General features: G+C 36.3%; 2 protein-coding genes, 2 non-coding genes and 1 pseudogene across 4 annotated transcripts; 1 reads left to right on the top strand and 4 right to left on the bottom strand.

Annotated features, from left to right (window-relative positions):
• The first annotated feature begins 26876 nt into the window (after positions 1-26876).
• LOC140150806 (uncharacterized) lies at positions 26877-31449 on the top strand. Its single transcript, XM_072172936.1, has 2 exons — positions 26877-27052; positions 29183-31449. Exon 2 carries the CDS (start codon positions 29420-29422, stop codon positions 30815-30817), a length of 1398 nt encoding a protein of 465 aa, XP_072029037.1. The 5' UTR covers positions 26877-27052; positions 29183-29419; the 3' UTR covers positions 30818-31449.
• A 5049-nt stretch (positions 31450-36498) lies between these two features.
• LOC140151589 (small nucleolar RNA U3) lies at positions 36499-36720 on the bottom strand. The gene has a single exon (XR_011858947.1). It is a non-coding gene; the product is annotated as a small nucleolar RNA U3 (small nucleolar RNA).
• A 930-nt stretch (positions 36721-37650) lies between these two features.
• LOC140151592 (small nucleolar RNA U3) lies at positions 37651-37887 on the bottom strand (annotated as a pseudogene).
• A 2527-nt stretch (positions 37888-40414) lies between these two features.
• LOC140151593 (small nucleolar RNA U3) lies at positions 40415-40636 on the bottom strand. The gene has a single exon (XR_011858949.1). It is a non-coding gene; the product is annotated as a small nucleolar RNA U3 (small nucleolar RNA).
• A 17140-nt stretch (positions 40637-57776) lies between these two features.
• LOC140150112 (nose resistant to fluoxetine protein 6-like) lies at positions 57777-71353 on the bottom strand. Its single transcript, XM_072172116.1, has 10 exons — positions 71335-71353; positions 69995-70165; positions 69584-69677; positions 68962-69235; positions 65828-65907; positions 64267-64377; positions 63154-63310; positions 61321-61501; positions 60189-60331; positions 57777-58114 (listed from the first exon to the last, which is right to left on the bottom strand). The coding sequence occupies exons 1-10, from the start codon at positions 71351-71353 to the stop codon at positions 57962-57964; spliced, it is 1383 nt and encodes a 460-aa protein (XP_072028217.1). The 3' UTR covers positions 57777-57961.
• Positions 71354-72089: the final 736 nt, after the last annotated feature.

Below are 72089 nucleotides of genomic sequence, written 5' to 3'. Positions count from 1 at the left end.
CAATATTTTTGAAATGTTTTCTAAATGTTATTGTAAATAACACTTAAATAATATTATGTTAAAATATTTGCAGATAGGTTATCAAAAATATTTTTGAATGTTATGAAAACGTTTTATACCCTTTATACACCATTTATATAACACGACATTTAAACGTTTTTTGACAACCTTTTATAACCTATTGCGAATGATGTCGAAAACGTTTTGTGTTTGCTGGGGAGTCTCTGAAACAAAATGCACACGGTCTATTTGGACTATTTTGTTGGGACTAATATAATTATAAAAATCAGACATTCATAACTCAATTTATTTGATAAAATTAATTATGACAATTAGCAAAGTAATTCGAAACACATGTTGGATGCTTATTATAGAATCGCATGATATCAATTAATCGCAACATCATGAACGTGCTCCCATCTAATGAAGTTGAAACATACTCTTTAAAACCTTTTTTAATAGTTTTTTTTGCAGTCATTTCCCCAAAATACGGACTATGAAAACCTGTACTTTTTGAGTGGTCAAACATTTTGTTTCTATACCTGTATGGGTTTACTTTTTTGTGCGCCCGCTACGGCGGAGCCCCTTATTTAGCATTTAAACAATGTTAAAGAATTGTCAATGATCAGACAAATCAGCCATATTAACGGTACACATTGTCTCGTGCTTGTTTAATTTTTTGTTTTTGTTGATGCCGGATCACCAACTATTTTATTTTTATTTGTCATACAGGAAATACAGTAACAATAATTTATCATAATAATATTATAATAACTTGTTTTCAATTACTTTCTTTCCACCTTATATAAATCCCAATTTTTGTTATGCATGTCTAATTTTCCCTTCCCAATAGCAATAGAATTTTCAACTTGAAACATAAAGTTAAGTATTCCCTTACAAATCTGAAAAATTGGCATTGAATTTAAACATCTCCTTTTATAAATAAATTCAATTGTTTAATTGTTAAATTGTATAATCTATAAATGTTGTTATGAGATTGTTAAGGTATTGATCACTTTTATGTACAGTACCATTGTAATTTCGTATTTCAACATGTGGTGTTTAGCTGGTATGAACCCTAAATTTGTACTTAAAACTTCAATTGATCTATTACTTGAAACACGTATCAAAAGTATACATTTTTGGAAAAGGACTATAGTCAAAAAATCCAATGCAAATTTTGCAAAAAAAATGGTTCACGAAAAGCTGTGTTTTGGCTTAAAATGTTCAGACTTGGCTCTCGGCGGCACTGTGGCTTTCAGAGAAGCTCTGTGCGTGACTATTGTCACACTTAATTGTATTATAAGGCTAATTGTTTTCCCTAAACAAACTTTCGTTGTTAATTGTTCATTGCTGGTTATCTACCTTGAAAAAAATGCTCCCAACGTTTACCCAATTCAAAGTCAGCATAAATGTTGGTATTACATTATTTGGATGATGTTATTTAATTCCATAAATAGTACACACGAGTGAGCCACTGAGTGAGAATAAGATTGCTTTTAAAACATACATGTAACTATGGAACCACTTGTATGGCTTAGGGACAAATCTTTGGACGCGTGATCTATCACTCCTGGTTCAAACCCCGGTAGGACACTTCTACTTTACTTTTGATTCTATTTTAACTCGGTTTTATATTTCTTAAAGGGCATATATATTGCTCGGACAACATCATATCATTGGCAAGCTAATATTATGAGGGCAATGAAAATGACTCCTTTTTTGAGAAAATAAGACGTTTAAAATTGATATTCCGCAAAAACCAAGCAACACCCCACACCCACCCACCAGACCAACACAGGCCATGAAGACAAATAAAGTAGGTCACTGAGCAGAAAACCGAGACAACAACATTTAAGAGTCCTGCTCTTCAGTACTGTTATTCACTAAATAATTTTTCAAATGTTTTTTAAAAGACTTTGTGCCCATGTACAAGATAAAATCACAGACGAGGGAAATTTACAGCAATGGTAAATTTGAAACTGTCAGTTTTGGGTGTGATATTATGATTAAAAACTAAGTTTCCTGAGTGACGTGCGTTAACAGACCAATTATGAAACTTTCAACATATTGAAATTAGCGCAATTATGAACTAAAACATTGCAATTATGAAAGTTATGATAATAGCAAAATTATTGCGCTAAATTGCGCAATTTTGAGATTTTCACTTTAACTCTCCACTCTAGTGATAATTGCGCTATTCTGCTATTTTCAAAAATGGCTTCAAAGTAATTGCGCAATTATGCGCTAAATTGCGCAATTTTGAAATTTTCACTTTACCTCACCACTGAATTGATAATTGCGCTATTTCGCTATTTTCAAACATACACGCAGAAGCCCAAACGTTTCGAGAACATGCTTGTCCTGATTGCTGTTGATTTTTGTCCAAAGGCGTTTTAATAACATACACGCAGCAGCCCAAACGTTTCGAGAACATACTCCAAGTGGGACCACAACGGAACAGCCTCGCAGGGTAAGTAAGAAAGTGTGAACTGCTAGGTCTGACATTTACGTATTTGTCCTGATAGCTGTGGATTTTTGTCCAAAGGCGTTCTTATTTTTGTTAATAACATACACGCAGCAGCCCAAACGTTTCGAGAACATGCTCCAAGTGGGACCACAACGGAACAGCCCCGCAGGGTATAAGTGTGAACTGCTAGGTCTAGCTGAAAGGCCATTTTTGAAAATAGCGGAATAGCGCTATTATCATTTGAGTGGTGAGGTAAACTGAAAATGTCAACATTGCGCAATTTCGTGTGAAGGCCATTTTTGAAAACAGCGGAATAGCGCTATTATCACTTGAGTGGCGCGGTAATGTGAACATTTCACAAATTGCGCAGTTTTGTGTAAAGGCCATTTTTTAACAAAAATAGTGGAATAGCTCTATTATCACTTGAGTGGCGAGGTCAAGGGATAATTTCAAAATTGCGCAATTTCGTGTAAAGGCCATTTTTGAAAATAGCGGAATAGCGCTATTATCACTTGAGTGGTGAGGTCAAGGGATAATTGCAAAATTGCGCAATTTCGTGTAAAGGCCATTTCCCCTTACTGAATTTTTACTGAAGTCTAAAAAAGACACTGACAATAGCGAAAATAGCACTATTTGATAATAGCAGTGCTAATATTGCAATTATGTGTACAAACAAATGACAAAATAGCGCAATTGCAAGTAATATAAGAAAGAGCGCTATTATCGCTATTATCACTTATAGCGCTTTTCTCCATTTTACCAACACTATTTCTCTTTTTTTCAGGAGAAATACGAATAAAAAAGTGCAACGAGTGTCAACTTGTAATAATTATTCTCTTTGAATGGAGTTTTTGTTTTGCAATAGAAGCTAATATAGATATGCCCTTTCGTCCTAGTTTTTATATTTTTGTTAAAAAACCATATGCCATGATCACTGTCACTGCTCTATGGCACTACAGAAGGTAATAATTGTTTATTTAGTCAACTAGAAAATCCACAACTGGAAATTAGTAGGGCTGAAAGATTGGCATGGCTGACCACCATGAATACAGGACCTGATTTAAAGTCCGAAATTACAGGGTATGGCTTTGTTTTACTCCATCAAAATCAGACTTATGGTTCCAAAGATTTGTTGTCCAGCTGTTAGATTAACAAAAGGTATTATTGCATACAATAATAGATGTATCTAGAACTCAATACTCCCGACATACGTCTCATTGCATTTAACCCCTCACAATTGTCTAGGATTTTTTTTTTCAAAATAACTTAACTTTTTGAACCAAATAGTTACATACCACTAGGCCTTGTTTGCATGGCATCTGAAAAGAATGCATTAAAATCGCTTAAATTTATCAAGTTATATAGTCAAAAAAGTACTTTTTAGGGTTTGATGCTACAAAATGGTATATTTTCTCTCATTATATGACATTTTTGTTGTAATAGTACCAAAATTCATACGCACGGCTTCGGTTTTTAGTAAATATTCGCCCTACCATATTGTAATTTTCAACTTCGAGGGCGCACTGCCATTTTAAGGGTTCAGTGCAGGGGGGGGGCCGGCCAAGATTGGCTGAATTTTGACGTTGTCATTGGTTTTACACGTAAACACAAAAATGTCTCAAATTATTCCAAAACTGTACGTATGTTATTAAGCACTATTTTATCAGTCTAAATCCGTTGAGGTTCGCCAGTGAACCTCATTGTAAGTACTGTTTTTTGAATGTTTTGTATGAATAACGCACGGTATGTTTATGATATATACCTACAATTTCCCCCATGATATATCACGGTTCGCTTGGTCTAATGGTAACGGGTCTCGCCTGCGGTGCATAGGGTCCCGAGATCGAGTCCCGCTCACTCCCGGCTATAATTTTTTTTCTTCACATTTATTTTGAATCCAAAATATTTATTTTATGTGAAAATTTATACATTCACTGAGAAATATATTTTGTGCATTTTTTTTCTGTAACGGGGCCAATAGAGCTAAAAACACAACTCAGCACGGGGCGTCGGCGTCCAATGTCCAGGCAGTGTTGCCGTCATATTGTCTGTTTTGTTTACGATATTGGCTGTTGCCACAGTGAATAATGTAGTCCACCATCGTCTGGGTTCAGTGCGTTAAAACAAGAAAAGTCTAAGGTCAACCTATGTTGAGTTTTTGATCATTTGGCATCTAAATCATATAGTTTCACCTGATATTAGTGGCATTTAACTGTGAGAGTTCTGAATATGAGAAAATTCCACCCGAAATTAGCCATTTCCCCATTGAAACCCGTTTAATACATAATTAATGGTATTTAACCAAATACAACCAACGATAAAGTTTGTGGAAAAAAAGAAATTTGTCACTTTTTATGTCCAAAATTTGTAAAGATAGATTTTTTGAAGAAAAGAGAAAGAAAAAAAAATCTGACATAGACAATTATTGTCTTTCAGAAGATAATAATCACCAAATATAATTAAGTTATTTTATCTTACAAATTTTGAACCAAATATGCATAGTTGGTCAAAATTCACAAACTGATCATTTAAAGATGGGTGACCTGATCCACAAAACCTAAATCAAAACCTAACAGACAAAAAGCAACCTGGTTGATTTTTCTCTGTTAGGTTTTGTTTGTCTACTATGTGCACAGTGATTTTCATCACTCCAGTGTATACTGTTTTCCTGATACTTCCGTCATGTCCGTGGGTTCTGGAATTGGCAATTTTTGGCCATCGAACTTTGTCTGTTTTTAGGCCTACATTGGTTGTTTGGTTTTTCATGTCTGCTTATGCATGTGCACAGTGATTTTTATCACTTGTTCTAGTGCACTTTTTCTTCTAATGCCTATTTTGTCCCCCACTACGTACTGTCTAGTCTGTATTTTACTTGTTCCCCCACGTCAAGTTGGTGTACCTTGCTTTTTTTCTTTCCAGTAGTAAATAAAATAGTTGAGTAATCAATCAATTGACTAATTATGTGCTATGCCCCTTTGTGTTGTGTTTAATAATTGTAAAAGTTTTATAACTTTTATTTATATAACTTTTTCAGATTTTATTTACACTAGACATGCTAGAAGAAGAGGGCAGCCTATGCACAGGTGACAGTAGCACTGCCTCTATATATTAATTACCAAGATCATTGCAAGCCTGAGAAAAATATATGATATACAGAAATGAAGATACAAGCAAATTGGAAATTAAGAAGGGAGAGAAAAATCAGAACTGATTTTGCTGATTTTGGACCAGCAGCTTCGATTATTAGTAAAAAAAAAACCAGTACTAACTCGCCACTGGGACTTCATAGTGTTATACTGTAACTCGCCACTGGGACTTCATAGTGTTACTGTAACTCGCCTCTGGGACTTCATAGTGTTACTGTAACTCGCCACTGGGACTTCATAGTGTTATACTGTAACTCGCCACTGGGACTTCATAGTGTTATACTGTAACTCGCCACTGGGACTTCATAGTGTTACTGTAACTCGCCACTGGGACTTCATAGTGTACTGTAACTCGCCACTGGGACTTCATAGTGTTATACTGTAACTCGCCACTGGGACTTCATAGTGTTATACTGTAACTCGCCACTGGGACTTCATAGTGTTACTGTAACTCGCCACTGGGACTTCATAGTGTTATACTGTAACTCGCCACTGGGACTTCATAGTGTTACTGTAACTCGCCACTGGGACTTCATAGTGTTACTGTAACTCGCCACTGGGACTTCATAGTGTTATACTGTAACTCGCCACTGGGACTTCATAGTGTTACTGTAACTCGCCACTGGGACTTCATAGTGTTATACTGTAACTCGCCACTGGGACTTCATAGTGTTATACTGTAACTCGCCACTGGGACTTCATAGTGTTATACTGTAACTCGCCACTGGGACTTCATAGTGTTACTGTAACTCGCCACTGGGACTTCATAGTGTTATACTGTAACTCGCCACTGGGACTTCATAGTGTTACTGTAACTCGCCACTGGGACTTCATAGTGTTACTGTAACTCGCCACTGGGACTTCATAGTGTTACTGTAACTCGCCACTGGGACTTCATAGTGTTATACTGTAACTCGCCACTGGGACTTCATAGTGTTACTGTAACTCGCCACTGGGACTTCATAGTGTTATACTGTAACTCGCCACTGGGACTTCATAGTGTTATACTGTAACTCGCCACTGGGACTTCATAGTGTTACTGTAACTCGCCACTGGGACTTCATAGTTTTATACTGTAACTCGCCACTGGGACTTCATAGTGTTATATTGTAACTCGCCACTGGGACTTCATAGTGTTACTGTAACTCGCCACTGGGACTTCATAGTGTTACTGTAACTCGCCACTGGGACTTCATATTGTTATACTGTAACTCGCCACTGGGACTTCATAGTGTTATACTATAACTCGCCACTGCATGGGACTTCATAGTGTTACTGTAACTCGCCACTGGGACTTCATAGTGTTACTGTAACTCGCCACTGGGACTTCATAGTGTTACTGTAACTCGCCACTGGGATTTTATAGTGTTACCCATGCATGGGAATATCTAAAAACAGTCTGACTCTGTAAATCGCCTTTTAAACTCACCGTTACCTAACTCGCCTAAAACATGCCCTCCCTTTACGTATGCACAAAAGCCCAGTGTATGTTATAATAGCCTATTAAATAAAATAATTCAAAACTTAAATAGGGCCTATATAATTATTTGTAGTCTAGTCTATTTAAATAAATGCATGTGATTGCCAATTAATTATTAATATCGCACGCGTATTGAAGTCTTATCTCGTCATTTTGATTATCCCATGATAAAATATACTGGAAATTCAAGGGTACCAGTTTGTTCATAATAATATAGCCTATACCATTGATCCTGTTCTGGATACCATATACCTAGGGCCTACACCAAAAGGTCACCAGTCTTGGAGGATTGCGTGGATTCTAATTTTCTGGTGGAGGGTTTTGGATTTTAGTTCACATACTATATCTGAAAATGTGTAGGCCTATAAACGTCTAGCAGAAAAGACATCAAAAACACAACAATTCACGTAACGTCATCATAGCGAAAATCCTAAACAGAATATCAAACATCAAACTTTGTTTACGTTTTCGGAATGGACAGAGATTTCGGAAAATTGTTCTTCTTTAATAATGTATCCATGAAAGGTCACTCTTATACCCCTTTCGAACCCAATGTTAAGTACAGTAAAACGAGTAATAAATGAAAAAACAAAACAAAACAAAAACAAAAACAAAAAACAAAAACAAAAAACAAAAACAAAACAAAACAACAACAACAACAAAAACAAACAAACAAACAACAAAAAACAACAACAACAACAACAAAAAACAACAAAAAAACAAAACAAAAAAAAATCTACAAAGCCCCACCCACGTGTTTTCTTTTTAAAACTGATTTTCAAGGATCTGTTGAAATTTCCAACAATTTATAAAACGCTTGTAAATTTGACCATTGGGATTCGCGTTTGATTATGATGATTTTGCTATAACACCGTTGCACTATTGTTAATGTTGAGAATTGTGTTAATTTTAAGCTTAATTGTATAATATAATTGGTTTATTGATTGTGAAAAAATACTACACCAAAATATAGACTCCATTCGGAAACTTGTATCCAATTCAAGTAGCCTTTTGTCTCGAAGCAATGAGCACAAAAGACATAGATAACGAGACTTTGTCGTCAGATAATTCGGTTTGGATAAGGCCTTTGATATTGATCAAAATGCAAATATTTGCAAAATTGCAAACTTTTCTATAGAAAAGTCTGTATTTCTCACAGGTTCTCTAGTCATGATGACATTAACCCATTTTTGTTCCATTTAAGGTTTTTTTTATTTTATGATAAGAAGTAAATAAATCTGAATAAAGTTAGGGCTTCCCACGATTTTAGTAGCGCCTAACCAGTCTATTTATACAAAGTGTGCGACATGATCACCATAGAGAACGGTGTGTGGCGTGTGAGGTAAAAGATAAGTATTATGTTGGCAACATGTAGTTCTTGAGAAAAGAAAACATACAATTGATAACAATTTAGCGGTACTGGCAGAAGCACAAAGATCTTTGTAATTAATTGCAATTGATGACATTTTAACAAATGAAAAATTCCGGTATACAGAAGAAAGAAAACCTGTATTGACATTATTTTGGCGTGTGAGAAAATTTGGAGCATTTTGAGGTATTATTGTTAGCTCGTAAATTAGGATCAAATTTGAAAGCTATCACTTATAGGTTTATTATAGTTTCTAATTATGCACAGAGATGTAAATGATCGCGACAATTGAATAAGAATGAAATACATATGACAATAAAGTCGTATGACGGTTATGGTCAGTGGCATGGCCGGGGGGGGGGCAAGGGTAGCTGCCCATAGCTCCTGTCATACATGTGAGAGTATGCCCCCTCTTGTCTCCCCTGCAGATGCTGGCTGCCCAGATATTTGAGATTTTAGGTCTTTTTTGTACTTTTTAGCCCATTTTTGACAATTTTCGTCAAATTTTGCATCCTTGAAGTTCGCGTTTCCCCTTGCACCCCCCATTCCCCCCCAAAAGTCCTGTCTATATCATGTCATTGCTTATGGCATATAATTAGAACATTGCATGGAATAAGGAGTTTAGAAGTATCCTCGTTCGCAAAGCGATAGCGAGCGAAGCGAGCTTCAAATCATCATCGTGATCATACAGGTACGTATCCTAGCACATGAGCATGTGAGAGGCCTAATTCTGTAACATCAATCACAATTAAATGTGTTCTTCAAGTATTTCTTCATTATAAGTCAGCAATACTGGGCTATTTAATCCGCCATACCCTGTGGAAGGTTTAAGAAGAGTCTTCCAACCCGGGCTTCCAACAGAGGTAATTTAATTGGACGGTTCATTATTCTGACACCAATACTTCCCTTGTATATATGGCCGGCTTGACCTATATCTTCCACAACTGGAGTATTTCAAATGGAACTTGCCTTCTATTCTATTTCAAACCCATACTCCCTAAGTGGAAGACTTAAGCTAAATCGTCACTAGGAGAGTGTATCAAATTTTGTCTGGAACCATGTAAAATATTGAAGAAGCAAACCAATGGCAAATGGTGTTGAAACGAAGCTTTATACGAAAGGTTTGTCAAACCAAGTTTATTAACGTTTGTTCACTTTACATGTTTTAAAACCCCAAATTTGTTTTCTGTATGGGTCGGTGGCCCGAAAAAACCTAAATGCGAAATGTATTTTTTAAGAGTCGGGATGTATGGTAACATAGGCCTACACCTCAAATTATATTCACTGCCAAATTAGTGTAGAGTATAGGTATGAAAATCGAGGGTTTTAGCAAAATTATATACATTGATTTTCATAGGGTATTTAGTGATTTCATATTGCTTGTAAACAAAAATGTATGACAATTGTATGTATAAACAAAATGTATTAAAAAATAATTTTTTATAATTTTTTGCTTTAAATTGTCATGGGAGGGGGAGTTCTCAATCTCAAATAAAAAATCAAATGCTATAAAATTACGCCTAAAATGAGATGCGCACGGTCAGGACACTAACTTGCTTTTAGCCGTACGCTTTATGTATAACTTACATTATTTGTTTACTGAAGAGGTCACGTAATGAAGATCAATAATATTAACAATGGAGAAATTGATAATACAAGTCTATGTTAAATGCATGAATTTAAATAGATATCACGATTTCCTTAAAATTCCAACTTCAAACCCCGCACCCGACTGATTGCAAAAGAATTGGGGTCAACGTGCGTCGAGCGCAGTACAGGATACGGGCGAGTTCTGTAATAAGGTCGTCTTTCCTGCCACTGGTTACTCTCGCATAACATTTACGTCACTGAGGATTTCTACTCCAGATTCCAGAAAAATACAGCACATATTTGTTGGGACTAAAAAAACATTATCCTGTTCTGCCAAATGAAATATCCCAATCCTAATCGTTAGAACTATAACTGGCGATAAAAGTCAAATTTTTATGTTTGGTTAATTTTTGGAAATAAGGGCCAAAACACTGAGGCTAAATTCAGTCTTTGCATTCTGATCTCAATTTATTTTTGCAAAGGTGTTTCATATCCTTTTGAAACAGATTCATCAGGATCGTTCATCATAGTTCATAAGATTGATAAAGGTTCTTTTTCAGATCCAATAAAATGATACTACTCACTCAGTAATATTTCAATTCCTGTCAGGAATCTTGTTCACTCTCGTACTGGTGTTTCTAGATGTTTTTTATGACCAGGTCATAAATTCTCGGCAACAAGAAAGTTTGGTGACGTCGTCAAAACCAGACAGAAATGTTGCCGGTTCTAAAAACATCTAGACAGTGCCGCCGAGAGCTATTACGGGCCCGGGGGCAATGTGAACGCACGGGCCCCTTTGATCAGTGATGACGGTGCAGGACTTCATAAGTGTGGGTGTGTGTGTGGGGGGGCAACAGTGGCATAAATTTCTTTGTAACATGGGGAGGGAGGTTGGTGTAAAATCCTTGAACATATGTTGCAGACGGGAGCGAAAGTAGCATGTTTAGATGCCAATAATCAAATATGAACATTGAAGGAGACAAATGCGCGCGAAGCGCGCACAAATTTGCAATTTGAACGGCATTTTGCTCCCATATTAAGTTTCTCTGAACAACTTCCACGCGAAGTGTAAAAAATTTGCCAATTTAAAGCCAATTTGAAGCTAAAATGATCCAAGTATGAACCGGTGAATTATGCGCGCCAAGCTCGCAAAAATTTGTAATTAGAATTAGCGACTTTTGCTCCCAGATTGGACATATTGAAAGAAACTCCGTGCGAAGCGCGGAAAAATTGCCAATTTTAAGGTAAATGATCATAATAAAGTGAAGGGCAGTAGGGCACAATGCGCGCGAAGCGCGCTAAAATTTGCAATTTGTGTTCCCACGATTAAGCTGTGCACTCCCCTGATTTCTCGTAGATTTCATTATATCGAGGATGATCATTTTGGCAAAAGCAAAGAGTAAATTCAAGTGAAATATTTATTAGAGTGTGTGCTTCAAACGCTATCTTGTATTTTTTTATATAAAATGCACGTCTCTTTTCTATGTTTTTACGGGCCCGTTACTTTTGTTTGGTTTTTATGGGCCGTAAAAGAGCAAAGAAAACATACCTTATAATGGACCCGTAAAGGCAAAGAAAAGAGACCGTAGTGGGCCCGTAAAAAGCAAAGAAAAGATATCATAGGCCCGTAAAGGAAAGAAAAGAGACCTTAGTGAGTATGTAAAAAAACCTTAATAAGCAAAGAAAAGATATATAATGGACCCATAAAAAGAAAAAAAGAGACCTCGGAGGGCCCGTAAAAAGCAAAGAAGAGATACCTTAGGCCTAAGAAAAGAGACCTTTGTCGGCCCGTATAGTAAAGTAACGAAAATATGCCTTAATTGCAAGATATCTATTCTGAACCTTTTACGGGCCCCTGAGGTCCGTTTTCTTGGCTTTTAATGCCCAATAATAAAGTATCTTCTCTTCACTTTTACGGGCCCCTAGGACCCCGGGCCCCAGGGTAACGCCCCCGGTTACCCCCCCCCCCCTTGTCGGCGGCACTGCATCTAGAAACACCAGTACCAGAGTGAACAAGATTCCTGACAGGAATTGAAATATTTCTGAGTGAGTAGTATCATTTTATTGGATCTGAAAACGAACCTTTATCAATCTTATGTTTCATATCCTGTTTTATAATAGATTATAAGAATAAAAACAAAAACGTGAAATAAAGATGATTGAATATGCAATTTTAACTTTTATTCTTATTTAGGTCAAACTAAAGGGTTCATGTTACATCTGACATTTATGATATTTTTTTAATTCCACGAAATTAGTGCTATATCCTGGAATCGGAGTGCGATACATTAATACGACCACACAGGGATTCGCAATGTTGAATTAAAAAAAAAGATATGAAGTCGCTTGAGATATATAGAAGTATTTAAGAAAAAATTATATAAGCGTTTTTTTAATGGATCGAAAATATAAAATGGTATTGTCTTAACACAGATATACAAAAAAAACCACGATGGTAAATTAATTCCTGCTATTCAACTGTATTTTTGACACAATATAATGTGACAAGTGCTATTGTGTTGTCTGTGATTGGGATATTGATTATGCGTATATTTGCTATTGTTAAATGGCGTGTAATAAATCATTATCTATAAACTGTGTAATACATGAATTGTTTAAAAGACATAACGTGGAAACAACAATTTTGTACGATTCCCATACGCACGCTTAGAGTATACGCTTGACTAAAACTCCACCTTAATTATTTGTCATAAGCTCGTTGGACCCCAGGGGCTCATGTTATTCTTTTAGATTTTTCTGATCGAGAAAGTTTATTACCTCATATTAAGATTATTGTAGTAACTGTATACTAATTGGAAAATTAATTGTTCTAATATTAAGCTTTGATTATATACATAATGTCGTTCCAGGATGAATTAATTTACAAGGCACACACTACTCAAAAAAGGATCCGAATCAATCAATCTAGATTTACTATTGTTGATATGGTGCTAACCAAGGTGTTTTTCAATGTCACGGAACATCAGTACTTTGTTGTGCATTAGAGTACCATTCAGTAATCCCAACGAAGGTATAAAAATAAAATAAAATTGTGTATAGCCTAAATCCCTTAATAGTGAAGGATAAGTCGTTGAAATTGTCATTAGGTATATTTCTGAAATGAAAAATGTTGGGAAAAACCAAGGAAACAGCATTAGGGTCTATTGACAAAGTTGAAGCCCCACCCGGAAGCCCCATTGAAATACATGTAGCTAATTTATATATTGTCAGTATATAAATTACAGGTTCATGTAAAATGTTTCCCAAATGTTATGTAAAATTCTTGCCAATTATTCATGTTTATTGCAAGCAGATATAATTTGAGACAAACAAACAAACACATAAACAAACAAACAAATAAACAGGCACACAGACCCCTAACTAAACACCAGACAAGAATATATTGTGTAAACTCAAGCTTAAAAATCAAGACAATGTTGTAATCATCAGACAACGTATATTGATATCTACTGAAGATAGCACTGAACTGATTTACATTTACTTACTATTATAGTTAGACATATTCTTTTGAAGTATCCAGTAATTTGTTTGTCATATCAAATCATACCATATATCATAATCATATCATACAGCGTCGCCAGGGATCATTTTTTTTTTGGGGGGGCAAAATTGGGAAATGTTCTTAAAATGTGACAATATTTGCACAAAATAGGTAAATGTGCACAACATAGAATGATTTTTGACCATTTTCGCTCAAAATAGGACAATTTTCGCCCAAAACAGTGGATTCACTATACTATTTTATATCATATCATATCATATCATATCATATCATATCATATCATATCATATCATATCATATCATATCATATCATATCATATCATACGGTATCGTTTAAAAAAGTTCTCCATACCATTAAATGATAATTTCATGATTTTGTTTTCAATTTGAAAATGATGTGGATCACATTGGACATGCATGGGTGGATTGGTGCCGACGAAAAAAGGTCATCTATAGTCTCTATCAATAATTATTATATTCATGAAAATCACAATGTTTTATGATGCTAATCTGTCATGATGACACCGTTCTATAAATTAAACAATTAATATGAAAAATGCGCAATCAACTGAATAAGAATCTGCAGCTATCCCACGGTAAAGTACTGTATATCAAGCATTGGTCTAGGTAGGTAGGTAGGGATTTTTGAAAACTTTAAAGCTGTAAATTACATTTGATAAAGGCCTTGGAACTTTTTTTCTTCTTTTATTTAAATTAATATTTTTTTATTTAAAATAAATTAAGTCCAGGGTAGCGCCTAATTTTAGGTCGGGTTACGCCAATCAATCAATTTTTTAGGCATATGCACTCGTGCTCTAACCATGCACTATTAAATAAAATGAAATACTGAGTGTGTTTTCTAACACAATCTCTCGTTAACTTTCGCTAATTGAGACGTTATCAACTTTATTCCCATAATATGTATAGGACTATATATCCCTTCGGGGAAAATCCGATTCACAACAATGAATAACAATACATTCATTTAGAATGGCCAAACTTATAATTGCCTAAAGCATGTTAAGTCACAATAAATTTGACGATGAAAATATATAGTTTTGATTGTAACTGTTACACTTTTGACATACATTTTGCGGCTATCCTGAACCATGCATGCTGCATGCTTGTTTGAAAAATAATATTATTTTTAAGGAAATTTTATTTAAAATGATAATAATGTCGCACACTTTTGATGCGACTTATATGTGTTCGTGATCACACTGTTTCAGTTGCTTAAGTTTAACGGTTGATCTGGTACGGATACGAAAACCTTGCTCGCGTGGGAAACAATGGTTTCACCATCTATGATGCATGATGTCCAGTCCAGGCCATGATGATGCGAATGGCGCATTATAAAGCATTATAAATTATTTGGTTCAATAGGAAAACCAGAGTCTTAAATAGTATAAATGCCGACATTTTTGACATTTGATATACAAGTTTTGTTCCGAAAATAAAGTCGTGTGAATGGGTTGTGGGATGATGACCATCACGCATGATGCATTAACTACCGTTGCTATTATCCAATTTATCTTCCTGCATGTACATCGTACAATCCTAAAAACTTTTAAGTTTTTTAAAAGAATGGGTTTATTCAATGCTACCGTTCGGTCATTTCGCGTTGTATACTTTCTACCACTAGACCAGACTGTATGTACTTTGTCAGTTCATATTCTACCACTGCATATTTTGTGATCATTCTGGTCATGCTGGCGATGTTTATAACAATTTGAAAATGTTCTGAAAACACCTTTGAAAAAGTATGAAAAAATAATAAAACACTGGTAACAAAAGTTATGTATATTATAGGGGGCAAGGAATCCAGTTATAACACTGGAATTTCAGTGATTCAAGACAAGCGGTACATTATTTGTCATGAATCACCGAAATTTCAGTGAAGTAATTGGATTCCTTGCCCATACATAACCTTTGTTACCAGTGTGTAGTTATTTTGTGAGAAAAATGCACAATTTATTAGTCACAAAATTTATCACCTTAAGGGCTGGGGTATGAACGTTTAGACAGTATTTATTGTGGGACATTAGAGCACATCAGACATATCGAATTGCATTCTGAATACGAAGAATGTCATTCTGATATCAAATAATTTTGATTTTTGAAATTCGCAATTTAATACACATTTTATGGCAAATCATTAAAATTGATATTTTTGATATTTAACAGTACTTAAAGTAAACTTTATAATTCTGATGACTTATACTTAAAGTGTATGTAGGTGGGATGAAAAGCCGACGATCAATTGAAAATTTTGACCTTTCGTATTGAAGATATGGATTTTTTTTCCAAAAAGACCTAAAAAAAAATTAGGTCTTTTTGGAAAAAAATCCATATCTTCAATATGAAAGGTCAACATTTTCAATTAACCGTCGGCTTTTCATCCTGCTACATACACTTTAAGAATATGTCATTAGATTTATATAATTTACTTCGAGGACTGTTATATATCAAAATTTGAAAAATATCAAATTTTTATAATTTGTCATAAAATTTGTATTATATTGTGATTTTCAAAAATGAAAATTATTTGATATCAGAAAGACATGCTTCGTATTTAGAATGCAATTCGATAGGTCTGAGGTGCTCTCATGTTCCACAAAAAATACTGTCGAAACGCAATAAACGCTCATTTTAGATCCCTTAAACCTGAGAATACAAATATCTTGTGTATCATTATTGCAAATGAGCTAGCCGTTCGGATAGCAATGCAGACAATAAGAGAATTTAAGATTCCAGTTATGTTCACCCCTGTATATCTATCCTACAAACAAAGACAACTTAATATATGTACTCTTTAGCTCTGATTTAGTTTAAAAGACCTCGGTTCTTGAAATCGGTTCAGAATTAAAGAAACGGTGATCTAAAAAAAGTAATGAACGAAATCAAAAGTTATATTTCAATGTTCTAGTCAATAGAAAGTATGGCACTAGTTCTCTTGTTCGAGAACGTTTTGTGCATGTATACGAATCAATATAGCGAAACGGCAACTTTTGATTTTGCATCTTCCTTGATATTTTGGTTCATCGTGTCTTTATTTCTTGAACGATTTCAAAAAATCCGAGCTAGTACACGATGCATGTTGACTGCTGATAAATTATCTGTCTTCATTTAGGATATACATGATAATATAGGGGCAGGGGTGCAAATTGTGATTCCTTCGTCAGAAGCAAGGTTTTTTAGCTCAAAATTTCCTCAACCATACCAGACATAAAATAGGTTTATTCTGCACTTCAAAAGATGAGAATGGTAATTTTTAGCGTGTATTTTTAGAGCTACATTATCATAATTATGTTAAGTCTTCGAGCTTCCAAAAAGGCTTTATCATATCAATGTGATATACGTGCGTAGCGCTCAAAAATTTGGTATTTTACACTATAGTTTGGGGTCAATTTTGGTGGGACACAGGATCCTTTCCCCTTTTCTTTTCCTGTGCCCCTCATTTCCTCTTTCATGTTTTGTCAGAGGGAGCACAATTTGTTCAGTGCTTTATGGTTCTTTTTAAATTTCCTCAATATTTTTCAGGCCGTCCTCTCATCACTATTGGCATTAGTATTTATTCCCATAAAATCCTTATTGCCGACTCTATAAATTTCCTCAGATATGATTGTCGCCTCTCTATAAATGTCCTCAGTGATATGTGCGCTAGTGTTTCCACCTGCCCTCACCAAACTTCTTTTTTTCCTGTAATATTACATTGAATACCTCCTCTGGTGATGAATTGTAAATTTCCTAATGTATTATAACCCATTTCCATATTCTAACACCAACACCTTCCTCTTTTTTGCTCTTATTTCTTGAACAATCACATGAATTTTGCACAACCAGTGTCTTGAGATTTCCTCTCTTCCATTCAGTAGCTTCACTGCCTCACAACCCTCACCTATTAACGTACTTGTTATCTTTTGCCGAGATCTGTTTGCCTTTATACGTAACCTTCTACCGCAATCCTCTTAATTTTCTTTCCTCTTTTTCCCTCTTCCTCTCCTCTTTTATTTTCTTCTCCCTCCCTCTTTTTTCCTCTCTTTCTTTTTTCATCCCAAGGCATTATTTCCTCAATTTTGACTGTCATTTCCTCCCGCACATAGGGGTGAAAACAACGGGTACTTTCTTTTGCCGTTTATATAATACTTCAGCTTTTAAAAAGTTATCAAAAGTTATCAAAAAATGTAGGAAACATGTTATTTATCGCCTGTAGTCTATCAACATCCTTATGATTGAAATATCGCCCAACACTGCATGCATTTAATATTTGACGAAAACATTGATAAATAATGGTTTCTTGATTGACGCGAACGCTGGTCACGTCACGTGTTGTGTTACAAGAGCAAAAGCTACAGTAACAAATTGAAGGCTTTCTATAAAAAGGATATTTTTGTACTTTTTGCTAAATACTAGCCTATACCTGCACTTCTGGGCAAGGTTTGCGGCTGGGCTTAAAAAGAATACAAATAAGCAACCGCTGTACTCTTATCGTGGGGGATGGTTAGAATAAACAACGACATGATGACCATCTTGATTTTGGAGGTGAAGCACAAGTTGTCAAGACATTTTGATAATACTCTAAAATGTTAGGCAAAAGCGCTTTCCAGTGCATATCAACCTCACGTCAGTGTATACGCATTGAACGTGAATAAGTACGCATTATACTGGGATTAAAACGTGTTGGACTTGCCATTGTTTTTTTAATTACAATATTTTTCGTTAATTAATCATTGAAATAGTTGATAATTTTCAAACCAGAATTGACCGTCTGTAAGGTAGCCATAGAGCAGTGCCACTAATTTATTTAGAAGTGAGGATCGAGACGTAAGTCAATGGAAACGTACAGTACATACTCGTAATTCGCATTGGGGTATACCGTATATCGTCTACACTGTTGCCGATATAGGCTTACAGGTTTAATTAGCTTTTTACTCGGCTTAGTTGTTCCTGGAATATAACTGAAAACTTGTTTAGATTCAACACCAAAATTTGACCAACCCGACGTTTTGTAAAAATTTTTGATTATTTTGCGTGTGCAGGTATTGAAGCGCTATCTACGGTAGATAGCACGTTATATATTGGAGAGTAAAATGTGCGTTTGTTTGGTCCCACCTATGACATTTCACTCATAAAGTGCGGACCCACAGCAACCGTGGACGCCCAAGGTCGTAAGAGAGCAGCAGAAGGCGCTATAAACGCAGTAATAATGCGTACGGGGTATTGGTCCCATATCAGGTCCACGGTTTGGCGGTTAAATATCATAATATCAGTCTTACCACAAAAGTTGACGCTTTCAATAGTGTAATATCAGTCAGTGCGTAGAGGTCCACGGTTACGCTGCACGCTGTTAACTACATAGGAGGCTCATATAGGGTCCCTGTTTGTCGGCGAAAACGTGTATGGGGTGTATGTTTGATGTGGAGGTGATTAGGGATTTTGTGCGTGAGGTGGTTGGGCGGACGTTTGTATGGGGTGAGTAGGTACATAAACTACACCTGGCCAGTTGCTATCTACCGTAGACAGCACTATTGACAAGTAATACACGTGAGCTAACTATCATCAGTAGATGGCTCTCATCATTAATCTGCCTATTATATTGAATGGCTGAGTAGACAAACCAATTGTGCATGTATGAATTTTCAATTAAAGACCCAATGAACATTTGTTGATCATTAGTATTTTCAAATAAATGACAGACAATATTTTATTTTTCAACAAAGTGGAAAATAACTAAAAAACGTGCTTGTTGAATAAGAGATTCAGCAAATGATGTAGGACCATGTTATCTTATGTTTACCCCATCATAGCGCGGGTGAGTGGGTTGGGCGCGTGGGAACCACCGTAGGCCACGTGTCTTCAATAGGCAACGTTATGACGCCTTTAGTAAGAGTACAAAAGCAACATAATAGGATGCGCTGAAAATATCGCAGTGATTTATAAATACTTACCGCGGTTTTTGTGTCTGTTTTTTCGGGGAAATTCCCTTGGTGGGGAAGATATATTAAATAATTTTTGATATGTAAAAAGATAGATGCCATTTATTGCCTGTTTTTACACTTTTCTTTTATTTTCAGACATCCTGGATAATGCTATATTATTTAATCGATTTTAAAATTCAACAGCATTGGTTTTCTCACGGTTATATTGATAGTTCCGGAATAAATTGCAAATATTTTATACCAACTGCATAATAGACATACGTTCATGATCATTATGGATTATATGTAATTAACAATCAACATATATTTAAATGTTTTCCCTATTTCATACATGTGTCAAAATAGGACCATGTGAGCTTTTGAATGCGAATCGTGATAAGATGAATAATATTAAAGATTGTAGATTGTTTAATATTCCATATTTAAAAACAATTTGCAAACAGCTTTTCCTACAGTTTGTCCACTCTGAAGTACAAAGTACCGACGCGGACGCACACAATGTGCCGACTTTGAAGGCACGCGTACTTGCAGCAGAGACGCAGCACTACGCACTGTTAACGCGCTGTATACTCGCGCGTTGTCACTTTGTACTTCAGAGTGGACAAATTGTACAGTAAAATGTTTTATTTAACTTTGAAAGTGCAATAATAAAAAGACTAAACATGTATGTAAATTAAATGATATGACGTCACGTCCAGAGGAAAACATCAGTCGATTTATCTAAAGGCCTATTCAGTAGTTTGCTAATTAGGCAAATTGTAAAAATCATCAAAATTCAGTTTTTGTTCCTTTGTCAGCAGCATAGATATGCTATAACATAGCCGGCTAGTGGTTCAGCCGAAAAAGAAAATATTACTATTTTCTTTGTTTTTAGCCAAATTTTTCATTTCTTGAAAACCAATAACAATTTGAATGACTAATCCTTAACTTTGAAGCCAGTTTATACACAATTTTAATTTTTTACACTTTCGCTGTGAGGGAGTGAATGCGGATAGGCTATCTGTTATAGATTGGACTTTGACGAGACAGTCGCGTGTTCTGCGTGCGTGGCGCAGAGGGAGCCTGGAAACGAATGTGCCCGGATTATTACAGTAAAAATTTTGTCAATTGTCCACATCTTTATTATAATTATGTTATTTCAAATAACATACATGTGTACCAAATGGGTGTTATAATAGTAAGTTTTAATAATGTTTCCTATTTGGGACGTGTTTTCAAAAAGAAACTTGTTTATTTATCTATATATAGTAGCATTAAGAATGAAGTTGCTTTTACCAGGTTTATTTCATATTTCAGTTATTCTGTGTTCATGCATGTGTAGAACAAAATAAAAGCTTTAATATGAAGCGGGTTTTTTTAAAGGATATTTTTGTTTTAGGTCTGCACGGCAAGCTATACTAAAATTAGCTTATAGTTCTGTCTTTTTGAAAACACTTTTGGCCATCTCCTGCTCACATAAAATAAGGTTGTGTTTATAAGGCGGGACGGAGAGGAGCATGACTTACTCTACATTCCAGAAAATACAGCACTTTTTTTTTTTAGATTAAAAAAATATCAACTTCTGCCAAATGATACACAGCTCAGTCCTAATTATTCATTTATAGTTCTAACTGACAATAAAAGTTAAATTTCACTATTTGGCCAGATTTATAAATTAAGGGCCAAAAACGTGCATTTTTAGAGTGTTTTTTCCATGCTATGACAATCAAGTCTAAAGACTTCTACGAGGTCTAATTTCAATTTATGTATTCTCATTTTTGGAAAATACGTGTTTCATTTTTATAACCAATCATTTAATTTAATTTACACAAAAAAAGTAACCATAATACGGCATTTAACTTTGTCGTAGAGCAATTTAATAACATTACACAGAGTTCCCAGCCAACACAAAAATGTTCTTAAAACGTTTCTATTGAAAACGTTTTAATACCATTTAAATGTCGGGTTATTTAAAGGTCATGAATGCGCTTTTCTTTTACAACGTTATTGTAAAATATTTTGGCAAAATATTTTTGAAAAATATTTCATCAAAAGTTAAATAACCTTCTGTTTATAGCTATAAAGTTTTCAGAAATGTTTTATGAATACTATTAAAACGTGCTTATAGCCTTTATATGACCTGACATTTAAATAATTTTTGTAAAACGTTGTGTTTGCTAGGTTTGAAGAAAGAAAACAAACAAAAAAACCAAAAAAACAAAACAACAACAACAAAACCAACAACAAAAAACCCCCCAAAAAACCCAATAAAACAACCCCCAAAAACAAAACAACAACCAAAAAACAAACAAACATTGCAAAAAACCCACAAAAAAAAAAAACAAACAAAAACAAACAAAAATAAAAAACAAAAACACTTAGGCCTACGTATAGCATAAAATGTCATCCCTTTCAAGCATTCATGCAAAAAGAATATGTAGCCTACTTGCGTTGTTTTATATTGTAGTTGACTATTTAATTGAATCATAATAGCAATATAAACTGACATTTCCTGAAGCACTTAACAATTTTCTGTAAAAAGATTTCGTATCAATAATTATACTATAGGTCTACTTGAAACATTAGATAGGCCTCAAAAATAACGCCGGCATTGTCCTCGTCTAGTCGTCTTATTTGGTGCAAATTTATATTGCTTAGGCATGGACTTGCTGCTTGATATTGGGACCGTTGATCAAACCTTACATTATATTTTTAAGTAAAAATAATTGCATTCGTAAGTTGCAACTGAACTTTCTTACGATGAAATTCAAAGACTCATGGCAGTCTGTTGGTGGAAGACATGACACGTCGAATCATCAACGTTTCAATTGTAAAAAATATATCGAAGACCTAAAGGTATGGTTTTTTTTCGCAAATTCTCATCTCTAAATTCGAATAATAATAGTTTTAAAGGTCGAAAAAGTTCAGAAACTGTTGACAAAGGTATATAGATGAATTGGCGATAACACTAGAGGGCGACATATTAAAACGAAATCCAATTGAATCGGGTAGCGGACGCTACAGTGTATCACCGCATGATTGAGGGGAACTGAATTTAAGTACGAGTAAGAAGAACAAAACAAAATACACAAAATATCTCTTTATTTAAGATATTTAAAAACCTCAAAATTGATAACCTGCCCCAAAGTGTCTCCTTTTGACATGACACGTACACGTCACAAATATTCAAACACGAAGCATAACGGTGACTCCCGGCTACATGATGTGCTTTAATTTGATGTGTTTGCTGTCAAAAGCTATTTCAAAGATGGAAATCTATATAATCATAATAAAATCACACCATGCGTATTTACAGATTTTGGAAGTCTCCAACATTTTCCAGAATATTCACAGATTATTCCGGAATGTTCATGTTTTGGCGAAAAAAATGTAAAAAAAAAATGTTGTGTTGGGGAAAAAGGGAAAGATGGGTCGGTCGGTCGATTCTTTTTTTAACCTTCAGTTCTTAAAAATCCCCACAACTATTAAATAATGCTTCTTTCATTATGGACATTTGTCAATTTTGACTACTGGATACTTGTTAAATAAATAAATAAATAAATAAATAAATAAATAGCGACCCTGTTTTTTCAGGATTTAATGTCGTTCGCTGAGAGCAACAAAACTATATTTTTTGGCCTAAGTGTTATTGAATATTTTTAATCAAAAAATCATTTTAAGGATTTTTTGAAAGGTTTGTATATCCATCATCAAGGTATAAAACGTTTTCTTGAAAAACATTTTTTTGAAAGCTATACTGCAAAATATTCTAGCATAATGTTTATCTAGGCCTAAGTGTTGACAAAATATTTGGTAAAAAAAGTTTGGAAACAAGAAAGAAAGAAAAAAAAGAAAAGAAAGGGGAAACAAACAGAGTATTATGACAAAGTTGAAGTCCCATTCAAATACCTGTTAGCTTATTTCTGACATAACAAAGGTGCCAAAACCTGAATTTTGATGATTGTTTACGATCCTCCGGATGGAGCAAGTCACTGCCTTCAGTCACCAATTTACATTGGTCGATTAGCCATGATTTTTTCTGTGTTGTTGGATAAGGGGGTAAAGGGGGAGTGACTGGTGGGGGTTTGACTGGGGGGAAGATGTTCGGAGGGGGGGGGTTACATATCATTAGATTCATAAAGTTTACTTCGAGGACTGTTAAATATCAAATAATAATAATAATAATAATAATAATAATAATAATAATAATAATAATAATAATAATAATAATAATAATAATGATAATGATGATAATAATAATAATCATAATGATAATAATAATAATAATAATAATAATAATAATAATAATAATAATAATAATAATAATAATAATAATAATAATAATAAAATTTGTATATATAGGCCCTATATCGGGAATTGATCTGAGAGGGACATTCCTCGTATTCAGAATGCTATTCGATATATATCTAATGTGTGCCCATGTCCCATAATTACTGTCAAGTTCAAACGTTGCTATCCGAGCGTTTTAACCATTATAAAGCATACAATGAGGCTGATTCTCATACACTGCAAAACAGCAGAGCAAAACTTAATGCACACTTTTTATAAACACCAAAATAACACTAAAACACGTAAAAATATGAAGATGTTTATGTTTTTTAACACAAGATGTTAAAAGTGTGCTCTTTTAACACTCTATCTTCACTGAATTTCTCTGCTGTTTTCGCAGTATAAATTGGTATAGGGATTATAGCCATGTCATTTGTTAATTTACATGATAATTATGATTTGTAATTAAATGCATTTTATTAAGCTATTATATACAGGTTAAACATATAATACTCAAATGGCTATAGCCCAATCTATATCACACATCAACATACGGGCATTTTCATAATCAATGTCTAAAATCAAAATTGGCACTGTTTGATCTATTTTGACCGATTGAAATATTTCAATCTTTTAACGATTGATGATTGGGAATCAATCTAAATAGATTGGAAAAAATAGATTTGGTTTGACTCTGACTCTTTTCACAAACTTTTTTAGAGTGAATATTTTTAATTTTTTAAAATTGGAAATGATTTGTCCCTAATTCTAGCCTTCAAAGATTAAAAACAATGAAAATCAATCCTTTCTATACAATTCAACGACAGCCTCACCCCCATTTTTATTCGTCAAAACTGAGATTTTGGTATCAGGAGAGAGCTCATAATTTTCTCATTGAAATTTAACGCCGAAGATTTGTTTCGTTTAAATGCTATAGCGACTTGTGGTTACCACATCGGGTTAAGTGTATGTAGGCCTACTATTCTATAGGGCATTGTTATACACATTTCTGCTTCTCATTATCAAAACCGCTGCAGCACTGCAACTCAAAATTTGGAAACCTATTGTTTTGATGGTAGACCGCTATAGTTAAGAAAACAGAACACGAAAAAACGGACCACGCCTCTTTAATTGCTGAAATTGCTAATTACTCCTCGACTGAATATATACAGTCAAAAACAATCTTAGGAATTAATAATCGAATTATTAAAGTTTATTAAATTATTAAAGTTTACTTTATTTAACGGCAAAAGATTGAAAATTCATTTCTTAAAATTTCAATCGAGCAATTTAAGTTTTTAATAGCTAACTAAGTGACAGAATTCTTAGATACATTATATCTTGAACTTTTCACGTATTATTTGTGGGACCTGAGTCACCTGAGAGCACATCAGACATATCGAATTGCATTTTGAATACGAAGAATGTCCTCCTGATATCAAATTTTGATTTTTTTTAAAATTCGCGATAATTATATAGGCCTAATACACATTTTATGACAAATGATTAAAAATTGACATTTTTGAAATTTAACAGTCCTCGAAGTAAATTGTATAAATCTAATGATATGTACTTAAAGTGTATGTAGCTGGGATGAAAAGCTGTCCATCATATGAACATTTTGACCTTACACTTTAAGTACATATCATTAGAGTTATAAAGTTTACTTTATTTAACTGTTAAATATCAAAAGCATCAAATTTGAACAATACCGGGTACGGTATGCCATAAAATTTGCATTACATCGCGAATTTCAAAAAAATCTAAATAATTTGATATCAGAAGGACATTCCTCGTATTCAGAATGCAATTCGATATGTCTAATGTGCTCTCAGGTCCCACAAAAAATACTGTGCAAATGTTGCTATGATACTATCCGATTACCCGAGTTGTTTAAAACAGTTTTTGCAGTGTATAGCATGATATCTATCTATTTATGCACTGTTATATATTTTGAATTTTTTTAAATTATAAACTTTTATGAAGTTTTGTTTTGTCTTTTCCATAGCGCATGCATCCCCAGGTTTCCAACTTTCCATTTCATTAAGGGATCTAAAATGAGCGTTTATTGCGTTTCGACAGTATTTTTTGTGGGACATGAGAGCACCTCGGACCTATCGAATTGCATTCTGAATACGAAGCATGTCTTTCTGATATCAAATAATTTTCATTTTTTGAAAATCACAATATAATACAAATTTTATGACAAATTATAAAAATTTGATATTTTTCAAATTTTTGATATATTACAGTCCTCGAAGTAAATTATATAAATCTAATGATATATTCTTAAAGTGTATGTAGCAGTGAGGAAAAGCCGACGGTCAATTGAAAATTTTGACCTTTCATATTGAAGATATGGATTTTTTTCCCAAAAGACCTAATTTTTTTGGTGTTTTGGGGAAAAAATCCATATCTTCAATACGAAAGGTCAAAATTTTCAATTGATCGTCGGCTTTTCATCCCACCTACATACACTTTAAGTATAAATCATCAGATTTATAAAGTTTACTTCAAGTACTGTTAAATATCAAAATATCAATTTTTAATGATTTGCCATAAAATGTGTATTAAATTGCGAATTTCAAAATGTCAAAATTATTTGAAATCAGAATGACATTCTTCGTATTCAGAATGCAATTCGATATGTCTGATGTGCTCTGATGTCCCAAAATAAATACTGTCCAAACGTTCATACCCCAGCCCTTAAAGCAGTTCGTGCATGTGCACTTAAAAACATTCAAAATGTAGGCTTATCATGTTCCTTTAACCAGGGCGGGTCACAGGGTGTACTAAAAGAGAGTGCTTTCCTCTTTATATTCTTCATCTGGTTACTTCCCAACATCCCATTTGCGGGACCAGACGGCAAACCAGTAAAAACCTGATGAAATATTCCGAAGTTTATCAATTTTAGCCAAACTTTCATGCATCATCGTATCGGGCCCACCACTGCCGCTAAATGTTTAGGTCACACGCCCTCTTTTGACCTATAGGCCAATGACACGGTTAACCTTTGACCTCAATAAAGTTTCGATAGGGAAAATAATAGTCCAGCAGAGTTCTTGGTGTGGAGGCGTCTAGTACCTCTTGTCATTGTCTGTGGAACCTGCAAGTGCAAGCCCTCCATTATCGAAGAACTGATCACTGGTAGGTGCATCTTTTGACACCACAGAACTGATGACTCCTCCATGTTCCCATGCAGTAGTCTAACTGTTCTTCTATTTGGTCTACACTAACACCCGGGACTGACACTCGGGTCATTGCAGGTAAGCTTATAAAAGAACTGTAACTCATGAACTACATAATATAACTTCGTAACGACGCATACACGTGACATAAACATCACACTGGGACATCACATAGGGAGACTAAATAGAGGTATAGGAGCTACTAGGTCACAATATAATATCGTGTTCATGTCGTGACCATCGACATCATGATGATCATGATATCCGCCATCAATGACATCATGATCATAATAACATGACCATATCATGATCATGATTGATGGCGATATATTATTAGGCCTCAACTGATAGGTCTCAGGCAGCTATACTGGGATTACTGGTTGAATATTTTTAGCCGGAACTTTTTGTTCACGATAAAGAAGTTATCATAATTGAAATCGAAAAGTGCGGATTGAATGCCATGTCTATATCTATCTTGGTCTTTAGGGAAGTCTTATAGGCCCCAACCATACATGCCTTCATCAGGATTCAGCTAATAAACATAATAATAGGCGTTTATACAACCGGGACTGATCAAAGTTTGCTTGTGGTCATCGACTTCATTTCGGAAGAGGTCTGGAACTGCATTGATGAATCTTATATTTAAATGTACTGCTATTATAGCTGTATGTATCACAAGTCTACTTCGAAGTAGTAGTAGTTGAATGAATCGACATTATGATATAGTGTCATCAGAATCATCATTAATATTGCGTTCTCTTCAAATACAAGCGTACTGCGTATACGCAGGAATATATTATTTGATTATGTAATTTTTAGATATTTACATATATTTTCATTTCCTGGGGCTATATTATAACAGTTTAAATGCCACTATGAATACAATGTTTGCAACCGAACAAGTGAAGGTGAAGGACATAAATTAATATAAGCATGATTTTGCAAATTTATATTTTCAATGAATTTCTTAGTTTGTTTTATCCTATACTTGCTTTTGTTTTGATATTATGGTTCGGAGGTGCTGAACAAGCGGGTTGAAAATGTTTGAAAGGAATGGATGTAAAAAAAACACGATCGAAACGAGGCAACGATCATCGAATGCGTTTATTATACCCGCCTGAACCTGTAAGCTAGGGGAGGGTGATGGACGTTCATATATGAGGGAAAATCCGTAAGAGTAGCAATTTTATCAGACCACCGCGCAGAAATATTGAAGAACTAGAAATAGGAGGTTTGCTGTGTTTAGAGCTATGATGTGTAAAAGAGTACGTAACCTATGCTATTTTCAGTGCTGTGCTGTTGGTTTAGTGCCAGCGCGCTATATAGACGAGTGTAAGGTTCCCGCTCATATATAGGTTTGCGTTGTATGTTGTACAATATCAAAATGGCGGCTGATGAAATCTGCCTTGGAAATCGCGAAGCAAGCAGTATAGAAACCATGCATGGCCTATAGCTGTACATACATGAACATGCATGGCAAAACGTGCTTTTTGTAGTGTACACTTAAATAATTCTAAATGCACCAGCTAGCAATAGCAGTGGAAAATACATAAATCTAAATTACAACTTGGATTGAAATTAGTGGACTATTCCTCGGGGACTATTCATACATTTTTGGTAATTTCACGACTTCAAAAACGCTATTTTTGAACGTTAACTTTTTGTGTGTGCAAATTTACACTGTAGCTTTTCTTTGGTTTTGATGAAATTGCAAATTTTTGATTTTAGTGCGGAGTAGGCTATATGCATGATGTGATTCTTTGAATCAATCCTGTATCTCGCGGTTGAGAAGGAAGCGACTTGATTAAGGCTCTACCTGCCTGCACGCGTTATGGGAGAAACGAGGGTTTTATGATGTCAACAACCTTCGCTTTCTTATCAAATAATTATGTTAATGATTGTACAATAATAAATGTCTAATAATCGCAATTAGGGAAACTGGTTATAAAATCATAGAATATTAGAATGTTTAAATGAAGTAGATTTAATGCTTTATTGTTTCTTTAAAAAAAAACCCAGTTTGACTTGTTTATATTGTTGATTTTATGAAAAGCATAAAATTTAATCCAGCGCTCTACACATGCATGTTACAGTCAGGTACAGGTAGCTCATAAGTGTACTAGGAAGTTGTGATAATACACAGCACGCTAAGCGGTTCTATAGCATTTAAAGGAACTTATTACTTTTCTTGATATTTTTTTTATACAGGTCGTGTTGGAGCGAATGTGTTCTGCGCTCGTCCGTCACATGACAAGACTGATATCAGGTGCGATGAATGTTTTGACTGCAAGCGGTGAAAAAGGACGCAGTTGAAGCTGAAAGTCGTATGGCAGTTACAGTACTGATCGCAGGCAGTGTAGAAACAAATTTTCTCCATTTTGTTTCGTTGTTGATCAACATAATACTCAATTTAATCTTGCGCGGCAGTCATTTATTTTGTTCGCAATGACTACGAGTAGAGCATTAACAACGGATGGGGTCAGCGAGAGTAGCGATATAAACAGTAAGAATCCGCACTATCTTGCTCGCACTCATCACGGTAAAATTCGCATAGGTATATCATCGCCATCTTCATCAACTTCTACGAGACAAAATGGAAGTCGTTGTTGTGAAAAATCCAGGGGGTGTCAACAAACATTGGCTTGGTCTCAATTTAATGTTGCGGCGAACGGACATGATTATTTAGGGGTTACTGCGCGCTGTAATGATACAGGACATGATGTGAATATGGTGACAGGCTTATCCTCGAAAAATATGGTACCACATGGAGAGAATTGGGTCGATTTGAAAAATACAACGACACAGCTTAAGAAATTAGGGACAGAACATTTACCGAATGCATCATCGTCGGGGTTAGTCTTAAGGAAGGAAAAGAACCAGTCGTGGAGCGTTAAATTGAAGGAATGTTCTTCAGCTCCGTCTGTTAAGTCACCTGAGCCAAACTCATGCAATGGATTTGGCGGGAACGAGGGAACGACAAGTTCAAAATTGGACCATGTCAACACAAGCGGAAAGCAGACGTCGCCGTGTAAATGTTGTGGCGTAAACAACAATAGCAATATTGTGAAACACGTGCCTGCTGTATTTGCAATCCCATCTTGTACCAATGGCGATAGTAATAGTGTAAAGGATAAAGGAAAACTGCGCACGAAAATACGGATTAAAGATGTGAACGGGAATGATCCGTTGGTACAAATGGTACCTCATAACGTTAAAGAGAGCAGCACGGGAGCCAAGATTGGGACAAAGAGGGACAAAGACAAGTCGGCGTTGGATGGAACCAATGCAGTTAGAAAATCTGCGACGATAATCAATGGAAAATACTGGAATGGAAAGGACTTGTTATTAGAAGGACGCGAAGAGGTCGAGGAAGCCGCCTATAAAGCATTGGAAGCTTCCACAATAGAGCTTCCCAAGACAAATAAGAGCGTCAAAAACGCTGAAAAGGAGATCGCCCATGCCTTAGAAATTATCCAGCTTCAACTGAAAGTGTTGCAAACGCATAAAAAACAATCTAAAAGCGGTACCGGTATAAAATCGGGCAAAGTGACTAAAAAAGGGAAAACACCCTCCGCTGGTAAATCAAGTCAGAGTGTAAAGAAAAGAAGACGTTCGTGGGAGCCTAATTACACTATCAGGTTTGCGGATTTCTTTCAATTGCCGCCATCTTTGATTGTGAAAGATGGTGATTTATATCCAGCCTGTAGTATGAGAGCAGATCCGTGTTGTCCGCCCGGACCCAACCACCCGATTTGGAGGTGGCGATTGGGGAAGACGCCCCTCCCTCGACCACCAGCACGTCACCTCAGCGTCGAAAATAACTCTGAAGGTACTTCCAGGTAACCTTAAAGGAACAGTGTGTACCGGTATACTGTATAGTACATTGTACATTATACATTGTGTTTATAGAGAAACTATATATCATCGCGTCAGATTATCCAGATCAAAATATTGTATCGGCATTAATATGGTTATAAGCTGTTAAAATAAATCATAATGCATATTTATTAGAAATATGGTTTAATTATGTGATAATAGTGAAGGGCTGCTCACTGTGGAATAAGAATCTGATGTTTGCATACTAAAGAAATATAATTATGCATAAGCAAAATAGCGCTTATGATAGGAATATCATTGATATTGTAGCATATTCAAAATTGTCATTATCAGATTATGGAGACTTGGCCTTTCAATATATAGTCTACTGTAGTAGACCATTTAAATTTATCATCCCTCTAATCCCACCATGGAAAATCCACCAATCCTATTCTGATCAAACGGCTATCTATATCATGCATGAGAGCAGGGCAGTCACTGAGGATATGGATGTGTTGTGTTTTATCAGTGCATGGGATTGGAATGGTATATGAATTGTTTAAAAAAAGGAATACAAAGCAGTCTATTCAATATATGGTTCACGTAACAGTAACATGGCATGTCTTTTGCCGAAGTGGGAAACTGTTTTGTTGTAGAAATCCCCCTTGTATGCTAGACTATGCCATAGTCGATTTTTGATAAATAAAAAATGTTATTAATCATGATGAACGCATTCAGTGGAACTCGAAATTATACTGATATTTAGTAGGCCTACATCAAAATACTAGTATAAAATGGTTATGAAAAAGTTTAGGCTATATAATTATATTTGTGACAGTAAAAGTAAAGTATAGGCCCTACGTAGGCTTATATTATTGAATGCAACATACCGGTATCATAATGGCATAATTATAACTGTGATTATAATGACACTTCAATACAATTCTAATTTTAGAATCTGCCAGTTTATTATCACTTGGGAAGCTAACAAACAGAGGGCGTACGGTGACTGAAAAGATCAGTTGTGAAAATCTATCAATTGTGCACTCATTAATTAAATCAGAGTTTTAAGCTTAAATGTAATAGCCAGAGTAGTGCACAATTGGCAAGTGGACTACGGAGAAGTCTACTTGTATGCCCATGTTGCATCATCAAGAAGATTATCACAGGTGGAAGCAGACTTAGCAGAGCCGGATTTACCATCGGGCTATTGGGCCAAAATTTGGGGCCCCCAAAATGGTCTTGTGTATCTTAGCCCGAGAAACACCATGTTTTGGGCCTTGGGCCAAAAATAGGGTAAAAATGCACAATTTTACTTGCCCTTAGCTAAATTCACTTTCATTTTCTGCAAAATTAGTCTGAAATTGGAATTATTTTGGTGCGCTTCACGCGCATATGTCATAGTAAAATAGGAACTATAAAATGTTAATGCATCCGCCGTCACTGTCGATCTTATCGAATTGTGGCCACTAGAGTGCAGATGCCTGCAGTGAGTTCGGGACCTCCAAATTTTGGCCTGGCCCAGGGCCCCCAAAAGCTAAATCCGGCCGCTGTTGTGTTTGGACCAATGACAAAGACCTTAATTATCGGAAGAGATCATGATAGTATCTCCTCACTCTCGTGCAGTTGTATATACAATGTAGAGAGGGGTAGTTAAAAATGCTCTTGCTACTTCTCGAGACAGTATATATAGGCTCCTATATAACAGTGATGTTTTTATTATGTTTATCATGTTTATGCCTGGCTGTATTATGATGACAACGATCGAACTATTCGTTCGTACATCATGTACATGTATATGCTCCATGCATATCAACGTCATGTTGATAGCCATGTAAAACATCATTGCATTAATACATATTATATGTATATCTGTAATTAAAAGGCACTATTTTGCCATTACGGTATCCTTTTAATTTTTTCCTCAAAATCCACACGGCCTGTAACCATATAGACATAATGCGGGAATACTCAATACTGATGTGTGCTATAATAATGTGGCTATATTATACGTGGATGATCAGAATTAAAATCGTCTAACCGTGAACTACAAGACTGAACAATTTAATTTGAACGTAAAATCTCAGTCTTTTGAAATAAATCGTTATCCATAATGTTGACTATACTCTTATAGTAGTACACCATGTATAACGCATATGCATATTAACGTTTACCACTATTTCTGAATTGAATCAGCCTCAATTGCGCCGATCGTACAACGGAAGTAAAAGTATCTTATCTTTCATTTTAATGTTAAATGTTTTCTCTGCTTTTTTTTTTGGCTTCAAATCATCTTTGTTCAAAAAGTGACAAGTTAGGGGCTGTACAATAATTATCTGTTCGGGCTATAACAAAAATGCTTCCTCCCTATTGACATGCCAAAAACCTTGCTCCCTTTTTTTGGCCTTCCAAAATATGAGTTGCCCCCCTTTTGTCCCCAGGAACAGATGATTATTGCACACCCCTTATAGAATATGCATTGTTTAAGATATACGATATATAGAAGAACATGAATGACATTATTATCGGTTCCAGCTCCAGTGACACCTCAATGCGACATACATACTGTCCTGGGTATACAAGCTGTATCGAAATGATTGGTACCCGTCAGTTTTTATTGACAATGGATGAGTATATGACACATCAAAATTCAACATAAAAACCACATAATTTCTAGATTAATTGCATAACAAGTCATAAACTATACATTCTAGACATTTGAAGAGTACCGTATCCTATATTGCATTTTGAAATCATGGCAGGCTTTTCAATAAACATCAAAATTGGGTTTGTTGTGAATTTATGATATTATTAATGTTTAAAATATTGTCTGATAGTTTCAGATTGGAATATAATTGGCATCTTGTATTTTTTTTTTTTTTTTTTCAAGGTAATTCCTACTCTCAACATTGTCAATAATATTTTTAAAGGCCGATATATCAATTTCCAATTTTATAATACCATAATACGAACTCAATATCTTCGCTTAGGAATGTCCGATTTCGTTGTGGAGCAAAATATCTCTATATTTAAGATATGTAAAAACCTCACAATTGACACCTGCCCAAAAGTGTCTGGTTTTGACATGGGACGTCACAAACATGACAAATATGCAAATTTTTCCTGCGCTCGCAGCATATATCTACACAGGGGCGTAGCAAGAGCATCAGGGGCCCATGGACAAGAAGCAGTACGGGCCCTTTTAACCAGGGCAGGATTTAGCCTACCTTATTGGGGCCTTGGGCCAGGCCAAAATTTGGAGGCCCTGAACTCACGTGCCGAGGAAGGTATGTGCACTTAAGTCAGTCAAGTTTTGGTTTAACTAATGGGGGACTAAGGGGAACTAACATATTTTGTTCAATTCAATTTCAGACTATTTTGGCCCCAGATCAACATAAACTTTGGTATTTGAATGCGTGCGAAGCGCGGAAAATTTTACAATTTTGCCCTATTTTGACCAAAAAACATCCTGTTATTGGGGTTAAAAGAAAGATGCATAGGGCAATTTTGGGGCCCCAAATTGCCCTGGATCCGGGCCCATCTGGCCCAATGGTATAAAAATCCGGCCCTACTCTCCATTATCAGCCCTTATTTAATTTTCGCTTTTGTGCTCGGGGCCCCTGAACCCTCGGGGCCCATGGAATTCGTCCACCCTGTCCCCCCGCTTGCTACGCGCCTGTCTACAGATCATTTAAGGTTTGCAAATTGGGATCCCAAAACAATTGGCATATGCAAGGGGGGGCTAAGATTTTGTGGCAGGCCGACAGGAGAGGGGCAAGCCATTTTGGCAGGTCGAGGGGGGGGCAAGCCATTTTGGCACGCAATTTGGCAATTTTACCCCCAGGGGCTCATAATTATATGGTGTTCAAGTTGCATACATTGTCCGCTCACGGAATATCAATATTCATTCATGAAGTATTATAATAACATACACTGTAAAATCGAGTTCAACATATTATGTTTAAGGTGGATGGGAGGGAAGCATGTATGACCTAGCGCTGTTTGTACTCAAATGTTAGGGAGGGCGAGTTAGCGCAGCGGTAGTTCCCTCGCTTTGCACCACTGAGGTCCCGGGTTCAAGCCCCGGCGCGGCTCAAGGACTCATGTGCACTTGGTTTATCCCGATTCCATGCTCGCTCTCGCAGGTTTTCTCCGGGATCTCCGGTTTCCTCCTGCTTTCCAAAAAATCGGTGATTAGTTGTTTGGTTATCAAAAACTTCCTTCACCCAATGGAATTTGGGGAGCTGCGCAGATAATTGGTGGATGTTACAATCTAAGTGCGGATAGGTCTGCGCCTGAGGTTCGGCTGCAACTGGCCTAGATGATGCGATCTGATTGTGATGATTCACCATGGCAGCGAAATTACAGCGCTTTGAATCCTTCAAGATCTAGCTGGAAAAAGGCGCTATATAAATCCGAAATTTTATTTTATTTTGAGATAAGCCGACACAAGATGAATAGCACGGTAAAGGGAGATCCCCAAGGCTTGATATAAGGGGCGTCATTTCCACCTCATATGGTGTACAAAACTTATGATAACTATATCGCCAATGTCGATGTCATATTCTCCGGAGTATAACTGTAATCATGATATTGAAAAATAGATAATGGGATAACTGAATAAGAGTAATTTATTGAATGAGTATTCCAAGACCTTTGGGGTGACCTATAACACTACGAAACAGAAGAAATATTTTGCAATATCCTATGTCAAATTTGAACGCCTTATACAGTCATGTAATACTGTACAATGTAAAATTGACGTAAAACTTGTATTAAGGGGGTACTACACCCCTGCCCAATTTTGTGTCTATTTTTGCATTTTTCTCAAAAATTATCAAATATTGGTTTTCCCTCATTTTTGACTGTAACTCCACAACTGTTGTCTGTGTTGAAATAAGATTTTCAGTGCAGTAGTTGTAGTCCTTGCCCCTATAATATACATATCTTACTTGTCACCAATGCGCTATAATTTTTGAGAAAAATGCAAAAATAGGCACAAAATTGGGCAGGGTGTAGTACCCCTTAACGATTTACAAATCGTGTAAAATATTCAATAATTGTTTGCACATGTACATAAAGGTTATAGAGTTTCATATGTTTAACATATTTTTCTCTGCTTGTGTACGCTTATTATGCCACAATTACCTAAAATATTATGGGTTCTGCTCACGCATATATATATGGGATATAACATTAACAAAATTGGAATTATAAACCGTTCCGAATTCAGGTAAACTTGTTTCATGCATGTTTTCGTCTGAAATTCTACACATAATTATTATTATCAATGTCCATCCAGCTTTTGCCGTGTGAGGTATGGCGAATTTACGCCCGAATTTATTCCACTTCTGAATTATATTTCATCAATTAGCTTCAATATGGCGATTTTACCATGAACTTATTCTGTCGCCAAAAGATGCTGGTTACTTCCAAGATTTTTTCCAACTCCATCCCCAAAAAGTGGAAGGGGACACGTTGCAGTTCCTATAGCCTTCTTCCACTCCGTACGACGTCCCAATACATTGGAGAATATCAGTGCTACAAGTAGCAACCTCGGACTAATCCCCCAGGATTTACACCAATGGTTGATGTGAGGCTGTTCAAAATCTATGGGCTGTATGATGCGAAATCAACATGGGTGCGTGTTCATAGGTCGCCAAGGGAGTATTGGGAGCGGATATCTATTTTTGTATTGTTTAAAAAACGCCACTCTGAATGTGTTCCTCTCCTCCTCATCCCCACTAAAGGAGGAGGAGGAACGTTCATCAATGACACGAGACAAGATGCCTGGAAAGGCAACATCTCATGTCCGCTTCGCGCTCAGAGAGGACCACTATGACTCGTCATCGTGGTGTTGGATAGCCATCAAGTGTATTTGATAGCATGGTGACACGTACTCTAGAAATGATCCTTAAAAGTACGGTCTTGGTAGTATCTAGGACAATTTTATTTATGTAGTGCTCAACAATATATTTATTCCGTGGTGTTAGATTACAAAAATAGCAGACACTGATAAATTAAATAAGAATAATAAATTAATTAGGTGTCACAGTTATTCGGTCTATAATAGAATAATAATCCTGCTTACAATTTTGTCTCTATAATTATCAGTTATGAACATAAAAGGTTGAATTGAGGTATTCTCGTTATACACGAATAAAAATATGTGTGACGTGCCTTGATAGATTATAAATGTATTCTGATTGACAGTTTAGCAAATGAAAAATAACTAATAAATAGAGGGCGCCATATTATTTAGCTGTTTAGCTGCAGAATGGCCAGGCATTGATATACCCGATTGTTGAGTATGATTATTAAAAACGTTACATTAACTGCACCGATATACCCATAATCCCAAATCCTAACCATAAAACCCGGGGGGGGTCACTCCCATTGTGGCCTGTACACCATCCGCGATAATTAACTTTTGAAAAACACCCTAAACAAGGATTTAACCCTTGACTAAAACGATACCCTTAACATGGATTTTATTCCTTGTATGAAATTTCATACCCTAAATTTCATTTCCGCGTATTAGCAATTGCAATTTTGCTACCCTTTTTCCAATTTTTTGACACCCTAAACACGGTACGCGCGTATCGTGCCTACCCACGAAAAACTACCCTTTTTACGCGTTTTCATTGCGGATGGTGTACAGGCCACAATGGGAGTGACCCCCCGGGCCATAGAAATATATTTTAACCCTAATCTGGAATTATGAAAGAAAAGAAAGAAAGAAAGATTAAGAAGATGGAAATAAAATATGAATGAATGAATGAATGAATGAATAAAATAAGATAAAATGAAAAACAAGAAACAAAAACAAAACAAAAAAACCAGCAACTACAACAACGAAGACAGTTGCGACTTCGTCCTCCTCCCCAATAAAGAAGAAGGAGCTCACGTTCATCACTGACATGAGACAAGATGCCTGGAAAGACAACATCTCATTTCCACTACGCGCTCAGAGAGGAACACTAGTCACTACGACTCGTCATCAGCTGTGACTCGTCATCATGGTGTTGGATAGCCAGCAAGTGTATTTGACAGCATGGTGACACGTACTCTAGAAATCATCCTTTGAGCACGGTTTTAGCAACACAGGACAATACCCAAAATAAAATGCGAGGAGTCTACATGTAAGAGGAACAAACTTGTTTGTGTGCCTAAAACACTGAGAACAAACTACCCGGGTAGTGCATGCATTCAAATACAAGAAACAATGTTATTAAAAAACTGCCAAATTTCCGAATGATATTTTAATATCATTTTTGCGTGTTTTTGCGTGTTTTTGCGTGTTTTTGCGTGTTTTGCGTGTTTTTGCGTGTAATTGCGTGTTTTGGATATTCAAAATATTAAAATATTTTGAATATCCAAAACACGCAATGAATACGAAAGATTTGAAGGGATTATTTTAATATGTTTTAATTATGTTTAAAAGTTAGCCAAAACTGAAAATGGGTAAAATGTTTTGAGAAAATTGGTCTTAACCCGGAATGATGGAAACCTTGGGGCATCATTGTTTGTCTAAAATATAAAAAAGTATACATATTTAGAGTCAAAGACTCATTTTTTACGGCCAAAAATTTTAAGTCATTTTTACAAATAATTTGGACTAAATTTGTGATAAACTTTACACAAAATGGTTGAAAAACGCTAAATTTCGCAAAGAAAGAAAATCATAAAAAGCCTGATTTTCGCCAAAATTTCAAGCATTTTTGGTGAAGTTAATGAATACCGGTATTAAAAAAAAATTAAAATGTTTCCTAGATAGGCCTATTCATATCTAGTTTTTAGAAATTAATAATAACGATAAATTAACTTGTTATATTGCCCGAAAAAAAAATTGGGTCACAAAACAATGGGAAGGGGGGGTGGATTTTCTCCAAAACTGAGCAATTTTGCCCAAAATTGACCTCACAAATTTGTTTCCTCTGTTTTATTGTTTTGCCAAATCCAGCACTCAAAAAGCTCACGTTTGACATCGTAAGACATGAAAATAGCCTAAATCGTAAATCTAATTCTTCATTTTGACCACACGCACAGTAAAACCTAGCGAGATGAAAGGTGGATCTATTCTTGTCAAAAGTGTGTCCAGGAGATAAAAAAAAATGAAGTTAAAATTTCAGACAAAGGGGAGGGGGGAGGACTTTCATTTGGAGGTGATGCGTATGTATGGCTGGTAAGATTCCCTTTTTCAGCATCATTGTCCCATCCCCCAAAGACCCATTTCTTTTTTCGACCACATGCTCGACTCTGTCACCCAAAGACCCCTTAATATGTTTCCATTCGATCTGTCGCATTGACATGTTGACATTTATCACTGATGTTATTTGACATAACAAAGCCATTTGAAGCCATTTCTTAGGGATTGTTCAATATTCAAACGAAAAATATTTCGACAATAAATTTTGCGTTCCAGTACCCCTTTGCGTCCGTTTAACATTTTTGGCACCCCCTTGTTTACCTAACGTTCTCCATTTAAAACTTAACATTTTCGGTTGTTTGATGTGATCATTTATTAATGTTTCTAACAAAACGTTTCATAATTTTCAATTCTAGACCGTTAGGGCCGCTACAGACTCCGGGTATTAGACGTATATTTGATGTAACATATCTACGTTATTTAATATAGTCCCATTCTATTTCCAGTAATGTTTAAGTTCTAACGAAGGTTTGATGACGTAAAATCGATAATATGTTACGTATAATATCTGGTAGAAATATATTATCGATTTTACGTCATCAAACACAGTCGTTAGAACTTAAACATTACTGGAAATATAATGGGAATAGATTAAATAACGTAGATATGTTTCATCGAATATTTTACGTCGAATAAAAAGTCTGTATTTTTTATTTTTTTTATTTTTTCATTATTTATTCAGGAAATTCCACCAATACAAATGTACTGGTCTCCCTGGAAGACCTGATTTTATATATAAACATAAACATGATAATAAGAATATAAGAAATATATATTTTATAAAATGAAGGAATTAAACATGATACAAAACAATATGCAACATGGGAGCGTGTTCATAGGCAGGGAATCTCTATTATATCGGGAATTGCCTGTCACACATGATCGCACACAAGGTCGTAGGCAATTGGTCGGACCTCATCTGCTCAGAACATATTGACCCAGGTCAGCATACCGCCATATCCTTCCCGACATGCTTAGTAGCCAAGTCCGTAGAAGAGTGGATCCACACACTATGTACACAAATATACATTTGGCCACATTTTATTATACGATTAATACGAATTTATTAAACATGGTAACAAATATTCTCTAGCAAATCGGTTATAGATGGAACTGGTAGGCATATTATAAATTCGGGGTATTAAATGTCTTCCTGACCAGCCAGATCTGCGCATGGTCAAAGACGAGTATCAGACCGACGCAAACTGGCTTACTCTCCACATCAGCCAGTTTGGTTCCGCCCCTCCACAGGAGCGTAACCTGTGTAGGAGACTCGGTCGGACCTCATCTCTCCCCATCAATTGTGTCCTATAATCCCCGACATTGCCCTTATGAAGTCACATCGCCCTGTCATAGGTTGCAAACTTCTTGAAAATCTTAGGAGCGGATATCTATTTTTGTCTTGTTTATGAAACGCCACTCTGAATGTGTTCCTCTCCTCCTCATCCCCACTAAAGGGGGAGGAGGAACGTTCATCAATGACACGAGACAAGATGCCTGGAAAGGCAACATCTCATGTCCGCTTCGCGCTCAGAGAGGACCACTATGACTCGTCATCGTGGTGTTGGATAGCCATCAAGTGTATTTGATAGCATGGTGACACGTACTCTAGAAATGATCCTTAAAAGTACGGTCTTAGTGCTATAAAGGACAATTTTATTTATGTAGTGCTCAACAATATATTTATTCCGTGGTGTTAGATTACAAAAATAGAAGACACTGATAAATTAAATAAGAATAATAAATTAATTAAGTGTCACAGTTATTCGGTCTATAATAGAATAATTATCCTGCTTACAATTTTGTCTCTATAATTATCAGTTTAATATGAACATAAAAGGTTGAATTGAGGTATTCTCGTTTATACATGAATAAAAATATGTGTGACGTGCCTTGGTAGATTATAAATGTATTCTGATTGACAGCCCACTATTAGTTTAGCGAGGGCGCAAATGAAAAATAACTAATAAATAGAGGGCGCCATATTATGTAGCTGTTTAGCTGCAGACTGGCCAGGCATTGATATACCCGATTGTTGAGTATGATTATTAAAAACGTTACATTAACTGCACCGATATACCCATAATCCCAAATCCTAACCATAAAACCCGGGGGGTCACTCCCATTGTGGCCTGTACACCATCCGCGATAATTAACTTTTGAAAAACACCCTAAACAAGGATTTAACCCTTGACTAAAACGATACCCTTAACAGGGATTTTATTCCTTGTATGAAATTTCATACCCTAAATTTCATTTCCGCGTATTAGCACATAGGGCCTGCACTTTGGCTCGTTTTTTGCAGGTTTACATGGTCCAATAATCACAAGATGACTGACATGTGGTAACAAAGGAAGCAGTCACTGCAATTTGATTATGTCCCATATGATTGGCCATTCAAGACACCCCTGTGAATATACTATAGCGGCCTTTTCAAAATATAATACCTGTTTGCTTGACTGCATTGACAATACCCGGGAACAATACACACAGTATATGCATTGGACAAACTTTTTACAATAAGCATGATAAGTGATGATGTGACCTCCAGATTTATACATCGTTCGTCTCGCACACTGACGACATTTGATTGAATGGACTGCGCCGTGATTACGGTGAAGGACACCGCGGGTTCAAATCCTTTGTTTGGAGCCAATCGATAAAAGCATGCAGGGCCTCTATACCCTATACCCATGTACAGTTTATCCCTTACATAACCTATGTCTTGAATACGCTGGCAAAGTTATGTAATAATCGGATTAATACTATATAGCAGTAGGTAAAAACAAGTTTTGAATAATCCGCGCTACAAAGTCCCATTCAGTGATCCCAGCGAAAGTGAAAAAAAAATCAAATTGTTACGTGTATAAATTTTTAATGAAAAACAAATGGCAAAAAAAAACAAAACAGGAAAACGACAGTATTGACGAAGTTGAAGCCCCATTCAAATACATGTAGCTAATTTATATACTGTCAGTACCGGTATATAAATTACAGACTCACGTAAATGCATTATTTTTTTGTCTTAGACACACGGCTTTCGGCTGAACCACTACACTAGCAAGCTATGTTAGCACATCTATGACAATGGCGAAACGTACAAAATCAGCCATAGGCCTTTTATGACCTTTGACATTCTTTTGTGGCGAGTGACATGGTCTTTCAATTCACGCCGAGTGTCCTTGACAGGTTCGACTATGCTTCAGTGGTCATGAAAGAATTCAAAAGATAACCTCTGCCCCAATAATCCCAGGCAATTATCTGAAACTGCTCCTCGGATCATAAGAACTCAGTCCTCAAATGATAGTCATAATAATGTCCAAAATATAAAAATTACTGACTATCATTGAAGACTGAGTTCCGCAGTCTAGTATCCAAAATCTGAATTTTGATGATTTTTACGATCGTCGGGATGAAAAAAAAATCAAAAATCACTGAATGGGCCTTTAGTTCCCTACTCTCCTTACCCTGGCAATATCAAGAACAAAAAAATAAAACAAGAAAAGAAAAAAAAAAGACAAAGAAAACGCATTCTGAATACGACATTACTCGTTGACTGCCGATAAAACGCCCAATAAAGACTTAGTCACCGGACCGCGCCGGCCAGTTAAAGTACATGTCCTATCACACCACTCCACACCATACATAAATTCTCCCAGTCACATTTCCCAAATATGAAATTAAAAAAAGTCAAGTTTTAATTTACTTCTTTTAAAGTTTGGCAGAGGCGGGGTTCGAACTCACGGCGCAACGCTTAGTAGGCCTACTCTATGAGCCTAGCGCCTTAGACCACTCGGCCATTTGTCTTGTTGTTATTCATGTATTCATTTGAAACTTATTTAAAAATATAATCGCTACCACGTGACAAGCAAAGACAGAAAACGTATTATATTTTGGAATTTTATCATTAATGTGTATTATAATAGAGCTACCATTATTTATATTGTTGAATTCTCAAGCGCATCATTTCGAATTGGGTTTTTATTCCTAAAGCCCGATACTGACTCCTCCTGTACATTTTAATTTCATCGCGGGATGCTGAGATGTTTGAAAAGCATCGCAGCATCGCATACCGCTGCGAAGTGGAGTCAGGATCGGGCTTAATTCGAACCATCAGCATCCATGGTTCGATGTAGAGAGTCTTTCCTATTCAGAGGAAATATTGCAATTACACACCTTATTGCCTTTTAACAATAACCAATGACACTAGCACGTAATTCCAGTCAAGCACCAATCTTTAATCCTATTGTTGAAGAGGATAATAAGCTTATACTTACGTATAGCATTCGTAAAAAAGCTTAAGTCTTTGTTTGCTTTGGTTAAGTCCTGTTCAAGTGGTGGATTAACCAACAATTAACAATGAGAGTACATTCCTGAACCTCGTTCAGTTGGCGATGATTTGAAGTGACCGCCAATTATGACCATTTGATATTTAATAGGGGCCTACCAGCAATGTGGAAAAAAGAAATAATGTAGTGCCAAAATAATGTACCCTTTACGGAAGGAGCAAAGTTTAACAAGTTACAACTCAGCTTCTGCAGTACGAATGTCAGCGGCGAATGTCAGGTTATTATTTCCCAGTCTTGAAAAAAATTGCAGGCAGAGGTGGGAATCGATCTCGGTACCTCCCGGTTAAAAAGCACTGTGCAAAACCACTAAGCCAACTAAATATCTGTCGTGAGATGCTTGACATTAATCTTTGATATTGCTGAATGGAACAAATCGCGGAATTAAATCAGTAATAAAAGAAGTAGATTCTTATTTAGCGGCCAAATTGGATAAAAGGGGAAATATTTGTGGCTGCTCTAAAGAAAATATAGGTTAGAAAATTATCAAATAAATTTAAATTAAAAATTGAGACTTTATATTTATTTATTTCACAAGGCGGCATTTTCACAGACAAACACTGTATACGCTAAAAACTCGACCCTCGTTACTAGATGATGGCATAGCTCAGTGTTAGAGCATCAGACTGGTAATGTCAATATCGTTGGTTCGAATCCGCCTGCCAGCAATGGTTATTATGGTTTTAATGCTACGCTACAATTTGTTCATTTTTTTTTCATTTATTCATTCATTCATTCATTCATTCATTCATTCATTCATTTATTTAAATAATTTGATATATTTGAAAGGGGTATTTGAGCAATTTGAAGTTTTTACCCCCGTATAATCCTATGGGGTTATTTTGAACCCACCCCCTCCCAAATTGCCAAAACCTATGAGTTTAAATCATACATAATGATCAGTACGTCAATCATGAGTGAACACCGGTTGGTCACTGCATTTATTTGGGAATGGGTAGGCACTGCAGCTTGATTCACCATCCACAACATGATAATGTGTGCACATGCTACATTATATACACTTGTAGGCCTATGTTGTTGTTGGTGTATAAGTAATGGGCCTTGCAATTGAAATGCCTCAAGCTTTTAATCCGATATGCAGATTAGCTATTTGTTTTCATGAATTGGAAGACATTCTTTGATGTATTACTGAGCTCAATGATCTGAAATTACTGGAGTGTGAGGTCAGCATAGTATTTTATTAACAGAAAGTATAGAGGCACTGCATGAAATTATCGATTGGCTCCAAACAAAGGATTTGAGCCGGTGTCCTTCACCGTAGTTATGGCGGAGTGCAGTCCATTCAATCAAATGTTGTCATCAACCTATTTGATTGCAATCATGCTTTTGTTGAGTGCATTTGAGTAGTCGAGTCCGCCATATTTACGGGATGATATGTCACATGCAAGGCCTCTATTCTCCAAATTCATTTCCTAATGTATGTGAGAATGATACAATAATGACATGAGGAACATAGTCATTGATGCATCAGTTTTAAAATAGACTAGGCGGTTACCATATTTGGCGGTTCTCGGCTGGGCGCGATTACCAGGCTGATGGTGACATGTCCATATGACAGTTTTTACTAATTTGTCCTCAAAATGACCTTCCAAAATTTAGCTCTAAATGTTGACTGTACCAACCAAGTTTCATGCCCATACGACAGTTTTTAGTAATTTGACCTCAGATGACCCCTGGGTGACCTTGGATGACCCCAAAATGATCTAAACTTATAACTCTAAATGTTGACTGTACCCACCAAGTTTCATGCCCATATATGTAATTTGACCTCAGATGACCCCTGGGAGCGGGCCCGGTGTCAGATGCCTTTAAAACGAACATAAACATCTTCTTGACAGGACAGAACTACACCCACCCACCGAGTTTGAGCCCCGTACGACCTAGTTTCATGCCCATATGACAGTTTTTAGTCATTTTACCTCAAATGACCCCTGGGAGGGGGGCCCCGGGGTCGGATGACTTAACGAACATGAACATCTTCTTGCCAGGACAGAACTACACCCACCCACCGAGTTTGAGTCCCGTAGGACCTAGTTTCATGCCCATATGGCAGTTTTAGTCATTTGACCTCAAATGACCCCTTGAGGGGGCCCCTGGGTCGGATGACTTAACGAACATAAACTTCTTCTTGCCAGGACAGAACTACACCCACCCACCGAGTTTGAGCCCCGTACGACCTACGACGGCCTCACATTAGCAGTCACAGACAAAACCTAAATCTACAGAATATATCCATTACTCGTCTCGAAAGAGCTCAAAATAAATAACTTAGAAAATTTTCTTGATGTCCTTTAACATGTTTCCATAGTTAACCATCGTTTGCCATGGATATCTATGCTGTAGAACTGACCGATTTATTGGGACGTTTATCGACCATCAACGAGTAATGAAGAATGTCTTTCTGATATCAAATAAATTTCATTGTTTGGAATTCACGATATAATACAAATTTTATGACAAATTATTAAAATTTGATATTTTTCACATTTTTGATATATAACAGTCCTCGAAGTAAATATCATAAATCTAATGATATATTCTTAAACAGTCCCTGGCATACCATACATGTATAGGCCTATGTATAGTACATTAGTCTGCTTTATCTGTTTTGTGCTGTTTAAGCAAATTTAAACAAAATGTAAGCTTTTACTGTCAGATATGTCCCTTTTAATTTTGAGCAGAACAAGTGAGGTAAAGCAAAGAAAATTGGAATTTACTACTACTAGCGCCAATGAATGTTATACGATTGTAAAGCGGTACGATCCTCTGGGTGTGTACGTGGGGGGTGTGCGTATGTGTGTCCTGCACGCGTATTTTCTGCAACTATAACGGGACGCAATACGATACCGGTATGTTATAAGAATCAAACTTACAAGAAAGATGGCTCTTGTCAAATCCTACAATTCTGTCAGAGAAAATATGCATATTTGCATTAAATCTTTTATTAATTGACATAATTGATTAATTAATAAATATTTTATTTAATGATTTACCATAATTCCAAACATGTCAAACAATATGTCAAATTAAAGCTAATGAAATCTATACTAATAAAATAATAAGCGGTCTCTATCTGTGTATCTATCTGTCTGTCTGTCCGGCTATGCGTTTCGCCGCACTTCGACGCATCGTGCTGAAATTTTGGATATAGGTAGGTATTGGGAAAAGCATGTTGGCCATGTGGTTTTGAGGGTCATCGGAGGTCAAGGTCAAAGGTCAAAATTTCAAACTTTGTCCGATCGGGCCCAAATTTGGTGGGTGGAATCCTTGATAGGAGGGGAATATAATGCGCGAAATAAAATCAAGGTCAACCGAGGTCAAAGGTCATTACGGAGGGGTCAAATTTCAAACTTAGTCCGATCGGGCTCAAACTTGGTGGGTCGAAACCTTCGTATGAGGGAAGCATGAAAAACATTATATGGAGGTCATCCGAGGTCAAAGGTCATGGATTTCAAACTTTGTCCTATCGGGCTCAAAATTGGTGGGTGGAATTCTTGATGCGAGGGGAATATATGCGCAAAATAACATTGAGGTCAACCAAGGTCAAAGGTCATGTAGGGGCTAAATTTAAACTTTGCCCTATTGGGTTTAAACTTGATAGGTGGAATCCTTTGTATGAGGGGGGCATAAAAAATTACACTAAGGTCATCTGGGGTCAAACAGAAATGCTATCATGCCAGTGCTCTCACAACATCAGGGCTCTCACAGCTGCAGGTGCACTAGTGCTTTATAAATTGGTAAGAGCACATTTTGCAGAATGCATTTAGTATTTTAGTTACATGATTCCAAACATTCTATTCCAATTTTTTGCTACACACGCATAGGAGCTGTACTTTTAGAATCCGCGCCTAATCAATAATAATAGTCTTTCACTCCATTGTCAAAGTACTGTACCATTATGGATTGAGCTGTGTTCAGTTTTATACGGCGGATTTATTGCCATAATTATTACCTCTTACTTAACAAAAGAAAAACAAATTAATTCCAATTAAAATTCTACCAGGGTTCGAACCCACAACCTTTTATTTAACAGTCGAGATCGAATACCACTACGCTGTGAGTGCTTCTGTCACAGAACTGCGTTTGTTCATCATACTTATTGATTACGGAATAAATCGCAAACACACGATATATATATATTACTTGTCTATTAGTAATAAATACGTATATAATCTCCAATCAATAATGAACCTTGCCTCCGACTATGCGGTTCCTATGCAAATGTTGACTAGTAAATTAATATAGGCGACCAGGTCCTAGAGTGTGATGGTTTTGTAGCAGATGACAGCTAGTGCTCATTCAAGCCTGTCAAGGTCAGTTAGTAGCCACTTGCTGAATGGATGGCCATTATCAGCTATCAAAGAGATGCCTTGTGCAGCTGCCAATCACAGTAGAGGTTTGATAACATTTTGTTAAAACCCAAATGTGATATAAGGACAAAGCTGTGCATGTTGGTACTTAATTGTTTGGATTATGTTGAAATTCCCTTGTATTAGTATTTTTATGTGTAGTGTATATTGTTCATAAATTATATAGCTTTTAAATTTTGGGCATTTTTGCTCTGTTGCACTGTACCATTATGGAATTTGAGCAAATCAATTACCGACACAAGCAGGTATACAGTGTATTATTTTATTTTTATTTCGTATCTCAGGAGCACAGCTCACTTGGTAAGGTGTCAGAATTTGGTACACGAGCGCTTCGAACTTTAAATCGGAAGGTGGTGAGTTCGAGCCTAATCACGGTCACATTAATTTTATAAACCAAGTATTGTTCGAACTTTTCATATTTGTTTTTCTTTTATTGTTTCTTTTTCTTTGTCTTTTTTTTTCTTGTTTTATTTAATTTCTTCTTTATTTTTCTTTGATTCATATTGCCAGGGTAAGGAGTGGAGGGAACTAACGGCCCATTCAGTGATTTTTTCATCTGGACGATCGTAAAAATCATCAAAATTCAAATTTTGTACAATGATATAGTCAGTAATAATCTTTTGATCATGACTATCATCATCCGAAGAGCAGTTTCAGACAATTGCTTGGGATTGTTGGGGCAGAGGTTATCTTTTGAATTCTTTCATGACCGCTGAAGCAGAGTCAAACCTGTCAAGGACACTCGGCGTGAATTGAACTGATTTAATTTATATACTGACAGTATATATAAATTAGCTACATGTAGGCCTATTTGAATGGGGCTTCAACTTCGTCGATACTGCCGTTTTCTTGGGTTTTTGCCATTTTTTCATTAAAATTTTTATAAAAGTAACAATTTGATTTTTTTTTCACTTTCGCTGGGATCACTGAATGGGGCTTTGCAACGCGATATATTCAAAACTTGTATTCACCTACTGTTATAGCATTAATCCGATTATTACACAACTTCGCCAGCGTATTCAAGACATCCAATGCAAATAATCACCTAGATTATGACGTTCATACCGTAAATATGGCGGAGTACTCAAATTCATTCAACAAAAGCATGATTACAAGCTATTGGAATCTACCGCGACAGCTCGTCTCACACACATAACAAATGCACTATAGGATCAAATAGGTTGACGACAACGTTTGATTGAATGTACTGCATTGCGCCATGATTACGGTGAAGGACACCGGTTCAAATCCTTTGTATGGAGCTAATCAATAATTTCACGCACATCCTCTATTATTGCCCAATTATTGCCCGGGATGATTGCACACTGTAAAAGAGCTATTGTTATAATGTTTGATGAAATCGTGTTTAACTATTTGCTTAAGAAAGGCACAATACAGATAAAGCAGACAGATTTACTACATGTGGTACATGTATATACATATAGGGAATGTGTTCGAGTATTACCTAATTATAATAGGGGCGTATCCAAAAATGAATTCACACCCCTTTCAAATGTCGAGCCAAAGTGCAGGCCCTATGATTGCAATTTTGCTACCCTTTTTTCCAATTTTTTAACACCCTAAACACGGTACGCGCGTATCGTGCCTACCCACGAAAAACTACCCTTTTTACGCGTTTTCATTGCGGATGGTGTACTTATGGTGCATTTATCACTGATGTTATTTGAAATAACAAAGCCATTTGAAGCCATTTCTTAGGGATTGTTCAATATTCAAACGAAAAATATTTTGACAATAAATTTTGCGTTCCAGTACCCCTTTGCGTCCGTTTAACATTTTTGGCACCCCCTTGTTTACCTAACGTTCTCCATTTAAAACTTAACATTTTCGGTTGTTTGATGTGATCATTTATTAATATTTCTAACAAAACATTTCATAATTTTCAATTCTAGACCGTTAGGGCCGCTACAGACTCCGGGTAGACGTATAATATTTGATGTAACATATCTACGTTATTTAATATAGTCCCATTCTATTTCCAGTAATGTTTAAGTTCTAACGAAGGTTTGATGACGTAAAATCGATAATATGTTACGTATAATATCTGGTAGAAATATATTATCGATTGTACGTCATCAAACATTCGTTAGAACTTAAACATTACTGGAAATAGAATGGGAATAGATTAAATAACGTAGATATGTTTCATCGAATATTTTACGTCGAATAAAAACAACAATGTATAGCTCAGATTATTATTCAAAACTTACAGACCAATTGCATTTTTAAATTCACCCAAATTTACGTTATTTAATGTAGTCCCATTCTATTTCCAGTAATGTTTAAGTTCTAACAAATGTTTAATGACGTAAAATCGATAATATGTTACGTATAATATCTGATAGAAACTGATATTATCGATTTACAATACCAACAGCTATCACACATGTATTATTTTAGCTATTTTAAACTTAGATTTTCTTTCCTTTCCTTTATCAAATTGTTCATCTTTTTCTGCCTTTTTTCTGGTAATTTTCATTATATAAACTGTATTATTTGTGTGCAAATTGAGGGCGATATTCGCATAAATTTAAAATTTAATTTAGCCCAATAGTATGAGTTATAACTTTCATTTCATGATAAAAAGTAGTTTGAAAAATTAATTGCTATACGTTACTCATTTTTATGTTTCAATGCTATTATAAAAGTGTCTACCCCTTGTAAAGATGCAAACAAGATTTAAGGTAAATAGCACCATCAGTGTTCAAATTTGCTTACAAATTAATACAGTTCTACACTAAAGTCCAAAAAAGTGGCGTAACTCAGGGTGCCCGGGTTCGAAAGCGGGTGCCCTTGATCAAAGTTGTGCATGATACACAACTATGGGTTTGGGATTTTATATTCCTACATTAGTGGAACCACCAATGTTTTTTAGCATCCTTACACCTGAAATGATAAACATTTAATTGGTTACATATTTGTTCTATGCCCCCTGTGGTTCCCATGAGGGTTCGAAGGTCACAGTGGGAGGATTCAAAACAGTCTCATCATGTTGTACTGTATCTCAAATCGTTCCTCTCATCACACGGAATAAAAATGTCAATTGTCATATTTTTTTACGTTGATTAGTTTTAAAGTCAAATAGGTCAAATGTCAAAAATTTCATACACAGTGAGTGGTCAAAATAAAAAATGGCCCGATTTCATCGAAATTGGTCTCAAATTTCACCCCTTAACATAGGAAATTTCAAACATACTTCATTCACAATTTAAGTGCATTTTTGTTTTGCCATGTCCCCGTTTCGTGCAGTCAAAGTCCAACAGCAGAGACAGAAATATGTACAAGCATAACATTTGACCCATGATTTCATCCGATTCTGAGGTTATAGATTTCTCAAATAAATTATTTTCCTATTTGGTTTGCCGCGAGGAGTAATTTAAGACAAATTTCAATTGAATCGGTGCATTTTGAAAACTTGTCTTCTGTGCATGAGATATTTGACATTTGCCCTTATTTCCTCTACAACACCTGAACTAAACACTCTAGTGCAATATGACAATTGACTTCTTTATTCCTAGCAATGAGAGGAACAATTTGAGGTATATAACAGCATGATAGAACATACATTAACTTTAGTCCCCATTATGACCTTCGACCCCACGTGGGAAGTATAGGGGGCATAGCAAAAATGAAACCAATTTTAGTTTTATCCTTTGAGGTATAAGGATGCCAAAAAACATTGGTTCTAATGTAGGGAAACTAGATGCTAACACAAAAATCACCCGAGAGCGCCCCCAGAGCAAATAATTTTTTTAATGCTTAAATAAGCACATATTTCCAGACTAAAATGGTTTGAAAGCTTGTCCAAATGAAGCCATTTTATTGGTGCCCCATTTTAATACTTTTATTGGATATTTTCAAATCATATTTAAACAAGATATATATCATTCATGTCATTATGTCTCTGCTACAGTATTTTGAAATGGGGGACATCTCGAAGCAAATCGAGAATGAGATTTCTACTTATGTTCAAGCGAATTGAAAATTTGCAAGCCCTAGTAATCAATATTCATACACGTTTCCTCATATTTAAGTCCCTCTAAGCCATTTTGGCATAATCCAAAAACTACTCGAACAATACACACCTTTAGGGTTTCTATACCGGATGTTGATTTGTAACGAAATTCTTTCCCATACTTTTCATACCGGTAACAAAGGAGATGGATTAACCTCTGACCTGAATCTACTGTTAGCCAATATGCATGATATGCCTATAACATTGTGAAGCTTTTGTTGTCGAAGTACTTGAAGGTGCGCTTTATTACTCGTAAGCTGTTCATCGCCTTATTCGCCGCCGCTGCACACTGCTTACTCGTCTTTCCATTTTCTGTAATTATCACTGCAAGATCTTTCTTTTCTGTGCCATGTTGGAATAACTCATCACCAAGCTTATCAGTGCCTTGGTTTGTACTGCCCATGTGCATTCTTTTGCACTTACTCGCATTGGATATGAGCAACCATGTATCAGACGACCATGTTTGAAGAGCTTTTAGGTCTTTCTGCATGTTGTGACTGTCCTCTTCACCAACCATATGCCTGTACACCTTGGTGTTATCAGTAAACATCTTGACTTCTAATTCTCCGGCTGGTCGTTGATGGAGATCACGAACAAGATTGGTCCCAGGACAGACCCCTGTGGTACACCACTGATAACATCTGTCCATTCTGACTCTGCATCTCCTACTGCCATCTTCTGCTTTCTTCTGCAGTGTTTGGGCAAACATTCTTCATCTATTGACTTCCTGAAGATGATAAACAGTGGATCCGCCAATTTTCTCAGCACAACTTGCCAGCACTTGCGGATGTATGTTCTCTAGCCCTGGTGACTTATCTGGGTTTTAACCCTTTGAGTTTCTTGGTGACGTCTTCTATCGTAAAGTGACAGTCCATCAAACCATCTCCAAAAGTCCGTGTGTCTAGGTGCGGTATTTCCCCTTCTGGTCTCAAAAAAGGTATTCAAACGTTTGTTGCTTCTCCTCGTTCTCCGTCAGGTTACCATCACCATCTTCTGGTCTGGAAATGCCAGATTTTACCTTCTGCTCCGTTGAAGAGCTGCTTTGGCTTGCCTTTAAATTCTTTCATTATCTTCTTCTCATACGCAGCTTGGGCCTTGATAACATCTTTCTTGATTTATTCCTTTGCTTCACATACTCGTTATAATCTTTATATCTCTGTGTTCTCCTGTATTTTATATTCAACTGATGCTTCTTCTTCACCAACTTCTTGACTCTGGCTTTCATCCAGATATTCTTAGCCCTCATTCTCCTCTTGGGTACATGATAATCCACAGCTTGGTAGTATTAAAACTAAAACATTTGCCATGCATCTTCACATTTCATGTCACCCATCTTTGACTCCCAATCTACATTGCTTCATTGCATTATAGTCCCCGTTGGCATAATTCAGTCTGTCCTTTTATTGAATGAATTGTGTCAGCTCTACAGATTTAAGTCCATATAAGGGCAGTCATGGTCAATTTGCCAACTCCTGGTGTATGATCAATATTTGCGATTTAATTTTCATCACTTGTAAACACCAGATCTAACAGGGATGGTTTCTGCCCTTCTCTATGTCTGATCATCTTACTTGCTTTGACTAGCAGGGCATCGAGTTGATCCCTGCATTCACTGTGTTGAGTTCCCAGTTGATTTCAATTCATGGAAGTTAAAATCTCCAAACACAAGTGTATGATTGATATGGCTGAGAGTAGAAGTTTCAAGAAGTAGTCTTCTTAGAGCTTCATTGTTCTGACTGGAGCTATTTGGGCTTCTGTTTTATATAAGCCCCACTAACATTGTGTCCGCCTTATTCAGGTTAATTTCACACCATACTGATGATTCCATCTCAAATTCAACTTGTAGCTCAAGGTTTGGTGTATGTAAAGTACTTCTACTCCTCCAATTCCGTTGCTCCCTTCCTTGTCTACTCTAAACAAGTTGTACCCGTTGAAGGCTATCTCGTTGTCTAAAATACTGAAAGAGAACAGGACATACGATGACCCAGTATTATTTCAACCATCTACTATTAATGAAACTGTAGGATGTACAGTATCACTTGGGTCAAAGGAGCCAATAGCAGTCAGTCAGAAACAAGAATTCCCACAAAAGGGAAGTAACACAAATTGTGTCTTTTGTGTTAGAGGGATTGATATCACTTGATGATAAGAGTAGTCCACAACCCATAAAGATCGTGCGAGATACGTGCTGTGCACGGTCTATGATTCTGGAAGGAACTTTGCCCTTTAATGAGAATAGTTCAGCAGGAAATGCAGCGATCCAAGGTATTGGGATGGAAATACTTAAAATGTGCCTCTCCAAAAAATTAAGTTGACATCTGAAGGAATTGACAGTGAAAGTAGTTAGGAAATGATTTGACAGGGGGAAAGGTTTTTCCTGACCCAATTTTCACAGATAAGCCCTCTTTGCAGGATGATGATACTCAGAAAAGTGAGATATTTCCTGCACACGGACAATGAGTAGAAAAGCCTCCTTAGAAGCAAATGAGGACATTGAAAACCAAATTGATGACTTAGGCTACAATTGAGAAGACATATTTGAATGAGTTGAATGAGAAAGAAGATAAACTTCCTTCTTTAGGGCATAACAAGACAAGACAAGTGATACAATTTCTGATCATGAGAAATTGGTGAAACAACAGACCCAAATCAGAGAACGGCAGTCCATTGCTCAGATTGACGCGAGCGTCTTGTTAATGAGCGACATACACGGAGCTTTGTGATCACTTCAAGGGCACCGATCTGCGCCGACCAACGATTTGACGCACAATCGGCCAATCAGATTATCGGTCTGTTGCTATGATTGTCAGACGTTTGATTCAGCCAATCAGAACCCCACTTCCGCGTTTTCGCTCTGTACGCTCTCAAAATGTAAGCAAGAGCCGTCCTTCTCTGATAAAAACTCTAAGTCATGACAAGTTAGTTCTGGGGCAACAAAATGGTCCAAAACTTTAGGAGATTAATCAAAGGGCATTGACCCTAGAAGAAGCAGGACATTATTCTGTCTGCAATACTACAAACAAGGTGCTAATGAAAAAGTGGCGCCCACCTGATGCACCTGCCGATGAAAAGTGGAAGGTAGTGTACCAAATTGTGGTACCAAAAGTCTACCACACTGTAGTTATTATTATAATATTTTTTTTGTTTTTTCTTTTCGGAATACTGCAGATCATGCCACACTTGTCAGATGGTGGGCAAAACAAATCACAAATTTCCTGCTGCACCAGCGATTTTCGTGATTGCACAATGTAGAAAGTGTTACAATTTAATTTAAGAAATTGATTGAGGTATAATGATGCCACTTTAATTCATCGTGTTGTAAACATGTACGGTCATACGCAGATCACTGCAATTATGATGTCGTCATTCATAAACGCCAATCATGATCCGTCGCGATGGTAACGGTTAAAGCCCAGGGGTCAAAGTTCACTAGGTTACCTTGATATTCGCGGAGTTTTTGCACCTGTATACAACACACACCGACATCGCCCGGTTAATAATTACATTATACAGCCAGAGACAGTGAAATGAATACCCGGGATCGATACACGTAAATGTGCTATGCACGATTGATATTCAGACGATAAATCTTTGGATACCGGGGTACAAAATGATGAATATCTCCCGTAAATGATTTCGTATAAAGAAACCAGATTTGGTTCCTTGCACTTGAACATAATGTTCAACGGATATTATCATCGTTAGCTAGCGTCTTGAGAAAGAACCATTGCGTCTTGAACTGGCAAAACTGACAGAAATATTCTGATTTTCTGATGTGAGCGATCACTCACATGGCATATACACACAGAGGTCACACCCCCCCCCAGTGTGAGCACTCACTCTCATGGCGTATACAAGCCATACTTACCAATGCTTACACAAAGAGAAGCTAATTACCGAGCTATTGTCAGTAGCCTTAGTCGGGATGTCCCTCGGCTCATTAATGCGTCTCAAAGGTCGGAACAAAATGGCCATGCTTGGCTGTGGATTCAACCTACCATGGCGATTTCTGCCATGAAGATATCGGGGCGATGACACTATGCAACATGTAAAAATGCATGTAATTTTCCGACGACAACGAATGGTCCTAATGCAGGAATTTAGAAGGAAACAAGCTTCTGCTGCTCGTCGACGGGCTGTTTTTCGTCGCAATTATTTGCTTGATTTACAACAACATAATTATACAACAACAGCTCTGGTAGTGCTTATGGCAGTTGGTTGGGCGTTTGCCGAAGGGCTTCTAGACTATGCCATAGTCGATTTTTGATAAAAATGTGTTATTATTCATGATGAACGCATTCAGTTGAACTCGAACTTATACTATAATTTATTACATCAAAATACTAATATAAAATGGTTATGAAAAAGTTTATATAATTATATTAACAGTAAAATTAAAGTATACGCAGGCTTATATTATTGAATGCAACATATCATAATGGCATATTAACTATAATAGTACTTCAATACTGGACAATTCTAATTTTAGAATCTGCCAGTTTATCGCGAAAGCCCGAATTAAAAATCGACTATAGACTTTGAATTTTAAACGGAACTTTGAACGGGCAAAGTCCACTGTCAATCATACTTGTTTATCAATCCAAATAAACCGCAAGCAAGTACAAGACACGCTCATGTACCTACTGAGAGTGTAATGTTCCCGCCAACACAAAGGGCGGTATAGTTGTGTACCATGTAGTTGCCATTTCAGTTTGGTGACTTGCTAGAAACTCTGACCTTGTTGCTACGAGTAAACAATTTGAAGTTGGAAAGAGCACTGTTGGAAAAATCTTCAGAGAGACTTGTGAGGCAATCGTGGACGTGCGGAAGAGGCCAACAGGGAACAGGCTGCACTCATTATTGACGGGCTTAGGAGGAAATATGGTTTCCCACAATGCGCAATCACGTTAAGCTCAATTGAATAGATAATCTGCAGTATTAAGGTATGGTGCTGTGTGTTTGGGTATTATCTTGCTACATTAGTGGAACCAATGCCTTTTTTGGCATCCTTGCACCTAAAATAATATATTTGTATATGTACCACATGCTTCCCACAAGGGGTCGAAGGTCATAATGGGCCAAAACTCGCTAGGAATAAAAAAGTCAATTGTCATAGTTCTACGGTTCTTAGTTCAGGGGGTTATCACATCGAATAATAGGTCATATGTCAAATATTTGATACACAGAGGTCAAATTTAAAAAAATGGTCTGATTTCATCGAAATTATCCCATAAACATAATAAATCTCAAACATTTACTTATTTCACAATTTTGGTGCAATTCAATTTGAATTGCCATGTCTGTCCACCTTCAGAATTAATGCATTCAAAGTTCAATAGAAATACAACCTTTGACTCATGACTTCATCCGATTCTGAGGTTATACATTTCTTAAACAAATTATTTTCTAATTTCGTTTGCCAAGAGGAGTAATTTGAGAAAATTTACGATTGCATTTCGGTCCATTTTGAACAATTGCCCTATGTGCAAATATGTAAAATATTTGACATTGGACCTACACGATAACACCCTAACACCCTTTGTGTCCCGTATACAGCACCCTATACAATGCTAAGGTTCTATAAAGAACCTTAAAGATTTAAATAGGCGTAGGGACTTTCAAACTAATTTGAAAAAGAAAAAAAAAAAGTGAAAAGCATATAGCTACAAATCCATTTTCTTGGTTATTCAATAAGGGTTCCTTAAATGTTCTTCAAGCATAAGGTTCTACAAATAACCATTTTCATGGGTAAAGAGCGTTTGTGGTTCTACAAAGAACGAACCCTGTGGAAAACCAAAGGGTTCTTTGTAGAACCAACAAAAGGTTCTTTAGTCAAGAAAAAGGATATATGTAGAACCTTAAGCTTGAAGAACCTTTAAGGAACCTTTAATAAAGAACCCATAAGAACTTAATAAAGAACATAGCGCCATGTGCTATGCTTAATAAAAGTAAAATAATGCACACATTGAAGCATTGTCATCATTTCTCAGCTTTGCACTTTTGTATTTTGCGAAACGGAATCATAACATGGTTCATTTCTGTTTCCTTTTCTGTCTTGCTTTATTATTTCTGTCTTACTATTATTGTTATGATTAGTGTTATGACGACAAAATCTATGTCATTTAAAGCACAAATGTTGTTTAGTTTCTGTGATATATCCTTCTCTTCCACATTCAATCTGGTAGAGTTTTAGTCTTTTGCACTAACATCTTTTTCTTTCTTAGCAGGTGACGGTCTACCGAGAAAAGCCTTCTCTATACCAACTGTAGGTGATTCTACCAATAGTGATAAAATATATGCGCATGCGTAGGATGCAACCATATTTGCGATAAACCAGTAGCTCTGTGGTAAAATAAAATAAAAGTCACCGTTAGTTTGTTTGGAAAAAGAAAGGTAATTTTGCAAAATTAATGCAATAAATTAAAATAAATAATGTACCTTTAGATCAAAATGCTCACAAAATTCACGTCGGGTCATGTAAATAGCTATATTCGCCCGATATTTCACAAATAAGACAAAACATACATTATTATCTTTTATTTTATATATTTTAGTCCATGTTGGTTCACATTTTAAACATTTTAAAAAGTTGCCAAGCGAGAATTACCAAGCAATGTATACATAAGCATAACTTTTCAATATCGTAGAAACAATCCTGTCTTTCTTCAACATTTTATCAGGAATTTTAATGTGAAAACATTCCATTGTAATTTGAAACAGGATGTTTTAATACATCAGACAGAATAACCAGCATCATTATGTTTATTGACGTGGAATCTTTGGTTACATATATTGTAGAGCTATGTCGGGTGCTTTACATACTGTGAGGTTTGTTCGTTATGATCAATTCCAACTAAAAACGAACGTGATCTACTCTCGTTTTAGTGACGTTTTGCCACTACACTAGTGGTTTCATCAGACGGGCAACTCATCACATCAGACTGTTTCCTTTTATGGACAACAGAAAGCAGCGTAGAGGGCGTGATGAGTTGGTCAAAGATGTTGTTGAGTGCGTAGGCCCCCTCGTCCTTGTTTAGAGTGTCATGTCCGTTTCTGCGGATATTTTAGTCACCTGGTAGTTGACCGAAGCGTTGATCACTTGACCCAGATTGAAAAGAGTCAAAGAAGATAGTTCCACTCTTAAGACAAAACTTATCTCACAGAAAAGATGACAGTGAGAAAACCAAACATACTGCAGTTACTGTCCGTTTTCCTATACACAATACACAGAGCTCTCACAATTGATGCGTGACCTCTACAAGTAGTGTATGTAAGAAGTATAGGCAATTGCCTAGTTAACGTCAATGTGTGAAAAATAACCAGCCAATATTTACAGTAGTCTCTGAAATTCTAGAAAATATAGTTTTGTAACATGATGTCCTAAATTTTTAGCTAATTTAGGTGTTTGGAAATATTCGCACTTTGGTGTTTTAGTGTATGTTATAGGTAATAGGACATTGTCCTATTATAGGTAATAGCACATTGCCTAGTTAACGTCATTGTGTGAAAAATAACCGGCCAATATTTAAAGTATTCTCTGAAATTCTAGAAAATATAGTTTTGTAACATGTCCTAAATTTTTAGGTGTTCGCACTTTTGTGTTTTAGGAAGGATATGTAAACGACAGATAACACCAAAAAAATATGAAGAAATTATTTCCAAACCGTGTTAAGTCTGCAAACCATTATGCTTCAAATCTTCTGTCACAGACATTCACAAATCTGCCATCACTGATCACGTGGCTTCTACAAATCACTTGGACTTGGTCTAGGGAGGATATTTTATAAATGAATTTAGAAGAGCAGCAACGACACCACGTGCATTACATTCCAGATGTTAAAACTACATCATATGCAAAAATTTGAGGAAAAATGAACGAGTCCGTTTTATTTTATGGCCATTTGTCTATAACTGGTCTTTACATGTAGCCCTTTGGAGAGAGTGCCCGTTGAGGGCGCTATAACCCCCATTTTAGGAACAAAAATGTGATTTAAAAAAAACGGACCCGTGCGAATTTTCTAAAATTTTCAGAGTATGTAGTATGAACATGTAGAAATATAATCAAGTAGTTGCCGTACCTGCTCTTCTCCGAAAAAATAAAAAGTCCTATACCTCAATGATAATGAAACCTAGGTGAGGACTCTAAATTGATCGTGAAGCTGAAGAAGACTACCAGGTAGCTGAGAGAAGCCATTTGGATACACAGAAAAGGACATGACACTTTAAACATAGGCTCATCACGCCCTCTACGGTGTTTCCTGTTGTCCATAAAAGGTAACAGCCTGATGTGATAAATTGCCAGTCTGATGAAACTATAGTGTAGTGGTGAAACGTCACTAAAACATGAGTAAGTCACCTTTTTTAGTTGTTCATTACAAAAAGTTTTAAAAAGTTGAATCTTTGAATCAATACTGACCATTTCCACGTAAGTGAAATGCAATAGGGCTTTCTTGGTCAAGATAACCTGGAAGATGATTATTGGATGCACCAAATACGCAGCGAAATTCAGTCTGGCTAATGGATTCCAGAAATTCCACGATAAGAAACTGTTGATATAACCTGAAAAGTAATTAAATTACATAATGTTATTAGAAAATAACCTCCAAAATGTCCTCCAATACTGGAAAAACAAAATATCATTCCGTTGGCGACAAAAAAGAAAAAAAAAGAAGAAGAAAAAAAGAAGACAGAAATAGAAATCCTGGTTTAGTGGCCGACCGACCAAAACGGCTTGCAAAAATCACCTGCCAACCCCCCATCGACCCGCCAAAAACCGCTTGCCCCCTTCTCGGCCTGCCAAAAAATCTTTGTCCCCCCTTAGCATATTTAAGCGTTTTTGTACTGTTTTCCTAAGCCTTTTAGAGCGTTTTATTTAAAAGGCGCCTCAAAAATGTGTGCCAAAATTGCTTGCTGCCCCCTCTCTCCTTACTAAAAATTGTTTACCTCCCTTTCAGCTCGCCAACAAATTCCTGCCCCTCCCCCAATTTTACCCTCCCACCATAATTATTAAGTGGAATAAAGTCGACACAAAATTGGCACTTTTTAGGTTTTAATGGCCAATGTGAGGTTAATTTGGTCAGAAACCCACATACAGGCGTCAACCTTTATGATTGTATGGACCATCCTATCAAAATATTTATCAATTTACTTTTAAACACTTTTTGAAAAGATTTTAATTTTCGTTTTCTTTTCATGAAATTGAGGGTCATCAATAAACCTAAAAATGCACCCCGAATCTGCCCCATATCCCCATACCCTTATTTCTACTATGAATAACCTCGTGGTAGTCCGGGATCGTAGAAATCATTTGAATGTCGCCGTTAAGACGTAGCGTCAAAACGCCAAAATTGAAACACACATTGTTAAAAAGGTCTTCCAAAAGTACCCCCTAAAGAATGCATTATACCCCTTTAGAGGAAATTTTCACAATTTAAAGGGTACAAAAAATTTGATTATACAGCTTCAGCAAAATGCTCGAAGAAAACCATGTTCTTTGATAAGTCATTGATCCTGCAATATATAATATTATAATTTTATTATCAACATACCACCATTGCCTGTTATACACGCAAACATAACCCACGATACGCCAACAGCAAAAGTAAATCTACTTAGACAGTTGTAAGCGATAGAAAGCCACTGCTCCGTATCTGGTCCGGTAGCTTTAAGTCCATAGATTGCGCTACATGCTAAAGCCGCTGATACAGTCCAGCCCAAGATGTTAACAAACTAGGGAAATACAAGTTACATTCAGTATTACATACGACCCAACGGAACATTTATTTATTTATATAAACCCAGGCAGATCCAATATTGAAATAAGTCAATAAAATCGAAGGATTACCCTTACAATGATAAAATCAAAACATTACTAGAAAATACATATAAGCAATTATAAAATAAAAACCATACCATGAAAAGAGAACTAGCAAAGGAGGTGGGGTTGGATGCAAATTTGAAGGCCTGGAGGGAAGTTGTATTGACAATAGCCTCAGTGAGATAATCCCAAATGGAGGAGGCAAACGTGGAAGGTGGAAGGAACTACAAGAGCGTATGAATTGATATTGCGCAGACGACTGGGTCTATGGTGATCGAGGATTGAAAGGATTGGGAGAAGAACAAAGATTGGGAAATATTTTAAAGTGAGTCTGAATTGAAGAGAAGGTCCTCATGGAAAAGGATTCCAAGACTGAAGAATGACTCGACAGGCGAATCGTTGAGTAGACTCCATGATAAGGGATATGTTTAGAGGATGCCAAGTAGTACAACCATACCCTAGAATGGAGCGAACCAGGGACCGATGCTGACATGGGTTGGGGTGGGGTGTTACTGATCAAAAATATCTATGAATGAAGCCAATAATTGTGCAAGCATTTTTTTGTATATGTGACCGATGTAAAGATTACAAGAAAGCTTGTCAAACAGCCAGACACCAAGAAATTTGTCGTCTGCGCAATTTCGATAATTGGGATGGTTTATTATAAATTTTTGAATGGTTAAATTCGATCATTTGGATGATTTATTGTGATTATTTGAGTGATTAGATTCGATTATTTAGATGATTTTTACACTTGGATCATTTGAATAGTTTAGTTCGATCATTTGGATGTTCAATAAAATTGTTCGTGATGTTCATTGAAAAATATTCGCAATGATGTTCATTGAAAAATCGTTGCGATGATGTTCATTAAAACATGTTTGCGATGATGAACACCATTTTATGGAATTTGTATTTAAGTAATTTAAGCATTTTGGAAAGGTCTTGATTGGAGAAGAATGTTTTTATTACGGTAATTTATTGTTGTTCAATTAATATGCAAACATTGTCTTGTGTACGTGATTGCCATAAATATATTTACATGTATACGAAAAGAAATAATTTGTGTTTATTGTTGGGTGTCCTGGACTTGTCTGCATCGGTATCGACATTTCATATGTGTCAAATTTTGGCCATTTTATGTACCTATTGACTAAAAATATAAATGTTGTTATTAAAATGTTGCAACTTAAAATCTTTTCAGACTTTGTACATTTGAGTTGTTGAATCATAATATTAATGTTTAATTTATTTGGTCACATCCCCAAATTAAGGCCACGCTACCCACGGCCAGGGATTTATCTGCTTTCGTCGCAAGGCAGACTATAGTATTATCAATTTCCCCAAACCCCTGGTCTGTGACACTATGAATAACCTTCTCCCAGAAGCCTACAGCAACTTGGATGCAATGAGATCTGTAGTATGAGGCAGGAGCAATAGGACCTCCAGACTGGAAAGCGGATTGTATCAGATGCTCTATAGCACTTTCCATAAAATGCATCAAAACTTATTTAAGTACTCAAAAGGGTTGGATAAACGTTTCAAACTCTAATCTAATAGTTACCTTGTTCAGCTTATAAGGTTTGCCATTCATCTTGTATATAATATATCCCAGCATCATACCAACGAGATACACTTGAATACGGACATATGGTTTGCCGTAAATGAAGTCATCGGATTCCTCAATTCCGGGAGTTGTAGTTGTACGATTGTTGTAATACCTTGTAAGTAAGTAAGTAAGTAAGTAAGTAAGTAAGTAAGTAAGTAAGTAAGTAAGTAAGTAAGTAAGTAAGTAAGTAAGTAGGTAATAGGTAAATAGGTAAATGTGACGTGTCATGTCAAAAGGAGACACTTTTGGGCAGGTTATCAATTTGGAGATTTTTACATATCTTTAATATAGAGATATTTTGCTCCACAATGCCGTTTTTCCCAATGTAATCGGACATTCCTAAGCGAAGATATTGAGTTTGTAAGTTATGGTATTATAAAATTGGAAATTGAGATATCGGCCTTTAAAAATATTATTGACAATGTTGAGAGTAGGAATTGCCTTGAAAAATGTCTCCAAAAATACAAGATGCTAGTTATATATGGGTCTGAAACTATCAGACAATATTTTTAACATTAATAACATCACAAATTCGCAACAAACCCAAATTGTAAAAAAATCACCCGCGGGCAGATTTTTGGCTATTTCTCCATTTACGATCCTGCCCAAAAGTGTCTCCTTTTGACATGACACGTCACAAATAGGTAAATCGGTAAATGGGTAAATGAATAAATAGGTAAATGGGTAAATGGGTAAATAGGTAAATGGGTAAATAAGTAAGTAAGTAAGTTAGTAAGTAAATAAGTAAATACGTCATAAGTAAGTTAGTAAGTAAATAAGTAAATAAGTAAATAAGTAAGTAAGTAAGCAAGCAGGTAAGCAAGTTACGCGAATGAGAGTGAGTAAGGGATGAGTGAGTGAGTGAGTGACCGGGTGAGTGAGTGAGTGAGTAAGTGAGGGAGGATGAAGTTAAGAATGATAGGAAGGAACTTAAATATTATTACAAATTATGAACTTCTAAAAAATCGTAAACATTGTAAAAGGTACATTTTATAATGAGTTAAAATGCGATTTGTTTTAATAGAAACAATTCCGAAATGTGGTTCAAAAACTCTATTAACCACTCACGGGGTGGTGGATCCAAATGCTGGAAGTCCCCAATACCAGCATACGTAAGCCGTAGAACCAAATGATACACCACACAGCAAGCCAAGTAAACTAACTCCCAATTTGCTGGATCTAAATGTGAAAAAAAAACCCAACATAATATGCTTATAAGAAAATATTCAAGTTTGAAACTCCAACAGGCGGCACTTCATGCTCAAACTTTGGGTTTTGGTTTCAAAGTTACATGAGCAACGGCCAAATAAACTATTGTAAAACGTCATCTAAATGCAACTCTGCTTATAGACGAGTCCCCAAACCAGGGCCAGAGGTAGGCCATTTTGGACTAGGGAACTGGGAAAAATACGTACGTACCAATTGACTTGAATTTTTGAATGCGATTTCCGTGTACAATATACTTTATACGACATGACGTTTGGTGCCATTTGTACTTTTTTTCCCGAATTACTCAATAGCCTTTTTTCTAAATATCAAAATTCCTCAAAACCCGCGGAAATGCAAAATTCAAATGCTTTTTCTCCAAATTTTCTTTTACAAGCGCAATATTCTTTATCGGTGCAAAATTATTCTTCGATAAGTGGATAAATGTTATTGATCGCAATTTTGACATAAAATAGGATCGATTGAGCATATATTATTGGTCGAGCTATTTTTAAAACTTATAGCGAGACCCCGACTGAGACCAATAAGCATCCAATTTGAAACAGACAATATGACGGCAACACTGCCTGGACATTGGACGCCCCGTGCCGAGTTGTGTTTTTAACTCTATTGGCCCCGTTACAGAAAAAAATGCACAAAATATATTTCTCAGTGAATGTATAAATTTTCACATAAAAATAAATATTTTTGGATTCAAAATGAATGTGAAAAAAAAAAATTATAGCCGGTAGTGAGCGGGACTCGATCTCGGGACCCTCTGCATCGCAGGCGACAACTTTACCATTACACCACGCTAACCGTGATACACAATGGGTGGAAATTTTAGGTATATATCATAAACATACCGTGCGTTATTCATACAAAACATTAAAAAAAACAGTACTTACAATGAGGTTCACTGTCGAACCTCAACGGATTTAGACTGATAAAATAGTGCTTAATAACATACGTACAGTTTTGGAATAATTTGAGACATTTTTGTGTTTACGTGTAAAACCAATGACGACGTCAAAATTCAGTCAATAGAGAGCTTGCGAATGAAGTTACTTTAACTTTAATCTTTAACGTCTAGAGGATTATAGAGATTATGTATTCAAAACCAAGGTGGTTTTGAATACATAATCCTCTATAATCCTCTAGACGTTAAAGCAAAGTTAAAGTAACGTCATTTCGCAAGATCTCTAATCTTGGCCGGCCCCCCTGCCAATCCAGCTGGAAGCAAGAAAACTGAAAGCAAGAACGATTGTATAGGCTAGCTACACAATCGTCCGCGCTTCCAGTTTTCGCTTCGCGAATTACGGCCTGATATAAATTGCATTATAATTAATAATAATATATTAATAATTTTATCATTATCATTATTAAGCCCAATATATTGTATCGGTATATAGGGCCTACTTACTTGTACAAGCAATAGATAATAAACGGACTAATGATAAAGAACTGCATGTCGTTTGAAAGGTACCAACTCCATGCCATACACTGCAAAAAACGAAAAGAAAAGAAATGGATCAAGTTTACGTGGCTAGAACAGAACTGACTATTCTCCGTAGAAGTAGTGACGTAACAGGATTAATTACCATAGCAATGGGTTTACACTATTTTTGAATGCATTGTCCTGTACTAGACATATATGATCAAGAACAGGGATAAAAAAACCTGGATCGTAATTCTGTAGAATTTTCACATCATGCTGATCACTAATACGCCTGTAACATTAGTGTCTTTGAAAATAGCGGTATAGAGTGTATGCAATAAACCAATCGGAACGGTATAACAATTGAAATGGCAGCCATGTTGGAGTTCTAAGATAGCTTAAGATGACAGAGGGATAGGTCTCTAGATCGATTCCATAACCATTCATACCTATCACACGTTTTATTGCATTATCATGCGAATTGCCCCGTCTTACCTGTCATGAGTGACGTAGTATTGAATACCATCTATTTTAGTCAATCTCCATTGCACACATACACAGGTGATTAGTGCATCCTGCTTATTCGCTGAAGAAGTGACGTAATAAATCGGATTAACTACCATAGCAATAGATGAATACAATTTTGACTATATCGCCCTGCACTACAAGCAGGTTGTACTCATCTGCAATCATAGATTGAATACAATACCGCTCTTTTCAAGGATACTAACAGGGGGATGAGACTGCACAGGGTTAAATGTCGGGACCTAGGTCACAATTTGAGAAGAGATATGTACCACCAACAGCTATTTGCGGAAGTAAAAAGCCACGTCTGTGATTGATATCCTCAAATTTATTGCCTCATCAGTTACTTGGTATAACTGATTTACTACAGAATACTTACCATAACGATATCCAAACGGGAATTGCATAGAATGACCCAGTATCAACCACCACATACTAAGCACTCTGATACCGTTAAGTGCACCTAACATCGAAGATGACCATGTTTACTGTATTAATATTTTATCATATTGATAAATGCCGGGAAATAAACTGACCTATGTCAATTCAGATCGTAGATGATATACCACTTGTGTGAATCTTGACCTTTTTCAGTCGCAATTCCCGGAGATCCAAGTTCCCTGGATCTTACAGGTGCGAGTGACCAGCATGATACCAAATCTTACAGGTGCGAGTGATCAGCATGATATGGTTCAATGTATAGGTAACGCCTGAACGTTGTAGTGCAGGGCGATATAGTCAAAAACCGTATTCATCTATTGCTATGGTAGTTAATCCGATTATTACGTCACTTCTGCAGCGAATAGAGCGGGGAAATACATTCAAAAATAGTGCAAACCCATTGCTATGGTAATCAATCCTGCTATATCACTACTTCTACACCGGATTACAGATGTACCGAATTGTGAACCATTCTGGGGGCATACCACCAAACCATTCCACGTTTTATGCACAATGCTGTTAAAATAGTCCACCGCTTATCTGAACATATTACGGCTCTATTTTCTAAACGTGTATTCAAAATCCATACATTTTTATCTGATTTCATATCAAAAGGTTTGGCTACAAAACTTTTCTCTTATAAACTCATCTATTCACAGTTTCCACCTCGATACACCTGAGTACACAAATTTGTCCAAGCAAAGTTAGCCTAACAATGCCTTGTCTCTACACAGTCTGTGTTTACACTACACGGTTGAGTGCATAGCATCATAAGAGCTGCGTGAGCCTCTAGCTGGTGACTAGTAGGAAATACGGCATCTGTGATTGGTTTTTGTCAAAACCCCGAATGTTCCCTTCATCCAATCAGAAAACTAACACTTGATGTCAACAGATGACGCAATTCAATGTTTATAGCAAGGCGAATGTGGTAAATCTGTTGAAAACGGCCTATTCATGCACACTTTTTGACCAAGATGTAAGTTTTAAAAGACAAAACCTCGATTGATTCTTACAATATTTTGCAAATTTTATGTCATTATTAAGAAACAGCACACTTATATTGTCTACACACTAGATTCATTGCAATGAGCGATGACCAATTCTCTTAAAATTGCAAATCTTGTGCAAAAAGTTACTATTTTCGCCCGTTTTGTCATACGGTTGTAAAGTCAATGAACATTATCTTTGCTTAGAGAGCGATTAGAAATTGATACCAGTATGGCTTCCGACAAGAAGTAGCCTGATAAAATTTCCACATTTGTTTGTTCAAAGATGAAGTTTTGGCACGTTTTTTCTTCGCGGCAAAATAGCAAAAGAAGCATGATATACAGATAAAAGTAAAAGTTCTACAAGTTCTACTTATGATCAGCTTTAATGTGATACCAAACTTTCACATTTCAAGTACGTTTTATCATTATTAAATTACGGCTCGGACCTGTGTTCTGTGTAGTTTAATCCGGGAGTTTAATTGGCCTTTAGTTAGTGGTGCGATCTCTTCTTGAGTCACAAAACGGCCGCTCAATGTTTATTTTTTTTACCACCTCCAGGTCGGAACACCATGGTCGGAACAGACATTGTGTTTTAATCACTGATAAAAAGGTTTTTAACTTGTTTCTAAAAGGTAATGCAACAATCTAAAGTCTGCACAAAAAATAACGCAGCTGTTTTTGATATCCCATTTGTCAAATGTCCTTCAATATCAACAACACAGTAGTGCTTTTAAAGAAAAATACCCGAATTTAAAAGTTGCAGTTTACAACAATCAATGGTTATTACGCAAGCATTGTGGCACGTAAAACACTTCGCGTTGACTTCAAATCAATACAAATAGCTGCAACTTTTAAATTCGGGCATTTTTCTTTTAAAATACTACTGTGTTGTTAATATTGAATGAAATTAGATAAATAGGGTATCAAAATGCGCGTAAATGCTGAAATATTGTGAACACAATTATTAGTTCTAACACTATAGGCGTATTTATAACAGCTGCGTTACTTTTTGTGCAGTCTTTATGAAAGAGATACGTATTTACACATTGCACATTACGATAAGGTCAAGCTCTTACACTGTCCAGCTCTTACACATTATCAAGGTTTTACACTGTCCTCTCATAATGTAGTACTCTCAAACTAGCCTAGACCTATGCGACTTACCTGATCGTTCAGATTTCCTGGGAATGGATAGAGATTGCTGATATAAAGAAGATTCGCCCACCAGTACTTCTGACATGCCTCACTTGTTGATTTTAATAAATCATCTTTTCCTCCTCCTTTGCCGAGATACGGAGTCAACGTAGCAAATATTGCCAGTGTTACCATGTACAAGGGCGTTATGCGCCAGAAACGATGGAAATAAAATAGAAACCAGTTGATACGTCCAGACGTCTTCCTTAGCTCTTTAAGCGTCAGATATGTCACCAGAAAACCACTGAAATTACATAACACTAAATCAATATTTATTTAATACACCAACTGCTTCATGCATTGGTAGCACCGGCGGCGTAGCTACCCCCACGAAATTTGGTCGTTTCGCTCTCCCTGCGTTCATGTAGTTGTAAATGATTTAAAGCAGAATTATTAGTTTTGCCGCCGATTCTCAACATGGACTCCTCCACCGACAAAATTCGAAGATATAATACCACTGGGTAACATCATAAAAATATGATAAACAGAAAGAGAGAGATAGGAGAGAGAAGCAGAGGGAGAGAGAGGGGGAACGAGAAAGAAATGAGCAAGCGATAGCCTATGCCAAGATTCGCACTCGTCATGTACGTACCTCAATAAAAAGAAAGTATCCACAGAGAAGGTGCCATTAAGTACCGCCATAAATGCCGTCTTATCGGTCAGTGAAAAAAGATATGCCGGGTTATCTGAATATATTTTGTTAAAAACAAATTGCAAACACACACACAATAGAAATTAACATTGAAACTTGTACTTTTTTCCGTGTACCTGAATCCTGAACTAGGCAAAAAGATCGACCATATTTACAGAAAAATTGAGGTCAAAAGGGTTGAGCATACATACATTACACCTGTCTGCTGACTACCCCCCGCGAATTTCACAATGGACAGATGGATTCACTTGATAATCATTTTTGGCCCAAAAAAAACACACACACAAAAAACACCCATTAGATCCAACGTTCCAATAAGATTATAAATTATAATATTACTTAATTCCTTACCATAACGATATCCAAACGGGAATTGTATAGAATGACCCAGTATCACCCACCACATACTAAGCACTCTGATACCGTTAAGTGCACCTAACATCGAAGATGACGATCCCGTGGAGAATATCTTTTCGGTGTTGTGAAATATGGAGAATGACATCAAAAGTCGATCCGTGATAGCTGTCAGATAGAATGAAGCATCAAATAGTAAAGATTGTTGTGTATGAGATCATTATCATAAAATTAAAGCCATGCTTTGCTTAGTTACTAAAGGAACAATTTGTGATTCCTTTGATCAGAACCAGGACCATACCCCCGGGGGGAGGAGGGGGGGGGGCACTTCAATATGAAATGGATATAGGTGTAGGGCTGGCACTTTCGCAGTAAGGGGCATTCGGTGAGAGCAAAATGTAAAAAATACGGGGTCATTGGGTGAGAGCATGAAATTTGGCATTCGGTGAGAGCAAAATGTAAAAAATATTGGGTCATTGGGTGAGAACATGACCTTTGTTACAATTATTGTATGTAGTGCTGCAAAATGGTGAATCATATCAAACATATTGCGCACCTTAAGTGAAAAGCCCGAAAATGTGCACAGATGTAGGTCTCGATAATTATGCTTAACAAATTTGGATAGGGGCCAATTTAAATTTTATTCCAAGATGGCGGGTAGAGGTCATCAAACTTTGTACAAGGAAAAAATTTTCGTCTCGAAATTGTTTGTAACTTACGACAAGTCGTTATTTCACCTTTAAGGCAGGAATAATCTTCCAAATATGTACTTATTTCCCTTAGGCTATCCAATATGCCTTACATTAGTAGGTCTACTTGTATCTACTGGTCTGTTTATAATATAATTTCCATATATTTTTGGAATTAGTAATGTGTTCACAACAGGTCATGCAGTACAAGCGTGAACTGTATTATGAATGTGGATACAATCAAGGACGACAACAAAAGTTTTTAAAAAAGAATTTCAGTTTGATGAAAGTTGCATTTATTTTATTCTATAACTCCCTTGCGGTTATATTCTTGCACAAGCGAGGCTAACAAAACATCACGAGGATGGGACAGACATAAACAGTTACAATATGAGTTTCATAACTGTCTTATGATCATGATGATAAACATGAGCTATTGTATGTAGTGCTGCAGAATGGTGAATCATAGCAAACATATTGCGCACTTTAAGTGAAAAGCCCCAAAATTGGCACAGATGTAGCTCTTGATATGCTTAACAAATTTGGATAGGGGCCAAATTAAATTTTATTCCAAGATGGCGGGTAGAGGTCATCGAACTTTGTACAGGGACAGGGAAAAATTTCATTTCGAAATCGTTTGTAACTTACGACGAGTCGTAAGTTCCATCATTACTAAACTTGCCTACGAACGGTACCCTGCTCTTCGTATAAGTAGTAGGGATTTACTACAAGGACCCTTCGTAAAACTACGTCTAGTATTGGGTATTCGTAACTTTACGAACGGATACTTAAGTTACGAAGGGTTCAAAGGTTAGTGAAATATCGCAGTCAGTTTTGAAAAGAGTAAGGTGCTGATCCCTGACTGACCCCGTCCGCCCTGGTGATTTTTTGATATTCACATTCTAAGTATAGACATGAAAATGCACCGTTGGTCATGCCTAAGACTGCGCTATGCAAATCGAAATTATACTGCGCATAAACAGAGCATTTCAAAAGTGACAAATTTGGGCATTTCCTCATTCAGGGTGATTTCTGTCAGCTTTTGTAACAGGCTATGCTTATAATTGGTGTGCTTTGAGAAATTGTCTAATGTAAATGTTGTCACTTTTGAAATGCTCTCTTTTTTCATTCAAATTAAAATAAGTTGGGAAAATAAAGTCGCACCGTGTCTAATAAGGTATAAAAATAATCAGACCTAAATTTTCCATCTATTGATCACGTCTTTATGTTTGGTTATTTATGGTTTAGTGTCTTTAAGATATTACCTTTGTGCGTATGTATATGACAGATGCTCACCTAGTTTATGACTATCTACATTCCTACTTGCGCAGCTTTCTTCTTCAATCACTACTTGGGTAGTTCCATAAGTCTTAGAATCCACCGCAGATATCTTCTTCTCATCG

The sequence above is a fragment of the Amphiura filiformis genome, chromosome 4, assembly GCF_039555335.1.
Source record: "Amphiura filiformis chromosome 4, Afil_fr2py, whole genome shotgun sequence".
NCBI classification, from domain to species: Eukaryota; Metazoa; Echinodermata; class Ophiuroidea; order Amphilepidida; family Amphiuridae; genus Amphiura; species Amphiura filiformis.
The sequence above is the reverse complement of the archived record's forward strand: the minus strand, read 5'-3'. Positions and strand labels throughout refer to the sequence as shown.

Excerpts from the sequence above, each read along its gene's own strand:
- LOC140150112 (XM_072172116.1), bottom strand. Across the intron at positions 61,502-63,153 it reads AACCTTATAAGCTGAACAAG|TTTGTTAACATCTTGGGCTG; the intron begins GTAACTATTAGA and ends GTATTTCCCTAG. Across the intron at positions 58,115-60,188 it reads ATTTCACTTACGTGGAAATG|AGCTACTGGTTTATCGCAAA; the intron begins GTCAGTATTGAT and ends ATTTTACCACAG.
- LOC140150806 (XM_072172936.1), top strand. The coding sequence starts at position 29,420 with ATGACTACGAGTAGAGCATTAACAACGGATGGGGTCAGCGAGAGTAGC.